Source organism: Microcaecilia unicolor, chromosome 1, assembly GCF_901765095.1.
Source record: "Microcaecilia unicolor chromosome 1, aMicUni1.1, whole genome shotgun sequence".
Lineage (NCBI taxonomy): Eukaryota > Metazoa > Chordata > Amphibia > Gymnophiona > Siphonopidae > Microcaecilia > Microcaecilia unicolor.
The window spans coordinates 672946069-673007016 of NC_044031.1; the positions used below are offsets into that span (position 1 = coordinate 672946069).

At 43.8% G+C, this 60948-nt stretch overlaps 1 protein-coding gene across 1 annotated transcript; it reads left to right on the forward strand.

The window, feature by feature from the left end:
• The first annotated feature begins 17439 nt into the window (after positions 1-17439).
• LOC115460603 (neuronal acetylcholine receptor subunit alpha-3-like) lies at positions 17440-51049 on the forward strand. Its single transcript, XM_030190362.1, has 6 exons — positions 17440-17701; positions 30705-30844; positions 31313-31357; positions 39949-40058; positions 49594-50605; positions 50850-51049. Exons 1-6 carry the CDS (start codon positions 17644-17646, stop codon positions 50970-50972), a joined length of 1488 nt encoding a protein of 495 aa, XP_030046222.1. The 5' UTR covers positions 17440-17643; the 3' UTR covers positions 50973-51049.
• The last annotated feature ends 9899 nt before the right edge of the window (positions 51050-60948 follow it).

The window sequence follows — 60948 nt, forward strand, 5'->3', positions numbered from 1 at the left end:
TAAATGCCATACCTTATTCTGGTCACAGGGCCTAAAAGAAATGCTGGGGGTGTGGCCACTAGAGGATAGGGCGGGAGGAAGGATGAGAAATTTAAAGCACATGAATCAGGCGAGTGGCTGGCAGGGAGAGAGAGAGAGAAGAGAGAGAGAGAGAGAGAGAGAGAGAGAGAGAGAAAGAGAGAGAACTATGTGCATGGAGACCTACAAGGAGTGGAGGTTGGAGGTTGGGGGGGGGGGGGGCAGAGAAAACAATGAGAATGAGTCCTACAAGGAGGGATAGGGAGATGGAAATCTAATTAGAGGGGCATAAAGAGGATAGTGCTGGGGAATGGAGAGGGAGAAAGGAAGAAAAATTTAAATTCCAGCCCTTTTACTGTCCTTAGAATCTTGGCACTTTAGGAAACCACCGACCACAAAAATACCTGGCAGAAACCAAAATAGTAGCTACATTCTATGCTACCAATCCCAGGGCAATCAGTGGCTTCTCCATGTCTGTCTCAATAACAGACTATGGACCTTTCCTCCAGGAACAGTATCTGAATTCAAGAGAGCTTGGGACAAGTACATAGGATATCTAAGAGTGATAGGGAGAATAGATGGCATAGATGGGCAGACTGGATAGGCTATATGGTCTTTATCTGCCTACATTTGTCTATGTTTCTATGCTTAGAGTGGGGAAGTCATCTGTGGTTCAGCGTGGGTCTGGGAGAGTCATTGGTGATTCAGTATGAGGGCTGTTTCTTTCTGTAGCCTCCCATCTGCCTCTTGGCCTTAGTGTCTGAGCTTGCCTCCTGGGGAAACAGAAGTCCAAATGCATAGTTAAAAGTTTGTGTCAAACCCTCTAGGGAACACTCAGTGCTTTCTAGGACTCTGGTGATGTCATCTGAGGATGCTCATAGCCAAACCATCATTTGACTAATGCAGCAGTGCACTCCTGCATGGACTAGTGGGCTGCCAGATGCTATTGTCTCATGTTTGTCTTTACCCTTTGTATTTCTCTCTGTAAGATCTGCAATCTCTCCATCCCACTGTTGTTATACAGTTCCTTCTTGCCAGCAGTTCTGCTGTTCTCCCTGATCCTCTGTTGGCTGAGGTGGTAGTGTGCTAACAAGTCACCAAGGGCAACCTGCTAGTCTGGAGCCCAATCTTAACGGGGGTGTCAGTGCACCCCCAGATATCCTGGGCCTTGCCGATCATGGCAGGTTTAGTTTGGGCCTAGCTCGCCAAGGCTACAGGGGTGGAGGGAGCAGTTGCAATTTCAACACGAAGGTTATAGAAGCCTCCAGAGTCCTAGGCATGCCTTTTTCCCAATTGGGCTACTTAAAAGTTTAAATTCTGCAGTGGGAGAGACTCCACTAATAGGAGTCTTTCCCCCTAAACTTGAGGAGATGTTTTGGTGGGGGTATTTAGTGGAACACTTCTGAGGCCCAGGATTCCTTTCTGCTCCTTGGAGGCATCTTGCTTACCCTCCCCACCCTCTCTTATGGTTACTTGTGGGTCTTCATTTTCCTGGGTTCTTTGTTATGGCTGGGATTGGGATTGTTTGTCACAGCTTGGGGGGGGGGGGGGGGGGGGGGGGAGAATACCCAAACTAGGAATGTGTTCAAAAGGAGGTACTTTTGAACTGGGCCTTGAATATTCACCAGGCAGTGAATGTTCAGGCCTAAGTTCTTCAACTCAGGCCCGGAGGTCCAGGCCTGTTCTTTATCTCAAGCTAATATGGTGGGGTAATTGTTTATTGAGCTTTGATTGTTTACACATAGATTCCTAGCTGCTGATGGCAGGTAGTCCACATTGAGTTGTTAAATATAAATCTTTTGTGTTTGCTCGGGTTATTTTATATTCCTCATCAATAATCGAAGCTGTGGCCTGTTTTACTCCATCTTAGTTGTCTGTCCAATTCTTAAAGGTTTTTGATATGTTTATTATTAAAGTTGGGTGTAAATTCCTATTTCAAACCAGGAACAGAACATGCTTCTTGTGCCTAACTTTGGGCGTGAGCAGTTACGTGATTGTAAGCTCTTTGAGCAGGGACTGTCTTTCTTCTATGTTTGTGCAGCGCTGCGTATGCCTTGTAGCGCTATAGAAATGCTAAATAGTAGTAGTAGTAGTAGTAGTCAAAAGCTGGTGTAAATTCTTGCTCCCAACTGATAGCAGTTAGGCATGCAAATCAAGGTATTCTACAACATTGTGCCTAATTTCTGGGATCATCCCAGACCTGCCCATGCCCCTCCCATGGCCACACCCCCTTTTGAGTTACACACTATGAAATTTAGGTGCACATGGAATAGAATAAGGCATAGGCCAGATGTGCACTTAATTCCTAATTACTGCCAATTAACATCAATAATTAATTGGTACCACCTAATTGACTAATTAGTTTATGTGCAGATCTGTGATCCATGCCCAAATCTGGGCAACCTATACAGATTTTGGGGGATAAGGGTGTAATAATATTCACTTTTTGCACGCTGAATGGCTTTTATAAACTTACCTCAAGGGGTATAAAACAATGCATACTTTTATGCAGTGCACATGTAGGTGTGATCGTGGATGGAGTTGGGGGGAGTGCAGACAGAATTACAAAGGGGTAAGGGTTAAGGGGTAATGGGTGGTACAATCACAGTGGTTTACAATTATTATATGCAGGTACTTTCTATATCCCTAGTGGGCTCACAATCTAAGTTCACATGTTCTTTATAAAACATGCCTGGTTGAGGAGATTGTACATTTGTACATTTATACCAGCTCATGAACCAGTGTAAATGTCCTTGGCTTCAATTTCTGTTGGTTCATGCCTAGTATTTTATATAGACACACAGGCATCTATGAGTCTTTATAAAATAGGCTAAAAATAGACACTTTCTTAACCTAGGCCACATGTTATACATTTACTCTCCATGTTTAATGGCCCTATATGCATAAATAATTATGTTAGAAAATGATATTTCTGTGGCACACACAGGTTTTAACAGAGCATGCTCTGGTCCTGGTTTGGGGGGGCCTGGAAAGTACACATGTAGGGCCAGATATTCAGCCACTGGCAATCAGAATTTTGCTGACTGTCGCCAGAGTTAAACCTAGAAATTCAATGCTAGGCCATGTCTGGTCTTTGGCATTGAGTTTCTGGATTTGTGGAGCTGACTAACGCATAGCCAGTTAATTGTGAGCACTGCATAAAGATAGGACTCACTTTTATGTGGTCCTATTTACGTGGCTACCTTGGCTGATTAAGTGCTGAATATCGACTTTTAACTGGCCAAGTGCTGACTCTGCCCCTGGAACGCCCCCAAAATAGCCACTTTTAGTTCGGTGCTAGCTGGTTATTTGCTGCAGCATTAACCGGTTAAGTGCCACTGAAAATTAGCCCCAAACAGGTGACTTAACTGGCCAGGAGCAATTTCTGGCAGGTCAAATCACTTTAAATATCAACCCAGTATACTTTAAAAAATTTGCCCATTGGCATTTGAACCTGCTCAGGGTACTGCATAAGTATCAGCTAACTGCTCAGTTGGTCTTAGACTTTGAAGGAGTGATAGCGCTTACCTCTCTGACATTTAAAAACACTTCAAAAAAATCAAGAGGACAACTCTATAATTTGGTGTCAAGAAGTAGATGCCACAATGGGGTACACTTAGTTCCAATTCTATAACGGCACTTAGCCTCACCTGTTGTTACAGAATACTAGCGCCAACACGCTGTAGTCTGTCAAAGATTAGGTGCTACACTTTTGTTTTCTTTGATGAGAGGATTATTTGATTTGCTACACTTTGCCTTATCATCACCGAGTGCCACTGCTATTTGGCAGTTTTTATTATTTGCTGCCTTACCAGATATTGGCTCTATGCATGCCATACATGTGATGCTTTTACTCTACACTACCAGCCAGGGCTTTTAATGACTCCTGATGCAGGCTCTTTAGCCGAAACACGGTGACTGTGTTGGATCTTTTTAATAAAGGCTGTTTTTATTCGCACACCTTTCAATGTGTGTTTGTACTACACCCTTTGCTTGGTGATTTGAATTTACATCTGGAAAAGAATGAGGCCAACTGGACTACCAAATTTCTTTCTAAAAATATTTACCGATTAGTCAGAGACACTCTAAAGGTCATTGTTTGGACTTTATTGCCTTTTTTACTCATTTATATATAGGTAACATGGTCTCTTCTTTGTCTGGAATCCAGTTGCATAGTCAGATCATTTCTGGCCCAATTTAATTTGCTGCTTGAACAAGGATCACTGCTACCTAGTAGAAACTCATACTGATATACTCCACTCCAGTAGTACACCATATTGCCATTCACTATCATTATATATATATATATGTGTGTGTGTGTGTGTGTGTGTGTGTGTTTGTGTGTGTGTGTGTGTGTGTATATATTTGTTTTGAGTACCCTCAGATATTTCCACTATCTTCGGCACTCAGATATACTGCTGCCTAGTGGTGTAGCACTCCTTTCATCTGGTTACTCATTTTATGTGTAATTAAAACGTCACATAAGACTTCCGGCGGAGCCGAGCGGGAAGATGGCCGCCGACTGAAGGGCTCCGCGACGCCGCATGAGAGATCCCCCGTTCCCCCCACCAGCCAGGACTCGCAAATGACAATCCACGCCGCATAAAGACATCGGGAGCACGGAGATACAAACCGGCTCTCGTGGAAGAGGCCCAGAGTGCTGTGGCCGAAGTTCATTGCACCGCATGCGCCGCGATTCAAGATGGCGGCCGGAAGAACTGCAGAGCGGGCAAAGGAATGAGCGGCGGCGTGGCAAGCAGCGGATAGCGGCCTGGTAAGAAAAACAGACCCAGAGGCAAGGAAGATCGCTAAATGTAGGATAGCTCAGGAGAAATTTTTACCTGCTGCTCCCCTCTCGATTTGACAAGGGCATTGACCTGGTCTCGCACAATAACCATAGCGGGAAAGGAACCAGCCAAGCCCACGACATTAGAGGCGCAGCGACGCTCCAGTAACCTGGATCAATTAAAGAACTTGCTGTAGTAGGCACTAGAAGTCCCGCAGATAAATTAACAGCGTATAAATAAGAAGGAACGCTCTCAGATTGATCCTAGCATATTTGGTGGATAAAGAATCAAATCAAAAAGTATTACCCTGATCATGAGATTCAACTGATTCTGAATGTGATATAGTAGTGCATACTGGACGGAGGATACTCGGCCCACCGGCTTTTTTTTTTTTTTTTTTTTAAAAAGGGTGTCAGCTCCCTAGGGCAGGTGTGCAAGAGCACAACGCTGAGTGAACCACAGATTGTATGGAGCAATATTTGAAGCCTAAATCTGCAGGCACAACGCGGAGCGGCACCAAATACGACAAAGGGAAACACACACCACCACCCACCGGAGTAAAAATGGCTGAGGGGAAGCTTGACAAACTCGGGGACTTCTCTGAAAAACAACTGGCCCAGATTACTATGGCAGTAAGTGCTGCGCTTAACCCCAGATTCGATCTGCTAGAGCGCCAGATGAGTAACATGGAAACTAACATGTCAGACACCGTGAAGAGGCTGGGAGAGGCGGAAAGCAGAATATCGGCCTTAGAAGATACCAGAGCACAGAATACCCAAGATATAGCCCGGATGACAGAACAACTCAAGGCACAGCAAGATAAGATCGAAGACATGGAGAACAGGGCAAGAAGATGCAACTTGCGCATAGTGGGTCTACCAGAGGCAATTCCAGAGAAAACGCTGGGCCACGTGCTGGAGCAATGGCTCAAAAAAGAACTGGCGCTGTCTGATAGCTACGGAGAACTGTGCATCGAAAGGGCTCACAGGCTGGGCCGGTGGCAACAGGGACAGCAAAGGCCCAGATTGGTGATAATTAAAGTCCACAATTTCTTGCACAAAGAGGAAATTATGAGGGGTTTCCGCTTAAAAAGAGACACTCTGAGCTATGACGGAAACCAGATAAGAATATTCCAAGACTATTCTGCAGGAGTGCAAGAACAAAGGCGCAGATTTCATCCACTCTGCACGACCTTAGTCAACAGAAAAACAAGATTTTTGCTGCTTTACCCAGCTGTGTTAAAGATCCAGTATGATAACCAATGGCACTCTTTCCAATCAGTGCAGGAGGCCCAACGGTTTGTAGATACTAAATTACAGGCACCTGATGGGGCACCAACCTGACTGTGAGAACAACGAATTTCCTGGTGCTGAACCACATAATCCTCCTAAAGACAGGGGGAACTAGGACGATGTGATCTCCTAAGGTTGTATGAGACATTTGTTGATGTTACAAGGTTAAATGATAATATGATACCTGTTTGAATGATAAAGTTAATGGTGGGGGAAACTTACCTAGGCGGGGGCCATTTCTTACATTTCTGGCATTTCTTGCATTTCTTACATTTCTTGTATTGATTGAAACTAAAAGGAAGGGAGAACTGTCAAAGGGACCAAGGGGAAGGATTAGGGGGGGAGGGGAAACCTCATAGCGGCAATGTGCCAACTGGAAGTAGAGGAATAACGATAAGGGTTAGAAGGGAGGGGGGTTCAGGGAACGGGAGGGGAGGAGGGAGACTTGGGGAGGAACTACGCTCCAAGAGGGGAGGATGCTCCAGAGCTAGAAGAGTTGGGCCGCACATACGGTTTAGGCAAGAAGAAGGAACACACAAGAACTGCTTACTAAGGGGGGAAAAGAGATGTATGAAGCCACTGGAGAAGGGCTGGGACCCAGGGGCTACATTATTAAAGTATAAATATCGGGAAATTACAAATTCACATAGTTGCACACTGTAAAATAGTCACTTGGAACGTGGGTGGCATTACGTCTCCCATCAAAAGGAAAAAGATTCTGACACAGCTAAAACGCCTTAACATAGACATAGCATGCTTACAGGAAACGAAGTTGACGGCAGCAGAACACGAAAAACTCAGACAGGGATGGATAGGGCAGGTGATACATGCTTCCCCAGATGGGCGAAGGGGGGGAGTGGCAATATGTATCCATCGCAGACTTGCATGTAAGGCAGAGAAGATCTTTCATGATCCTAAAGGAAGATTCCTCTTGGTTAAGCTATGGTTACAAGGGAGAGAATTATACCTACTAAATGTTTATGCTCCCACCCCGCCAGACAGCTCCTTTTTCCCAGAGTTGCTGAGGAGGTTGGTACCATATGAAGATAAACACCTGATCGTAACAGGGGACATGAATATATCCATAGATCCTAAGATGGATTACTCGGGTGAGGGTGGCCAGGGTGGAGAGGGCAGAAGGGGATCACTGATGCTAAGTGAGTTCGCTAACTCCCTCTCCGTGGTGGACACATGGCGTAACTTACACCCAGATCAAAGAGATTATACACACCGATCAAGGGCCCACGGGACATGGGGCAGATTAGATTACATATTTATCTCAGCAGCCCTGTTTCATTGCGTGCGAGACGCGAAAATAGAGGAGGTGGTGATATCTGATCATGGCCCTGTCTGGTTGGAGCTGGAGGCTCCAGGAGGCTTCCAGCCGTCTAGACGATGGCGGTTCCCTGGACATCTGATAAAGGATAAATCTTTTCAAAAATTCTTAGCGGAAAAATGGGAAGAGTATGAACTGTTCAATAAGGACCACAAATCGAATCCACAGTTGTTCTGGTGTGCAGGAAAGGCGGTGCTGCGAGGGGACCTGATAGCATACGTAGCAAATAAACGGAAAAAGAACGCAGCTTGCCTCTTACAGTTGAATAGGCGACTGCGGAATGCCAGACGTCAGTATATAGAACGAAGGTCCACGGCCACTAAAGAGGCTTATTTGTCTCTACAGGCCGCGGTAAACTCCCTATTGCATGAAAAAACACTACAGAACAGAACTTTCCAAAAATATAAGTTTCATCGCTTTGGAAATAGGGCAGGGGGTATGCTAGCCCGGTTGGTTCGGAAACAGGAAGGAAATAGAACTATATCGGCCTTAAAAGAAAAGACAGGCGGCCTCACTAATAATCCAGATAGGATCCTTCAAATATTGCAGGAACATTTCAGTGATCTTTATAAGGCCAATCGGCCTGCCACGGAGGCTCAAATGAATGACTTCCTCAGTAGAGCAAAGATGCCAAAGTTGGGAGAGTCGGAAATAGCAGGTTTAGAGGCCCCTATCCAAATTAAAGAACTGTCTGACGCAATAAAAGGGCTAAAGTCTTTCTCGGCTCCCGGAATGGATGGGTATTCAGGAGAATTTTACAAAATGCTCCAGCCCCAGTTGATAGGCCCATTATTTGAGTATCATCAAGCGGTAATTCGAGAGGGCAGATTCCCATTGCATGAAAACACTGCTTCTATATCATTACTACTGAAGCCGGGGAAAGGTGGGGAGGAACCCGAATCCTATAGACCTATCTCGTTGATCAATGTCGATATCAAATTGCTCGCAAAGATCCTGGCCACACGACTCAATGCATATCTCCCAACTGTGATTGAACCCACACAAGTAGGATTCATACCAAAAAGACACTCGGTGACCCACATACGAAGAGTCTTACTAGCAATGGCAAAGTGCCGGCATGAGGAGATCCCAGGGATTTTGGTGAGCCTCGATGCCACAAAGGCTTTTGACAGGGTCGAATGGACCTTCTTATTTTACGTACTAGACTGGATAGGAATCCCTGCAGAAATGAAACAAATTATAGAGGCCCTATACTTTGATATGAAAGCCCATGTCACAGCAAATGGGGGGATTTCAGAAGGGTTCCCAATAAGCAGGGGAACACGACAGGGTTGCCCGCTCTCTCCACTTCTGTTTGATCTCACCTTAGAGCCTTTACTACGCTATTTAAACTCAGACCCTGGAATTGAAGGGGTGAGATTAGGGGAACAGGAAGTTCGAGCTCTAGCTTATGCCGATGATATTCTACTGGTATTGGCTAACCCGAAGGAGTCCTTCAAGGCTGCCTTGACACTGATTAGGAAGTATGGACAGATATCAGGATTTGGCCTTAATCTCTCAAAATCATGCGCGATGTCCATGGATAGTGATACCAAAATAAACTGGGAAGGAGAAGCTTTATTGCGATGGGAGACAACAAAAATGAAATACTTAGGAGTGTACATGACCAGAGATGGGGCCTCCCTGTATAAAGAAAATATAGGTCCGTTAATGGAGATGACTAAAAATAAGCTGATTATGTGGAGGGAATTACCACTTACAATATGGGGTAGAATAGCGCTCTTTAACATGATGGTAGCCCCTAAGTGGTTATATGTCTTCCAACAATTACCATTGTTTCTAAAGCGAAAAGATGAACTATCTTTACAGAGTCTATTACAAAAGTACCTCTGGCAGGGGAAGAAACCGAGAATTCCATATCACCTGATGACAGGCACAAGGGAGGGAGGCGGTATGGGACTGATGAACATTAAATTCTTGGCAGTTGCAAGTTCTATGAGACACATAAATGATTGGTATCGTGGGACGTCTGAGTTTTCCATTACCCAGGTGGAGACGAGGATGTTCCCCCACATACACTTTAGTCACCTACTTCATACAGGGACACCGTTGCCCAGTGGAGCACTCAGGAGACATCCCCTGCTGAAGGCCCTCAGGGAGACATGGAGATGGGTGTGTAGACGGTATCATTTCTCTACCAGAACGTCCCCATGGATGTCCATATGCGATAACCCGGCATTCCCACCAGGCCAAGGGGTCAGTGTTTTTCATAAGTGGGCTCAAAAGGGGATAATATACCTGGCGCACTTAGTCACGGAACAGGGACGAATTCTTCCATACACAGAGCTACAAACTCGGTTTCAGATTCCCCCGACATATCAATTTGCATATTATCAACTGAGACATTATGTTGCTTCCCTGGAGTGGACCGACCTCACGGAGGATGTGGTTGAGGTCCTCTCCGAGGAGTTCACTCTGGGAGCGCAACTTTCAATACCATTGAGATTCCACCATCGCCAACTGAAGGACACTGCTGCAGAACTAGATTTTAGACAGATTGCACGGGATTGGTCGAGGGACCTGGGTTGTACATTTACGGAGGAAGAATGCAGATCATACTTGAAAGCTATGTATAAACAAAGACTTTCTATACCTCAAAGAGAGAGGTTATACAGATGGCTGTTGAGAACGCACATGTCTCCTCACAGAGCGCAAAGAGCAGGGTTTGACACTGAAGGAACCTGCCCTAAATGTAATCAGAGGGCGGCTTCTCTGGGCCACATGTTTTGGGGTTGCCCACTGGTGGGAAGGTTCTGGAGGCAAATCCTAGCGGGAATAGAGCAATTGTGGAACTGTACTTTCATATGTGATCCCCTAATTTTATTCAACCGCTTTCAGTTAACTACAGAGGCACCAGAGGGTTTTAAGGCATTCGCCAAGATGGCTATATATTTTGGAATAACTACAATACTACAATTTTGGAGGGCAAAAGAAATACCCCCCTTACAGGCATGGCGTGCACAAATGGTGCGACAAATGAGAATAGACAGGTGCGGGGTGCCTGATCTGGAAAGCCCCGCGGGTCTTAAGTTCAAGGCCCAGTGGGAAATGCTATGGATCACCCTGCCGGCTAAGGCGCAAAGCCTGCTGCTGAAATTTTAATTCAATGCAAGGCCCAGTGGTTTGTCAATAAACAGGGGGGCCCTGGGTACCGGCAAAAATGGTCCAGTTCTGCTAAATGGTTGACATGCAATGCACGGGGAGCGATGCCACCTCATTGGCTGTTGACTTCTTGTATGTACTACATTGTTAGCACAATTGACTTTGTAATGGAGCAAAGAGGGGAGGGGGGGCGGGATAGGGCACGAGGAGGGAGGGATAGGGAGGGGGGGCTGGAATAGGGAGGGAAGGATGGGGAGAAAATGTAAATACTACACTGTAACATGATAAGCTGTTTCAGCCTGTTGGTTGGCGAATTATTAGGTGTAATTATACCTGTCTTTTGGCAAGAACGATTTATTTGTTTGTTACAACTAATAAAAATGATTTAAACATAAAACGTCACATAAGTGTTAACGGACTGGTGTATTCACACGACCTTCAGAGTGATACACCTTCTGAACCAGCCCTCGTGTGATAAGCTGTATAAACCAACACCAGTTCACTTCATAAAATAATACTTCAAAATGGCAATAATTTTAATAAATCAACCAGCACTTATCTTTCTTCGTGCTGCCTCCTCGGTGCCTCGCTGCATCCAAAGACAAAATTATTAGAAAATATCCGACTGCCTTCCCCTGAACACACCCGACTCCGCCGGTTTCAAGATTCTTTCTTCAGGGACTAGGGTTAAGGCCGCCCTCTGCACCATGTATCGTTGTAGAGCAAACTGCGAGATGCTTCTAGTATTCAATATAGTAGCTTATATAGGCGCCCGTCTTAAAGCTTCACACTGGAAGTTCCTTTGATGATGTCACTACAAAATGAAAAAACTTCATATTTTTTTTAAAGTGTTCTAAATTTTGAAAAATACCCATACAAAAATGAAAGATCCTTGATGATACATCTTCCCTCCTAAACGCATAGAAATCAAATGTTGCAGCTTACATTTTTGGGCTGTCCGTGATTCACACAAGCACTCTGGGGCCTTCCCAGTCTGCTGCGGCCGGTCCATTCTGATGCAACTTCCTGTTGCAAGGGCCGGATGCGGCAGTCCCCACAGTGCTTGTGTGAATCACGGACAGCCTGAAAACATAAGCTGAAAGCTCTGCAGCGGTGGCAGGGGAAGAAGCAGGAAGTGGCAGATGCCGGACCTGCAGGAGGGGAAAGTAGGGAGCGAGGCACTGCAGCAACCCTGAGAATTTGCTGCGGTGCACCAGGGTGCCGTGGTGCACAGTTTTGGAACTGCTGCAGTACAGTCTTGATTATTACTACTACTACTACTTATCACTTCTATAGGGCATACGCAGCGCTGTACACCAAACATGAAAAGACAGTCCCTGCTCAAAGAGCTTACAATCTAAATAGGACAAGAAAACAGACAGAACAACTAAGAGGTAAGGGAATTAAAGAGGAGGGGATAGAAGGGCACAACTAAGAGGTAAGGGAATTAAAGAGGTGGGGATAGAAGGATATAGGGCAAGAGAGTAGTGGTTAGGAGTCAAAAGCAGCGTTAAAGATGTGGGCTATTAGCCTGGATTTGAAAACGGCCAAAGACACTGTAGGATAAGTAAAAAGTCAGATAATACAGAAAACATTGCATAAACCCCTCAAACAATGCATAAACAAAGGCGTGAGTTCCAGATGTTCAAAAATTGTTTTAAAACAAAGATTTGTAATAGAAATAGATGTGATGATGTCAGTGTGTGTGTGTGTGTGTGGTGGGGGGGTGGCTCTGTCGGATATACTGGATGGTTGGATTAGCAAAGTTCAGATCATCGAGACTATACTGTACTACCTTAGGTGTCATTGAAATGTGCATTGGCGCATATTTCAAGGTGCCCGTTTATAGAATTGCTCTGAAAATTAGAGGTGCGGAGTTCAGGTCCTTAACTGGCTCCACTTAGATATCCAGTATTGTGAAATTTGGCACTTAAACAGGCAGGTTGCAGAACCAGCCTCAAACACATGGTAGTATTCAAAGGTCCAGATGATGCCACTCTTGTTTTGAAGGAGTTCCTTTGTAAGATGACTTTTCCCACTGTACGTGCTGTTAATTACACTACTACTACTACTTATCATTTCTAAAGTGCTACTAGACGTACGCAGTGCTGTACACTTGAACATGAAGAGACAGTCCCTGCTCGACAGAGCTTACAATCTAATTAGATATTTAGGCAGACCACGGTTGCAGCACCGACTGGAGAGGTGACCAAACCCTGCAGAATTATTATTTTAAATGCAGCCCAATCCCTAAATGTTTCAATTGCTTTACTGTATATGCTTTAACTGTTCAGCAATGCTTCACTGTTCTACAATGCTGCAGACTGAAGACTATCTTAGTATCCAAGGTACTCCCTCTAAACGCTCCCTTAAAAAAAAAAATCTCATACGCTTTATTTGCTCAGTACGCTGAAATCCTCCTTTAAATGCTTCTTTATATCTGAGATTCCTACTCTAAATGCTCCCAGCAATGTTGTAATGTTTAAAGGAAGAGCCTGTATAAATGTTTTAATTGCACTGCTACTCTTAAATGCATCTCAAGGTCTTCTGAATGTTGTGCTTTTAGTTGCCTTGCTTTTAAATGCTTCGAATTGCCTTGCATTATAAATGATTTGTTACACTTAAATGTTTAAATGCTTACACAATTGTTTTAATTGCCTTGCTACTTTAAACACATGCTAAAAGCCTTCTAAATTGCTTTGCTTCTAAACATTCTTAAAGGCCTACCTTAAATGTCTTATAAATGACTTGTTAGATATCTAATAATACCATAAGGAGGCACGATCTCTTACCTGCTATATACTTCTCAATACATATTACGGATCTCAGAATAACAGCCAACATGAACACCAACAAACTGATTATGATAATCTACTTTATCCCCCTAATATACTACGCATGGACTATTCCTAACACAAACACCAATCTACCTACAACACATACACCTTACAGACACTGTACGCACAACCCACCAGAACAAAAGAACAACAATCAATTAAAAGGAAAAATAAACATATATGGAAACAACCAACAGAAAGGGAAGAAAGGACACAACAAAACTAGACATCAGGAAAACAGGCAACTAATAAAAATTAAGACATCAACGCCCCTAACCGAACTTTACCATCCCATCCAAATGGGATACATAAATGCCAGATCAGTAGTAAACAAAACAGAGACTATAACAGACTGGATCACTGCAGACAACCTTGACTTCCTATTCATCACTGAAACCTGGGTCCACGACCTTCAAGACCCTATAATCTTAGAATTATGTCCACCAGGATACAAAATTACACACTGGACAAGAAACGGAAAAAGAGGAGGAGGAATAGCCATAATATACAAATCTGAGTTCAACATCACAAACACAGCTGAATCCATACTGCCACAACTTGAAATCGCTTCCATAAGAATTAGTCACCCTAAATTGCAGTAACACCTTAACGCAGTTATACTTTACAGACCACCAGGCAACTGGCGAGACTGCCAAGTGCACTTCGTGGACTTTATCTCGAACACCTGTATCTCCTCCTCTAACCTTATCATAATAGGAGATATCAACCTACACCTGGAAGATCTCACCACAACAAGTACCCAAGACTGCAAAGAGTTCTTACAACTATGGGATCTACAAGGAACAAATACGCAACCAACACACAAAAAAGGACACACATTAGACATCATAACACACAAATTTGACCATGACGCAAACTTTACACTAACAAACACTAAATGGTCACCTACACTGTGGTCAGACCATTACAAAGCACATATCACCCTCCAATGGAGAATGAAAGACTTACCTAACAAACAAACACAAAAAACCTACACCACAAGAGGAAAAATAGATCCGGCTAAATTTTGGCAACAGATCTACACCGCCGGATGGACAATAAAGACAGATACAATCCAATTCCTCTCAAAATGGGATAATAGATGTAAAGTAATGCTAGACAACATTGCCCCAATCCAAACCAGAACCTCGCACAGAAAGAACTCAATACCATGGTTCAACGAAGAACTGAAAAAACTCAAAACACAAGTTAGGAAACTAGAACGTGCGTGGAATAAAAAGAAAGACGATCCCACACTTAACGCTTGGAAGCAACTCCGAAGGAAATATAAATATATCATAAGACAAACCAAAAGACAATACTACAAAACTGAAATTGGACCAAATTACAAAGACACACACAAACTCTTCCAACTCGTGAATAAATTATTAGACACCACTCCAGTCACCAATAACAGCAAAGATACACCAGGAGTGGACGATTTGGCGAAGTACTTCAAGGAGAAAATCATACAACTGCGACTCAAAATACCTGTCAGCCCCATCGAATACACCACACTCCTAGAATGCCTAGACCCAGACTCTGGAGTTTACCCAGCAGACAGGATCTGGACTGAATTCACAATACTACCGGAAGATCTTATCTCACAAACGCTTAAAAGATTCGCCAAATCTCACTGCAAATTAGATATGTGCCCAAACAACCTCATGAAGTTGGCCCCTCAACAATTTATAACGGATCTAACAAACCACGTGAACTTTATGCTACAAAATGGACTCTTCCCAAGCGAGAAAGGTAACATTTTACTCACCCCCTATACCCAAGGATGCAAAGAAAAATGCTAATGAACTAACGAACTACAGACCAGTAGCATCCATTCCCTTAATTACCAAAATAACAGAAGGTATTGTGACCAAACAACTCACAGAGTATCTAAATAAGTTTTCAATATCACACGATTCCCAGTCAGGATTTCGCTCTAATCACAGTACTGAAACCGTACTAGTTACGCTCATGACCAAATTCAAACAATTGATAGCAAATGGCAATAACATACTACTGTTACAATTCGACATGCCAAGCGCATTTGACATGGTTGACCATGGAATTTTATTACACATCCTGGAATACTTCGGAATCGGAGGCAACGTTCTCAATTGGTTCAAGGGGTTTCTAACTACACGCTCATATCAAGTGACATCAAATTCGACTAAAGCAGCTTCATGGACACCTGAATGCGGAGTTCCACAGGGAATCCCCCCTTTCACCAACCATATTTAACCTAATGATGACACCCTTGGCCAAACTACTATCGAATCAGAACCTAAACCCATATATATACGCTGATGATGTAACAATCTTCATCCCATTCAAACAAGATCTAAGGGAAATCTCCAATGAAATCAAGCAAATCCTACATATCATGAATTCCTGGGCAGATGCATTTCAGCTGAAACTTAATGCAGAAAAAACCCAATGCCTAGTACTCACCTCGCAATACAATAAGAATAAATTTACCACCATCAACACACCTAAACTAAATCTACCAGTTTCGGACACCCTAAAAATCCTTGGAGTCACCATTGATCGACACCTAACACTTGAGAATCTTGCGAAAAACGTAACTAAAAAGATGTTTCATTCAATGTGGAAACTAAAAAGAGTTAGACCATTTTTTCCAAGGTCTGTCTTCCACAATCTGGTACAATCATTGGTACTCAGTCATCTGGACTATTGTAACTCACTCTACGCTGGTTGCAAAGAGCAAATACTAAAAAAACTCCAGACAGCTCAGAACACGGCAGCCAGACTAATATTTGGCAAATCAAAATACGAAAGCGCGAAACCCCTACGAGAAAAACTCCACTGGCTCCCACTTAAAGAACGCATCACGTTCAAACTTTGTACCCTAGTCCATAAAATCATCCATGGTGACGCCCCAGCCTACATGTCAGACCTAATAGAATTACCACCCAGGAACGCAAAAAAATCTTCTCGCACATTCCTTAATCTTCATCCTTTCAAGTGTAAAGGTCTGAAATACAAATTAATGCAAGCATCTACCTTTTCCTATGTGAGCACGCAGCTCTGGAACGCGTTACCATGCAACCTGAAAACGGTCTATGAACTGACCAGTTTCCGAAAACTACTGAAAACCTATCTCTTCAACAAGATATATCACAAAGATCAGCACGTGTAACTGTATAATCTTTAAGATATCCAGAAATGTCTTATATCGTCTTTTGCTTTAACACTATCATGTATTTCACTACCATGTAACCCAAAACCCTCTGTAAAACCAAATGTATATTCTCTTCTACTTCCAGTATCCATGATGAATTGTAAGCCACATTGAGCCTGCAAAGAGGTGGGATAATGTGGGATACAAATGCAATAAATAAATAAAAATAAATAAATTAGGACAGACAAACAAGAGATAAGGGAATATTAAAGTGAGGATGATAAAATAAGGGTTCTGAACAAGTGAATAAGGGTTAGGAGTTAAAAGCAGCATCAAAAAGGTGGGCTTTTATCTTAGATTTGAAGACGGCCAGAGATGGAGCTTGATGTACCACCTGTGTTTCTCAAGGTCTTATATGTATTTTACAAAGGGCTCCATGTTCAGCAAGGCTTTTATAAAATACAAAGTTTTAACATCTAGACTTAGATGTCCCTTTTGCTGCTCATCCAAAATCAGGCTTTAAATGTAATAAAACTGTGTCCCTGGCACAGGCATAAGGTGACCTGAAGCTTTCAGAACAGTGCAACTTAAAATTGGAAGGAAACATAAGAAAATGTAAAAAAAAAAAAAAAATACAGTCCATAATAATCAGTGTCTTGGCTTTCTTCCTATTAGAAAAAGGAGGAGGCTAAAACCTGCAAAGACTTCACCATCCTCTCCCCATCTTTAAATGGATTAGCAGAGCATTAGCAGTCTCGGGCTCCTAGCCATAGTGACCCTAACGCTATTATCGACTCTGCAGACTGCAGTTCCTGCTTCCTATTAACTGCTCTTTGCCAGTGGCTTGGCACAAGGATTTAATCAGACAGCAGATGTTCCATAGAGCCGCTGCTGCATCCATCAATTCATCAAGAAGGGGAAAAAGAGCACTCTACCCACTGGACCTAGGTCTCTGCTTTTTTTTTTTTTTGGTTTGGTTATTCTCTACAGTTTTTCCTCTTTCTTCCATTTTTATATTTTTTAAACTTCATTTTAGGACTGAATTCCATCCTGTTGCTCTTGGAGACCGTTCTTTTGCTTTTCCTGAGGTTTAGTGGCTGCTGCTATAATGGGGAGCTCTGGCAGGTTGCTTCTCCTCACTCTGGGCTTCTCCTTGCTCCTCATGGGTGAGTGATCTGCTTCCCTCCCAGTCCTTTACCGATCAGTTTCCCCCCCCCCCCCCACCACAACATCCCACCCTTCAGCTGAAATTCTCTCCAGGGCAGAGCAAATAGGGGATTTCACAGCCAATTTGAGCTTCAGCCCCTCTCTGATACTTGCCACATGGGATTAAAAAGATTCCTAGATCTGTCTCATTCTGGATTTTTTTTGTTACAAATATGTTTATTTCTTTTTTTTTTTTTTTTTTTAATAAGGCATAACTATGTACATTTTGCAACTACAGATTCTCTGTGTATCTGACCTAAATGTAATTGAGGTCTACAAAATCCAGAGTGGTGTAGAACGAGTAGAAGTAAATCTATTTTTTAGTCATTCTAAATGTACAAAGTCTAGGGGATAACACTCAAGGAAGTTACATGGAAATACTTTTAAAACAAATAGGAGGAAATATTTTTTTACTCAACAAATAGTTAAGCTCTGGAACTTTTTGCCGGAAGATGTAGTTACAGCGGTTAGCATATCTAGGTTTAAAAAAGGGTTGGACAGGTTCCTGGAGGAAAAATCCATAGTTTGCTATTGAGACAGACATGGGGTAGCAACTGCTTGCCCTGGGATTGGTAGCATGGAATGCTGCTACTATTTGGGTTTCTGCCAGGTACTTGTGACCTGAATTGGCCACTGTTGAAAACAGGCTACTGGGCTACATGGACTATTGGTCTGATCCTGTATGGCTACTCTTATATTGTTATGTAAACTATTTAATATATACTACAGTTGGAAATGATTCCTAATGTCACTCTTACTGCAACAAGTGCCCATTACAAGAAAAGCACCTTTTATTTTATGGCTCCTTTTTTATGGAATGGGCTTCCTTTAGAAATTCAATGCGAGCAGTCTTTCAAGAATTTAAGACTATGTTAAAAACCCACCTTTTCATTAAGGCTTATCCTGACAACTGAGGATTTATTGGGAAAGGCAGGTGGCCCCTTAGCATTTCAGGGTATAATGTTAGGTATGGTGTGAATGTCCTTGATATGATTGTGTTCTGTACCAGTGGTGTTCCTTTTCTTAACTGTTTGCTTTTAATTATGATTGTACATCGCTCTGATTTACTTAAGTACATAAGTATTGCCATACTGGGACAGACCAAAGGTCCATCAAGCACAGCATCCTGTTTCCAACAGTGGCCAATCCAGGTCAGAAATACCTTTCTTAAAAAAAGCAATCAAGAAAGTTGTCATAAACATACCTTTTTATTATGTCGTGCTTTCTCTATTTTGTAGCTGTCAAGCAAATGAGAAAATTAAAGAACCTGATTGTTCACTTCTGAGGGAAGGGGTTTTTGTTTTTGGATTTAGCTCACATCTTTTTCATGTTTTTGAATTGCCAGAATAGAAGTTTGTTTGTTTATGTTGAATATAAATGTAATTATCATCAGTGGGTACCAAAATCAATATTGCCTTTTTAATCATCATTTTATTTCACATATATACATATGTGTGAATGTGTTGTGTGTATAGAATATTAGTGCCAGCCATACATCTATCTGATATTGTATGATCAAGCTGCTATGTATTTAAAAAGGGTAATTCCTGAATATTGCTAGTGATCTCCTCTGAGCCTGGGTGTATATGAGATGATTATCAGGCTTATTTTCAAAGCACTTTGGGAGGCTAAGTTCCATAGGTTTCTATGGAACTTTGGGAGGCTAAGTGCTTTGAAAATACACTATGTGTGTCTAAGAGTATGTGTAATTGTTGGCACATTTCTTTATTATGAGACAATAGGATGAGTTCCTTATACAGTTTCTTTGTTAATATAACCATCTGATCCAATCATGAAATTCTAACAGTTCTTTCTCTGTGCCTCGCCATAAAATGAAAATGTCATAAATAAAGCTCCTCCAGGCTAAACGTTGTCTGTTGTGTGCATGAATAGTTAGAAATCTCTCTTCAGATCTGGCCATATATAAACTGGCTACTGATGGTACCATAGTACCGTACCCTTTATCTGTTGAAAGAACTTGTTGGCAAAGCAAAAATAGTTTTCCGTAAGAGCTATTTCTGCTAGAGACATCATAAACTCAACTGGTATCTTCCTCCTATTGGTGTTGTTTAGCAAAGCTTCTCTCACAATTTGCAGTGCCCCTAATTGTGGAATGTTAGTGTACAAAGATTCAGTATCCAGAGTGGCTAAAATACTCCTCCCCAAAATTTGATTGTGATAAGAAGATAATTATGTCTGCAGAGTTCCTCATGTATGAACATATTTTGGGAACCTTGGCCTCAAAAATATGCCAATGAATACTGAGAGTGGTTCAGGAACAGAGCCTATACCTGAAACAATAGGTCTACCAGGGGTGCAGTCAGCAATTTAGGTAGAACATAAATTTCAGGTGTCCCTGGGAATTCTAAACTCAGAAACTCAAACTCTTAGTAATAAATTCCCCTTCTAGTCCAAACTTAAGAATGGAATCAATTTTGGACTTAATTTCTATTGTTGGATCTCATTTGATTCCTTTATAAGAATTATTATTCCTCGATTATCTATCTCCCTCTCTAATGTAATCATCAGTATTTATAATGACCACACCCCCACGTTTATCAGCAGGTTTTATAATGATATTCATATCCTGACTTAATGGTTTGATTGCCTGCTTCTCCGGTCTATTGAATTTGTAGAAAATATTTTTGTTCTTGCCCTCCAACTCTGTTATATCCCACTTCCATATGCTCACTCAGTTACACTTGCCATTGACTTGGCATGAGTGCAACTAACTTTGTGCACACACAAACGTGAGTTTACACTTATATGCTATAATGGCATCTGCGTGCACGGCCATTATTGAAATGGCCACCAGTGATAGAATTGCCCTCCATAGGCTTTTGTGAATCTTTATATTTATTTATTTATTTAATGCATTTGTATCCCACATTTTCCCACCTCTTTGCAGGCTCAATGTGGCTTACAATAATCATGAATAGTGGAAATATATTAGAAAATAGACATTTAGTGTTACAGAAGGATCTTGGGCAACATGATAATGATAAAACATGATAGTACTATAACAAGCATATATTGTAAGACTGCTCTGAATATATGTGGAGGAGTTGTTTATATTCACATTGGTTGATCTTTGTGGTATGCCTTGTTAAAGAGATGGGTCTTCAGTAGTTTGCGGAAGTTCGTTAATTCGTAAATCGTTTTTAGATTGTGCGGCAATGCATTCCATAACTGTGTGCTCAAGTAGGTAAAGTTTGACGTGTGCATTAGTTTGTATTTCAGACCTTTGCAGTTAGGGAAGTGCAGATTAAGGAATGTGCGGGATGATCTTTTGGCATTCCTGGGTGGTAAATCAATCAGGTCTGACATGTAGGCTGGTGCATCTCCATGAATGATTTTGTGAACTAGGGAGCATATTTTGAACGTGATGCGTTCTTTAAGTGGGAGCCGGTGTAGTTTTTCTCATAGGGGTTTAGTACTTTCATATTTTGTTTTACCGAATATGAGTCTAGCTGCAGTGTTCTGGGCTGTCTGAAGTTTCTTGATTATTTGCTCTTTACAGCCGGCATAGAGTGCATTGCAGTAGTCTAGATGACTGAGCACCATTGATTGTACCAGGTTACGGAATACAGTCCTTGGGAAGAAAGGTCTTACTCTTTTTAATTTCCACATTGAGTGGAACATCTTCTTGGTTGTGTTTTTCGCGTGGCTCTCGAGTGTTAGGTGTCGATCGATGGTAACTCCAAGAATTTTTAGGGTGTCCAAAATTGGAAGGTTCAGATTTGGTGTATTGATGGCAGTGAATTTGTTCTTGTTATGTTGAGAGGTGAGTATTAGGCATTGGGTTTTTTCTGCATTGAGTTTTAGCCGAAATGCATCTGCCCATGAATGCATGATATGGAGACTTTGATTGATGTCACTAGAAATTTCCTTTAGATCTTGTTTGAATGGGATGCAGGAACAAAGAAATCACACCTAGATTGCAGCCACAGATATTGAAGCCTGCTCAGGACCAAGAGTAAATGTTCTTACATAAACCTTGAACTTCTATAAATGGTGCTTAAAATTGCGCACACAAATTCGGGCGCACTCAATGTGTGTGCACAATTTAATTGAATAACGAGCCAATTAGCACTGATAATTGGGTGCTAATAATCAATTATTGGCATTAATTAGCATTAATTGAAATTTAGGCATACATTTTTAGTTGCAGAGCTCCATGTGTAAATTTTATACGCAGCTCCAAAAAGGGGGCATGGCCATGGGAGGGTTATAGTTGAATCATGGGCAGTCCTACAATTTATGCACCATTTGTAGAATAGTGCATAGCACCAGGATCTATGTCCAACTGTGGGCACAAGGATTTACAACAACCAAAACCTAGCGTAAATCTTTATGTGCAAGTTAGGCACAGATCCCCCGAATTCAATAATATTCTATAATACTGCACACATCTTTAATGAATGTCCCTGACCCACCTCCCATGGCCATGCTCCCTTTTCAGGTGTGCACTAAAAGATTTGCATGTGCACCTTTATAGAATAGCGGTTAGCAAGATATGCGTGCAAATCCTAATTGATCCAATTCAGTGGCGTTCCTGGGGGGGGCGGTGGGTGCGGTCCGCCACGGGTGCACGCCACTGGAGGGGTGCCATGCTCCTGTCGGCGCCGCTCGTTCTGTGCTCCCTCTGCCCCGGAACAGGTTACTTCCTGTTCCGGGGCAGAGGGAGCATGGAATGAGCGAAGCCGACAGGCGTGCGACCCCCCCCAGCAGGTAAAAATGCACCTGGGGGTGGGACTGTCATTTCGCCGGGGTGAGGTGTCGTTTCGCCGAGGGGGGGGGGGCATCGGCGATCCGCCCCGGGTGTCAGCCGCCCTAGGAATGCCACTGATCCAATTAACTGCAATAACTTGTTGTTAGTGCCCAATCATTGCTAGTTATTGGCTTATTACTCAATTAAACTGCTTGTGCAAATTGGGCAAATGTGCAAATTTGTGCGGGCTATTATGGGCACCATATATAGAATCCATGGGATAACCTATAGGATATATTATTAAAGCCTTTTATATGTGTAAAAAGACCCTCATGTGTGAAATTCTTTATGAAATTACTCCCATAATCTACCCAGTATGACCTGCTGAGCTTTCAAGCAGTGCTACTAGTTCTTGGGTGCTAGGGACCATTTTATAAGTACATAAGTACATAAGTAGAGAATGGAGGAGTGGCCTAGTGGCCTAGTGGTTAGGGTGGTGGACTCTGGAACTGGGGAACTGAGTTCAATTCCCACTTTAGGCACAGGCAGCTCCTTGTGACTCTGGGCAAGTCACTTAACCCTCCATTTCCCCAGGTACAAATAAGTACCTGTATATGTAAGCCGCATTGAGCCTGCCATGAGTGGGAAAGCGTGGGGTATAAATGTAACAAAAAAAAGTATTGCCATACTGGGAAACACCAAAGGTCCATCAAGCCCAGCATCCTGTTTCCAACAGTGGCCAATCCAGGTCACAAATACCCAGCAAGATCCCAAAAATGTACAAAACATTTTATACTGCTTTATCCCAGAAATAGTGGATTTTCCCCAAGTCCATTTAATAATGGTCTATGGACTTTTCCTTTAGGAAGCCGTCCAAACCTTTTTTAAACTCCGCTAAGCTTACCGCCTTTACCACATTCTCTGGCAACCAAGTGTGTCCTTGCAGAGACTAATCCATCCTCTGGCATGTTCCATGTGCAGAATAACTTGTCTAAGGGGACAAACATGCCCAAGCCCGAAAACTGTTCAGCTCTTCATTTCATCTGATCGTTGCTATGACAGTTGAATGAGCAACTTTCAGCCTCTTTGCAATTGCTCTTAATGATATCTTTTCTTTGTACAGAATTACAATCTGTGCACATTTCTCAGGGGTAAGCTCTTTCCCACATACCATGTTGCCATGCGCAAGCAAAAACTTAAAAGCAAATCATACTGAAAACAAATATGTACAATATCTTATAAGTAGACATTATATAGATGCCTTAGAGTTTCATTTTGTTGCACCTTGTAAACAAAATAATGTCCATTCAGTTTGTTTCTTTAACACAACATGTTGTTTACTCAATTCACATCAAATTTTAATGGATATGATTCTTTGTTACAGCCAAGTTAAACAATTTGTCTTTAAAGTGGTTGCTTGTCAGAGATGGCAGTATCTGAACAAATCATATATATAAAGCCAGTTTTGTAAACTGTCCAAAACTAAATCATTCCCACTGCAAAATTGATCATCATTTGTGCTTCAGGCAGACAGATTCATATCCTGGCTTATATCATTTGCTAGTTCATACACTGGCAAGGAGGAGGAATAAAGTGATGATATAGAGTATGGATGATTTTATTACTAGCTCAGCAAAGCAGAGGGCTTGGTTGGGAATTGGTTGCAGTTTCAATTTCTTACACGCACTACCAAATGCACTATAAAAATGGATCCTTCATACTCTTAAAAACAGAAGGTTATTTTGGAATGGTTTAGAATGGCTGCAGCATAAATGTGCCAAAATCAATCAATCAGTCAATCAATCAATGCAAAGTGCATGCTATATTTAGCCCAAAAACCTCAGATTACCCCAGGAATTGTTCCAAACATTTTTTAAGCACAAGATTCCTTTGTGTTTATCCCACACATGTTTGAATTCCATTATCGTTTTCAGGTGGTGGAGATGAAAACGGTAATGGAATTCAAACATGCGTGGGATAAACACAAAGGAATCCTGTTTAGAAGGAATGGTTCAGCGGAATCTTAGCGGAGATTGGGTGGCGGCGCTGGTAATTGGGAAACAAAACGGGAGCTGGGCAGACTTCTCCGGTCTACGCCCTGATCGTGACTGAATAGATAGGGATGGCCTGGAGTGTAAATTTTAAGGGGTTTTGACGTTAGCTCCAGAACTTAGTACAAGAACAGGGCTGGGTAGACTTCTGCGGTCTGTGCCCTGAAAAAGGCAAGGACAAATCAAACTTGGGTATACATATAAAGTATCACATACCATGTAAAATGAGTTTATCTTGTTGGGCAGACTGGATGGACTGTACAGGTCTTTATCTGCCGTCATTTACTATGTTACTAACCACACTAATTGTCCATGCTGGCTTCACTTTCAAAATGGCTACTATGTATTCTACTGTATTATAATCTAGCAATCTAGGTAGTAGACTACTTATACCAGCAGTATTGCTGATGTGAGTGGTTGCGCCTAAATTATAGGTGCTAATTTGACCTATTACACTAGTATTCTGGGAAATAGGCACCTACTTTCCTTTTTAGAATAGGCACCAAATGGATGCATTCTTGGCACCTAAAATTAGACTCCTATGTTATAGAATTGCCTCCTTGCTGTGTCTCATATAGGAGGTAGTATGTCAAGCCACATTAACTGCAAAAGTGACAGCTTGCAGTCAAGTATGCCTAATAGCACTATAGAAATGATAAGTAGTAGTAGTAGTAGTAGTTTCGTGTGCTAACTGCAAAGCACAGCTCATGCTCATTCCCTGTTCTTAACTCTCCCATAACCTGTCCATTTCCCACCCCAGAAGAGGTGATGAACTTGATGTGTGAACTAGCCATGCTGTCACACCAGTACAAAAAGAGTTACCAGGCTTGTGTGCTATGTATTGCTCATTCATGCACAATAGGGGCAATTCTATAAGCATGCACCTCTTTTTAGGTGCCCCAATGCCACACAGTGAGATCCTGTTCAATAATACCATATGACTGCCCAGATTCTGCTATAGAAACTATTATGTAACCCGGTGTTCATATGTCTAAAATTAGGTGCCTACAGTTATACCAGCCATAGACCTGGCATACCTGTGGGCACCTAAATGCAGCAAAGGCATGGGCAATTTACAGTAGTCTTCAAGTTGCATCAAAAGTGGGAGCCCTGCCCATGCCCATCCCATGCTCAATCCATGTGCATGCCCATTTGCAGTTATGTGCTATGCCACTTATATGTATCCAAGCAATGTTCCCTCTAATCTGTGCAAGAGTCCTTCATGTATATTCCTACCAGTGTTTGAGTCCAATTTTCTGAGAAATTATTATTATTAGCATTTGTATAGCGCTACCAGACGCACGCAGCGCTGAACACCTGACACAGAGAGACAGTCCCTGCTCAATAGAGCTTACAACCTAAAAATACAGACAGACAAGACAATTAAGGGTGAGGGAAGTACTGGGTGAGAAGGAACAAGGGGAGGGCAATTGAGCAGAGGCTAGGAGCAAAAAGCAGTGGTGAAAAGGTGGGTTTTCAGCATAGATTTGAAAATAGGTAGAGATGGAGCTAGATGTACAGGCTCAGGAAGTCTATTCCAGGCATAAGGTGCCGCGAGGGAAAAGTAACGACGCCTGGAGTTAGCAGTGGAGGAGAAGGGGGACGACAAGAGAGATTTGTCCAGTGAGCGGAGTTCACGGGAAGGAATGTAGGGAGAGATGAGAGTGGAGAGGTAATGGGGGGCTGCAGAGTGGATGCATTTAAAGGTCAGTACGAGAAATTTAAACTGAATGTGGAAGCAGACAGGGAGCCAGTGAAGTGACTTGAGGAGTGGGTTAGTGTGGGTATAACGATTTTGGCAGAAAGTAAGTCGTGCTGCAGAATTTTGGACAGACTGAAGAGGAGAGAGATAGCTGAGTGGAAGACCAGTGAGAAGTAAATTGCAATAATCCAAGCGAGAGGTGACAAGGGTTTGGATAAGGGTTCTGGTAGCATGTTCAGAAAGGGCAAATTTTGCTAATGTTGAAGATAAAGAAACGACAAGTTTTGGCGATTTGTTGAATATGAGCAGAGAAGGAGAGAGAGGAATCGAAGATTAATCCAAGGTTACGAGCCGAGGAGACAGGGAGGATATAAGAGCCATTGACAGAGATAGAGAATGGGGGAAGAGGGTTTAGGGGGAAAAATGAGAAGTTCAGTTTTAGCCATGTTTAATTTGAGATGGTGTTGAGACATCCAGGCAGCAATGTCAGACAAGCAGGCAGAGATTTTGTCCTGGACTAAGAATTATGAGGGATAGGTCTGTTCTACAGGACAGTAGAGGACCTGTCTCTCTATAGCAAGTGAAAATACAATATTGAAGCACCGCCCCCCACTGGCAGCAATACAGTTGGAGGACTCCTGCACAGCTTAGGGGGAGCATTGCTTATAAAATAGTGCTTAGTTGCTTTACAGCTACTTAGGCATGTAAGTATACACTTACCCATGAAAGTGCTGGCATTCTGGCCATTTACACATGCTAGTGGCCCATATATGTGGGCACCCAGTTAAAGAATTGACCTTTAAGTGCTTAGTCCACTTTAGTAAACAGGGCCCTACAATTTATTGTTCTTTTCTCAAGGACCCTTATATGTCCAGCTTAGATATTTCCTGAATATGCTGTTAAAGTCCATTTAGAGGGATTACCAGGGTATATGGTTGTTTCCTTAGTAGACAGGCACAATCCACAGGCTTTATACTAACTGAATGAATAAATACAAGACCTGTTTATAAGTTCATACTCACAGATCATGGTACCTAGAATAAAGTAAGAATTGATCGCTACGAGTATAGGAAAATGCATTTCAATAATAATAATTTGTGTTAATGCTTAAGGTGGCCTACTTTCAAATGCCCTGGTGGTCTCTTGGTCTCTTACGAGCAGAGCAATCCCCAGTAGCTCCTGCCCATGCCAGTTCCAATCTTAAAATGGCTGCCGGGACCTCCCGTGGCAGTCTTACAAGGCCTCAAGACATTTAAAGGATGGCCCGGGAAGGGCCTTCGGGAGGTGGGGTAGGAGTGGGGGTGGGTAGGGTGGATAGCCAGCCCAGCAGGACCAGCTCTCTGTCGGGGGGGGGGGGGCATAGGCGCCTGGTATAAGAGGCTTGGAGAGGCTAAGCCTCCCCTGCTGTGCTCTGAGGGGTTTAAATTGTTGATTTACCTCCATCCTCACAGCAGGAGCTGCAGTGAAAGCCCTCTAGCCTTGTGTAACCAGTTGTAGAAATTGGTTTATGGTTTGTTTACCTTACTGCTGGGAGAGCAAGGGGGGTTGGCTGGAGGTGTCCTGGGTTGGCAGGGAGATATTTAACAAGGATGACTTCCTGACCTGCACTGAGGACAGATAGCAGCAGAATTGGATACTGGGCCAGCATGATCAGAAAAAGTCACCAGACAACAAAGGTAGAAAAGATCATTTTATTTTCATTATAGTGTTTGGAATATGCCCACTTTGAGAATCAGGTGCTCAACATTAAAAGTTTATATTTATTTACTTATTTACGGCATTTTAACCCACATTAAACATGAATTAGGGTGTTTTGTGGCTCTACATGAGAATTGTGATGATATGATCCCTTGTTTCATATTGTTGACGGTCTGCATTTTCCGTATGGGTGTATTAGGTTCTGCCCAGTGTAATATTTATGGTACAGTAACGTTCTGAGTGTGTTTTTGCACAAAGTTGTGCATAGTGTTTTGCAGTTGAGCGATTGTGCTTAGAATATGCTTTGAGCAACCACTTTATTCTTTGACATATGATACATATCTAATATCTAAATTTAATAAAAGGTATTAATTGTGACTTTTATTTTTATTTATTTTTTTTCTGTGTGTTATCAGACAATTATGGATTTAAGCTCCACCCCTGGCCTTACCCCTAACCTCGCCCCCTTTAGCCTCCCCAAACAGTTGGGCCACCGACCGCCTATGGGAGGGGGGGGGGGGAAGACCTGGGAAGACTCATTCTGACAGTGGTGGGTGTGGGGCAGTGGCGTAGCCAGACCTGACATTTTGGGTGGGCCCAGAGCTAATATGGGTGGGCACTGTGTATATAGGTATGAGTAGTGTTTCTTGGGATACTACAAAATAATGCCTTAGAATGCACTTGATGATGGATTTCTAAGTAGTCTGCCCAACAGCTGCCCTGGATCAACATAAACCACAGACATACTTAATGGAAAAACTGATATTTTTAAATATAGTTACATTATGCCATATCAAATTTGACCAGACATAAGTCTACTATAATGGCAAACATCTCAATGCACATGACAGGATCCTGCAATATAATTACAGCAATGACATATAACAATGTATTCAAATTCTGGTAGCACCTCAATAATAGCAACAAAATCCCTTCACTGCCAGGTACTTTGTAAAGTAGCACTAAATCCTGCATAGAGGCTTCTTAGATCCTATGTTGCAAACCTTAACATCAATTCCAATAACAGTACTTTTACAAAGGCAGCAGTAAATATACACAACACCACTACGCATCCCATTGGAAAAGCCAGACAAGTCAGACTCATAGATCCCCACACAAACCACATGCCAGCAGAATCTCTCACCTACTCAGTCACATGCAGAACACAGACCAACCCTCATCAATTACAGAATAAAGGACCAAAAATTAGAAATTGTCATCAGCCCTTCCCTACCCCCCCCATCTATCCCCATAGACTGGAATCAGCGTTTCCCTTCTCTACCATCCATCTCCCTATCCCTGAATCTGCCCTTCTTTTCCTTCCCTAACCTCCTATCCATCTCCATAGCCCAATATCAGCCCTTCCCTTCTCTACCTTACCCCTTCATCCATTCCAGTATCAGCCCTTCCCTTTCCCACCATCCATCCCATAGCTAGGCATCAGCCCTACCCTTCCCCCACACCTCCCTGTAGCCTAGTGTCAGCCCTATCCTACCCCCTACCCATCCCCGCATGGTCTGGCATCTTCCCACCCTCCCAAAGGACAGCAGCATTAAATGTGACCCTTTTTTTTATGTCCTGGGCACTGCAAAGCCCACCTCCACCTAGAAACCCACCTCCATTAAATTTAAAACTTTTTTTTATATTTTACCAAGGCACTGCACTTCAAAGACCAACCCCACCCAAAAACCCACCAAGGCACCAACACGACAAATATACTACCTGGGCACTATCAACATTTATTGTCGTTGGGTTTCTGGGTGGGGCAAAATGAAGAGCCCACCCCTACTCAGAACCCCACCATCAGCCAGCATTAGAGTGTACACGTTAACAATTTTTAAAAATATTTATTTTACCTGGGCTAGGAAGCTGGGCTTTGGTGGTGGCAGGCACTGGTGCAGACTCGAAGAGCACTCTGTGCTGCTGTTGTAGGGCCACAGGGGGAGTGTTAAGACCAAGGCCGTGGGGGGGAGATTAACAAAAAAAGCTGATTGAGCCATCGAGGGGAAAGTGAAGAACACGATATCAATGGCAGCCAGCAGATTTTTCCATTCAGCACTGTGGCGCCATTGTGTGCACTATGGGAGGAGCGGAGGAGCGTAAAACAGCAGAATGAAACCAGATGGGGAGCAGCGACTGAGGAGTAGCGGTGCTGGCATGCAGTGCTACAATGATCGCTGCCGGCGCCTACATCTGCTCACTTCCGGATCAGGACCCGGCCTGCATTACAGGAAAAAAATGGGTAGGTAGGAGGAGGAGCGGACGGTTGCCGCGCCGGCTGCCTGGGTGGGCCCGAGTCGAGATTGGGTGGGCCAGGGCCCACCCAAGCCCACCCGTAGCTACGCCCCTGGTGTGGGGGCAAGCAGAGAGTGGTAGGGAGGGGGAGTTTTGGTTTAAGCTGAAACGTGACTGGATATGGATTTTGGGCCAGTTTCAGTATCAAAACTGAAACTGAAATTTGGTTAGCCTCTAAAGTTATGCACAAATCTCTAGCATTTAGGCATAAGAATTTACAGCAGCTCAGTGGCTGGTGTAAGTTGTCACACCTAAACATTACACATGTACATACACGGTTATGCTAGTATCTATAAATGAAAGCAGGTGCCTACTTTCCTTTATAGAATAGACTCCTACCCCGGTGCTCTGTTATACAATTGCCCTGTAAAAGGGTATCAGAAACAATGACATATAAAGTGCTTTGTTAGGATGTTCTTCCTTTTGCAAGACCTCATTCTAAAGTGGGACTCTGTGTACTATGCTTAATGTGTGATGGTTTACAATACTTTGTGTTTTATACTTAGGATGCAGTTGTTCAGAAGCTGAACATAAGTTGTTCAAAGCTTTATTTGAGAAATACAATCAATATATCAGACCAGTGGAGAATGCATCGGACCCTGTTATTGTAAAGTTTGAAGTGTCCATGTCTCAGCTAGTGAAAGTGGTAGGTATCAGCTTTTTCTATTCATGTGTTGGTCTCTCTGGTAATGGATTTAGAGGCATATTTTCAAAGCACTTACTTACAAAGTTCCATAGGTTACTATGGAACTTTATAAGTCTAAGTGGTTTGAAAATGAGCCTCATAATCACCTTAGGGTTCTGTCTTACATCACAGAGTTACCAGTGCAGGCATCTAAAGGACAGCAAGGGCTGCCTTGCCAGCACCAAAAGGAAGTACATAGAATGTCAACATCAGGATTCAGATATCCAGTTGCAGATGTGCTCAATTCTGACTTTATAATTCTCAGAAAATTGAACTCCAACCCTCAGGGCCTTTTAATGTTTTCATTTTATTGAAGGTGAAGACAGTAGAAATATGACTTTTAGATAGGGCCTGCAGCTGAATGGATAGTGGAGATGTTTGCACTCTAGATTCCTATCTTGATGCTGCTTTTCTGTGGCTATATTTCAGGATGAAGTCAATCAAATTATGGAGACAAACCTGTGGCTGAAGCATGTAAGTTCAACACATGGTCCTGTGGCCACTGTCTGTGTGCTTTGATTGGTTGTCCATTGAATTCCTAAATGTGGAGACACAACTGCTAAAAGAACAGCACCAGGAGCATTCAATATAGGGACACTTTAATTCATGTACCCTTTAGAGACAAATCTTTAAGTCATGTATCTGACCTGGGCCATGTTTCGGCGCACAGTACCCGCATCAGGGGTCATCTAAAATCACGATGAACCCAATCTAAGGGTAAGAACTGATGCAACAATCAGAAATATTGTACCTTGTAGTACTCCGGGTTGATGTTATCTAGCAATTACTTTTGGCTTGCTGCCATTTCCTAGATAACATTGACCTGGAGTACTACAAGGTACAATATTTCAAATTGTTCCATCAGTTATTCCTCTTAGATTGGGTTCATCATGATTGGTATCTTTTTAGGTGATTCCTGACGCAGGCGCTGTGTGCCAAAATACATGTTGAGTACATGAATTAAAGATTTATCTTTAAAGGATACAGGAATTAAAGATTTGTACCTATTTTGAAGGCTCCTGATGCTCTCCTTTTGCTTGTGTGGTTTGTACTTTGACCCTCTCCGTGTTGCTGTTCGAGACACAACTGCCAACATTCTTATTTTCAAGGGAACACTCCCTTATATTTAGCTCCCACAAGGCCCTTTATCCTCTTCCTCTCTCTGAAACATTTTCTAATGTTGGTACATATTCAACAAAGGTTGGAGACACACAACTCTCCTTCTGTAATGCATCCACGATAGCGTGCCAATGAGAAACAGAGTTTGTAACTATCCATTCTTCATCCAAGCTTAGCTAGGTAATCTGTGCTTAGGTTATTGTGCTCTCTGAAATACTTATTAAAGCTGCAGCCAAATCACAGGGTTCATAATTTCACAATGTCCAGGACAGTTCTGTGTCTAGGAGGGACTAGGCAACATTTCAGAATGACTATGGTGCAAGGCAGGACATTTTATGATATTATCCACTCAAAGGCAATCTGAAAAGAAAATTACGAGTATGATGTCCCCATGTGATGTTTCCAAATCACGTGCATCAAGTGCTAATTCCCAGCCAACACTAATTAAGCATATTACATGTGAAGTGAAGCCCAATTTAACATAGAATGTCAACATCAGGATTCAGATATCCAGTTCCAGATGTGCTCAATTCTGACGCAGACTACAATCTCTTGGATGTATAAACACGTAGTCCATTGTGTTAGCATGAGAATTCAGCTTCACACAGTGTCCTAGCAGCTACCCTGGGAGTGACAGCCCTTGGCACAGTTCTCCACACTGTTTCTTACGGACAAATACCAGTGCCTGATTTTCATTTGTCTAGTTTGGGGTTTTGGCTTGGCAGCTTCTTCCTGCTTCCTCAAGCTTTCATAATGGAAACCAGCCTCTACTAGGCTATGGCAGCATATGCCTCCATTCAGTTATTCAAGGATTTTCCCCTGATTTTTCTCTTCCCTTCACAATTCAGCTCAGCCATCATTGTGATACTTGGACCATAATTCTTGCTGGAATCTGGCTAGTATGTATCCAAGGCTGGCCAATAGATGTCACCCTTGAGCAATGGCTGAGACTCCTTCCCCACAGGGGTTGGGAATGCTGTCTCTATAGCATCCCAAACCCAGTATAACCAGGCAGCTGCAGAAACTATTAAACCAGTTGCCCAGCTCTGCATAGTCATTTATTACGTCACAGAAGGACACAGGGTGTGTGAGAAGTCGTTTGAGAGATTCTTATGAACATTGCTTCTCCAAGAGGGGAAGAGCATAAACAGTTTATAGGTTAATACCACTCAGAGCTTTATTTGATAGATGCCCAATAAATGTGATAAATAAATCAATAAAACACCTTGCATTGACATAGAACACAGTTTGCAATACAGTAACATAGTTAATGACAACAGATAAGGGTCAGCTAGCCATCATGCTCATTCAGCTGAGACTTTTGATTTAGTTCTCTATCACTTGTGGTAAAAAATACAAATTCCAATATTCAGACCACCACCTGCTTTCCCTGCCATGTCTCCACTCTAAACCCTTGCACTGCTACGACCACTGCCCCTCCCCCTCATATTAGTTCCATCCAGGCATAAGCATGATTTTTACCATATGCTTGTAGGAACAGATTGATTTGACATGAACATTCCTTGATTTGAATACTGCTGTTATCCAGATTCTGAGAGCAATGCTGAATACTGCTGTTATCCAGATAGTTACTTAGAGATCCGTGCTGAATATTACAGTGCTGAATATTGCTGTTATCCAGATGGTTATTCCGAGAGCAGTGCTGAATATTGCTGTTATCTGGATAGCTATTCAGAGAGCATTCTTTTATGGTAAATTCTAAAATATGCTACATTTTTCAGCACAATTTCTAAATAGTATTGTTGATGTACATCTCATTATAAAAGTGAGTGGATGGAAAAAGAGGGGCAGTTCTCAACAGCCTACAGTATTGTATAGTATGGGTGCACTACTGTTCACATGAGTAGCTTAGAGCTAATTTTCAGGTAGTTAATGTGCACATTGATTTGTGGTTTTGAATGTCAGACCTTCAGATACAGTTTTCCTCTCTAGTCCCAAACATATCCTGGCAAACTTAAGTGGCTAATGGGCTGTTGACTATTAATATTTGGATGCTAACGACCAATTGTTGACGTTAACTGGCACCAATTAAGATTTGTGCACGCATCTGGCTGCTCATTATTCTATAACACTGGGTGCATAAATCCCATAGCACGCAACCCAAAATAGGACATGGGTGGGTCAAGGGTGTTTCAAAAAGTTGGACGCAATGTTATAGAATAATAGACCTCCGTGCCCAACTTGGGTGCCAGGATTTCCACCAGTTTTCAGCAGGCATAAGTCTGGCACTCAGAGTTGAGCACTGTGCTATAAAGGACGCGTGCCAATATTTGAACAACGTTTAAAGAATTCTCCTTTAAATGTTTGTATGTTGTGAAAGAAGGGGGAGTAGGGATGGATGAACAGCCTTCCAAACAATCCAAAGAGGACTCTGAGGTGACCGGAAAAACTCTTTACTGGTAACTCCAACCACTCTTCCCTCTGGGCTGAGCGGGAGTCCTCCGTATGCAGTCCTGCTGGTGGGAGGGGGGCGCTGTTTCACTATCACATTTTCAATAATGAAAGACAGGCAAGGTCTGCAGGACGCCAGGGAACCTGCATGTCTCCACAGATTGAAAACACAATATTGAAGCACCGCCCCCTACTGGCAGCAATGCGGTTGGAGGACACTGGTTCAACTTGGAGGGAACAGTGACTCCAACTGGATAAGGATAGTGCAAGCAACAAAATGCAAACAGACTTGACACGGACCCATCAGAAGTCATGTGATCTTCTGAAAAACTTGCTTTATGGATGTACATTGAAGTTGGTGCCTCAAACAGTACCAATTGTAGCAGTAGAATTGTATACATGTGCTGTCAAAGCCTTGTAACTGGTACATACAAAATCATCAATGAAGATCAGTGTGGGAAAATCCCCCTTCTTTTGCTGTGACTTTACACATAGGGTTGCTTTGGCTTATTATATTTTGTGGTGCATGCTGTGAAAACCCGTGCCTGCTTCTAGATGCTCTGCACGGGACAATATTTAATTAGGAAGATAAAACAAAGAGGCATATCTTGTGGGACACCAGCTGATTAAAACTTTCAGAAAAGCTCAGGCTGGTGTGTAAAAAACATAGAAGGTTAAATTCTGGGAACAGTCTCTCAAAAAACCACTTTGATGATGTCCCACTGCCCCTGATGCAGCCATTTATATACTGGCGAAACATGGCCATGTTGGGCATTTTATATTGAATATCTGGGAGCTTTTTAATCTACTAATAAAGACTGTATTTTTTACAAGATCTCTTTGTTTTATCTTTCATATTGGATTTAGCGGATCAACTGCCTTCTTGTTTTTTAACTCCAATATTTAATTAGGAAAATCAATTTAGGTGATTTCCTTTCAAAACTGTCCCTTAAAAGCATAATTTATTTTACCTGTTTGCAATTCATTGTTAACACTGTGGCAGCATTTGGCAGTTACAATTGGAGCTATTATATGCTAGGGTTATCTTGGAAGCTGGGAAGAGTAGCATTTGAAGGAGCTTTTCTGGTACTTTCCATAAAATGTTTACATAATAGGGGTGTTGTGATCAAAAATGTTCATTTTGTCTAGTTCACCATATCATTAATGGGAATTTTAATTTTGATCAGCTTTTTATAATTGTTTTTCTTTTCGGTGCAAATAGTGCATTCTATTGCACTATTTGATAAACAGTATATGTGACTGAGCAATAGTGCATATTATTGATGATACATTTTAAAAACTTTGGGGGGGGGGGGGGGGGGGGGGAGGGCCCAGTCATTAAATCCAGCAAATGTGAAATGGCACTTCAGTTTATTCTTCAAACCATATAAAACAGTCCATGCTTCTGTCAAATATAGAACAAACAAGTGGAAAAGTGACTTTACACACTCATATTTCAGCAAGAGTAACTGCGTCAGGAGTCAATTATTTATATAGTTGACAACAGAGGGCTTCTGAAGTTTTCTTCATGGTGTCATCTGGTCCTGCTTTTAAAATGGAGATAGAACAGCTTTTAAAAACTAACTACAAAGACTAGGGGATATTCAATGAAGTTACATAGAAATACTTTAAAAAAAATAGGAGGAAATATTTTTTCACTCAACAAAGAGTTAAGCTCTGGAACTTGTTGCTGGAAGATGTGATAACAGCAGTTAGATTATCTGGTTTTAAAAACAGCTTGGATAAGCTCATGGAGGAAAAGTCCGTAGTCTGTTATTTGAGACAGATATGGGGAAGCCACTGCTTGCCCTGGGATTGGTAGCATGGAATGTTGCTACTATTTGCGTTTTTGCCAGCTATTTGTGACCTGGATTGGCCACTTTTGGAAACAGGATACTGAGCTAGATAGACCATTGGTCTGATCCAGTATGGCTATCCTTATGTTCTTAACCAGATAGTTATTCCAAGAACAGTGCTGAATACTGCTGTTATTCAGATAGTTATTCAGAGAACAGTGCGGAATACTGCTGCTTTCTAGATAACTGCAGCGGTCAGAGGTTCTAGATAACTGCAGCGGTCAGAGGTCTCTCCGGATATCCAGTACCACTGCCTGAAATGGAGGAGTGGCCTAATGGTTTCAGCAATGGGCTGAAAAACAGGGAAGCCTAGTTCAAATTGTATGGTCCCACCTTGGGCAAGCCACTTACCCTTCCATTGCCTCAGGTACCTACTACTACTACTACTATTTAGCATTTCTATAGCGCTACAAGGCGTACGCAGCGCTGCACAAACATAGAAGAAAGACAGTCCCTGCTCAAAGAGCTTACAATCTAATAGACAAAAAATAAAGTAAGCAAATCAAATCAATTAATGTGTACAAGAAGGAGGAGAGGAGGGTAGGTGGAGGCGAGTGGTTACAAGTGGTTACGAGTCAAAAGCAATGTTAAAGAGGTGGGCTTTCAGTCTAGATTTAAAGGTGGCCAAAGATGGGGCAAGACGTAGGGGCTCAGGAAGTTTATTCCAGGCTTAGGGTGCAGCGAGACAGAAGGCGTGAAGTCTGGAGTTGGCAGTAGTGGAGAAGGGAACAGATAAGAAGGATTTATCCATGGAGCAGAGTGCACGGGAAGGGGTGTAGGGAAGGACGAGTGTGGAGAGATACTGGGGAGCAGCAGAGTGAGTACATTTATAGGTTAGTAGAAGAAGTTTGAACAGGATACGAAAACGGATAGGGAGCCAGTGAAGCGACTTGAGGAGAGGGGTAGTATGAGTAAAGCGACCCTGGCGGAAGGCGAGACGGGCAGCAGAGTTTTGAACCGATTGGAGAGGGGAGAGGTGACTAAGTGGGAGGCCAGCAAGAAGCAGATTGCAGCAGTCTAAACGAGAGGTGACAAGGGTGTGGATGAGGGTTTTGGTAGAGTGCTCGGAAAGAAAGGGGCGGATTTTACGGATGTTGTAAAGAAAGAAACGACAGGTCTTGGCGATCTGCTGGATATGATCAGAGAAGGAGAGAGAAGAGTGGAAGATGACCCCAAGGTTTCGAGCTGAGGAGACAGGGAGAATGAGAGAGCCATCAACAGAAATAGAAAACGGGGGGGGGGGGGGGGGGGGGGGGGAGTGGGGAGATGGGTTTGGAGGGAAAAATGAGAAGCTCAGTTTTGGTCATGTTTAATTTCAGGTGGCGTTGAGACATCCACACAGCAATGTCAGACAAGCACGCTGAAACTTTGGTTTGGATGCAAGGTGAGATATCAGGGGTAGAAAGGTAGATTTGGGAGTCATCAGCATAGAGATGGTAGGAAAGCCATGGGATGAGATTAATGAACCAAGGGAAGAAGTGTAGATAGAAAAGAGGAGGGGACCAAGAACAGAACCCTGAGGTACGCCGACAGGCAGAGGGATAGAAGTAGAAGAGGATCCACCAGAGTGAACACTGAAGGTGCGGAGGGAGAGGTAGGAAGAGAACCAGGAAAGGACAGAGCCCTGGAATCCAAGTGAGGACAGGGAATCGAGGAGTATGCTGTGATCGACAGTGTCAAAAGCAGCGGAAAGATCAAGAAGAATGAGGATGGAATAGAGACCTCTGGATTTAGCCAGTAATAGGTCATTGGAGACTTTAGTATGCGCAGTTTCGGTTGAGTGGAGAGGGCGAAAACCAGATTGTAGTTGGTCAAGAATAGCAGGTGAGGACAGAAAATCAAGGCAGCAGCGGTGAACAGCACACTCAAGTAATTAGGAGAGAAAGGGAAGGAGAGAGATGGGTCGGTAATTAGAGGGACAAGTAGGGTCGAGTGAAGACTTCTTAAGGAGAGGTGTGACCACAGCATGTTTAAAGGCAGCAGGGACAGTCGCAGTGGAAAGTGAGTGGTTGAGAATGTGACAGATAAAAGGAATAAGAGCAGGAGAGATGGCATTAAGAAGGTGGGTGGGAATGGGATCAGAGGAACATTTTGAGGAAGAAAGAAGAAGTGTAGTTTCCTCAATAGTAACTTCAGGAAAGGAGGAAAGGGAATGAGAGAGAGAGGGGAATGGACTAGTGGAGGGAGAGGTGGTGAGGTAGAGAATGCAAGGTTTATCTTAGTGCCTGATATTTAGTCGGTGGCAATCAGCAGTTTCTACTAGGGGCAATGGAGGTTTAAGTGACTTGCCCAGAGTCACAAGGAGCTGCAGTGGGAATTGAACTCAGTTCCCCAGGATCAAAGTCCACTGCACTAACCACTAGGCTACTCCTCCACTCCATGTTTTGCATTTCATTACTATGCAAGGAGCCTAGCGTGACTTGTGATCATAGACTGCAAGGTGCGTTAGGGTCCAAACATTATAGTAAAATATCCCCAGCTTTTTGCTGTGGTGATTCTACAATCTGGGATCATTGGACTGCAAAGATGCAGCCTGATGCTGCTGCGCTGCCAGTGCAGGATCCCTCCCAGGTATCTGGCCCCCCAGCTTAACCCCCCTACTACAAGGATCATCCACCTCCACAACCCAAAGGGCTACCATATCTCATTGTTGATCCTGGGGGGTTCTGGGGGTCCTAGAGGTTCAGGGGTCTGAGGGGATGTTCAGTGAGGAGCAATGCCCAGTCACACCTGGCCAGTCCTGCATCACATTCAAAATGGCGACTACTGCTAGAGGCCAGGGCAGGAGCGATTGGGCATTGGGCATAGGGCAGGAGTGATTGGGCATTGTTCCTGTTGAAGACCACATGGGCCCTTGGGTGCCACCCGGAAGACCCCTCTGAACCCTCAAAGACCCCCCCCCCAGACCCTCCAGACCACCAATGAATTTGAAAGGTAGCCTCTTTTGGAGGGTTAGGTGAGCCATGTGCTGAAGGGATGAGCTGAAGTCCAGAGGGGTTACTGGGAGCCTGGGGGGGAACCAGCTTTTCAGACCTTGGAGCCTTGGGCCTCGCTTTGTGGTTCGATGCTTCTGGGCCGTGGGAATTTGTTTGCGAGGTGGCTGGCAAGCAATGTTATTCCTCTAAAACGGAATTCAGCAACCTGTGGTACCAGGATCCTGCAGGTTGCTGAATCCCATGAGGCATCAAGGCGAACTTTTACTGCACCTTGATGAATCCCCTCCCCCTTAGAGACAAATGTTGTTTGAGCATAAACAGCGCTACTGCCAGCTAGCAGTATGCTCAAGTGAAACAGCTGTTTTGGGTCATCCTAATAAAGATTCATTTGCCAATTTAGGCGCCCTTGGGACTTTCTTCCACCCCTAGGTCGTCTCTAGTCTTCTTTGTTGGTTTGTTCTTTAGTGAAGTGTAGTTCTTCTTCTTTTTTTGCACTCAGTGGAGGACATAGACCATGGTTGTGATGTTGATGTACTGTACCACTTTCTACTGTCTCCCAGGAAAGGGTAGATCATGTTTGATGAGTGGTGCTCTAGGGTCTGGAACTTCACAATAGTCTGACACATCCAGCTGCTGGAAACCAGCCTGTGCTTTTCATTGACTGACTTCTCCTGAATGCTCCTTATAGCTTCCATGTTGGTAAAACATGAACATGCTTTAAACATCTCTTTTTCATATTCAGATATGGAATGATTACAAGTTGAAATGGAATCCTTCAGAGTATGACGGCATTGAATTTGTTCGAATTCCTTCAGATAAGATATGGAAACCAGATATTGTTTTATATAACAAGTAAGAACATATTAATAATACAGTATTACTATTGTGTATGTGTATAATATGCAGTAAGACAGTAACTCTGTGGTCCAGATATTTATCCCTTTTTTCTTTTCAAATAGTGCATTTCAAAGAGTCATTGGTAAAAGCACAAGTGCCTATAATTTCATTTCATTTCATGATGTATATGTGGCCAACAACCACTGTTATCTCATTTTGAGGTCATCACCTGGCATGCAAAAACATTTGCTAGCACACTGCTAAATTTGCAGTCATTTCAAAACTCGCAGGTCAGCTGTGCTTATCTCATGGTACATGGTATATATATTTTTCATCATGCTTATATCTAAACAGTTCAGCGTAATGCCAGTATAGAAACTGCCATAACCTAAACAAATACATCCAAAAATAAACTTGTAAAAGATGTGATAGAGGGACCTTCAGAAACACTTGCATTCTTCATGGCAATCAAACAATGGGTTATGTATTAGATTAACTAGACTTGAATCACTGGAACCCTCTCAAAACACCAGGGAGTTAGGCGACAGAGGAAATGTGATCATCAGTACTATAAATTTAAAGGGAAAGGGGAAATGATATACTGCCTTTCTGTGGTTTTTTGCAACTACATTCAAAGTGGTTTACATATTATATTCAGGTACTATTTGTACCAGGGGCAATGGAGGGTTAGATTTGCCCAGAGTCACAAGGAGCTGCAGTGGGAATTGAACTCAGTTCCCCAGGATCAAAATCCACTGTACTAACCACTAGGCTACTCCTCCACTCCATAAGTGGGGGCCAAGATGTAGGTACCACAATATGGAATGCATAGCGCCAATGCTATAATGGCCCCTTAAAGGGAGAAAGCCATGTGCTCAGAAGGGATGACTGGTTTGATTGACATCTATAGTAATAATAGAGCTTAATTGTTTGTATTTTTTATGTTGCATCGTTTTAATGTGTTTTTATTTATTTATTTTTACAAAGGCTTCATATACCACCTTGTGCCAAAGCTGGCTTCAAAGTTGTTTACAATAGAACTTAACATACTGTCAGAAAGAAAAAGAAAAAAAAATAGGTTTTAAGAATGAGCAGGGTAAGCTAGTGAAAAGAGATGTGTTTTCAAAGAGGATTTGAATTTAGATTATAAGGGTTCTGAACGGAGGCGGGTGGGTAAACCATTCCATAGCCTAGGACCAATGTAACTGAAAGCTGTAGCACGAGTAGTCTCCAATCTAATGACAGAGAGGGGAGGTAACTGAAGCAGATTGGCATTTGTTGAGCAGAAGGAGCTTGTGGGTGTGTATGGAATAACAAAGCAGGAGTGATAGTCTGGGGCAGTTGGGGAGCGAGACTTAAAGACCAAAATCAGAAGTTTGTATTGGATGCATGCAGAGAGAGGTAACCACTGTTCTTGATACAGTAAAGGTGTAATGTGGTCAAAAGGCTGTACATGATATACAAGGCGAGCAGCTGTTGATTACACTAGTTGAAGGCGTTTTAAAGAATAAAGTGGAAGACCTGCATAGAGAGAATTGCAGTAATCCAAATGAGTAATTACAAGGAGGAGTGCACATATGGAGGAAAAGGAGAAGACTGAGCGAATGGACTGAATGTGATAAAAAAGACGCTTTTACTGCTGCGTTAATTTGTGGTTTGAAGGTGAGGTGGCTATCAAAAAATACTCCAAGACTCTTGACTGTGTCCTATAATGTTAGTTCATAATGATTAAGGATAGGATAAGAGGGAGTTGGGGAAGTGGGGTTTGGAAAATGAATAACTTCACATTTCTGGGAACTGAGATAAAGAGAATGATTCTGAAGCCAGATGGAGACTTTGGAAAGACATGAGTTAAGTTCAGATAGATCTGCTGATTAGGGGGGATACAGTAAAGTATTTCGATGTCATCAGCATAACAAAAGGGCCGACAGAAATTTGACTGAATAACAGTGAGAAGTGGAGCAAGAAAAATATTAAAAAGTGTTGGAGCAAAGTTAGAACCTTGAGATACACCAGAGTCAATGTTAAAAGTATGAGATCAGTGGTGTTGAGAGGAAACCTGAAATGAGTACCTGGAGAGGTAGCTACAAAATCACTGAAGTACAGTATTGGTGATGCCAATAGCGTGAAGACATGGAAATAGGAGAGTGTGATTAACAAAGTCAAATGCAGAACATAAATCCAGAGAAACCAGTACAACAGAATAGTGCTGATCCAAAGATGTTCTGATGGTGTTATGAAGAGCTGTTAGAAGAGTTTCTGTATTACATTCTTTGTGAAAGCCAGCTTGGTATGGATGTAGGACAAGTGAAGAGTCAAGGAAGTTGATAAGATAATGGAGTACAACCTTTTCTAACATTTTAGAAAGGAATGGAAGGTTTGATATTGGTCTGTAGTTAGTTGGATTAGTTGGGTCCAACGTGGTTTTTTTTTTAAAGAAGTGGCATAATTAGTGCTTGCTTCCAGGGTCTGGGGACATGGCCTGTGGCTAAGCTAAGCTATAGGAAAAAGAAGGGGGAGAATTTGAGGGGCTGCACTTTTGAAAGGTTTGGCTGGCCACGGGTCAAGGGCAGAACCTAAAGGAATAGTGGTGGCAAGAACGTTTTTTAAGGGAAGCCAATGTTGGAGCTGTGAACGTAACCCAAGAGGAAGTGAGTGAGAGAGGACATGGGGGTGAGAGTGTACTCCTCGGGGGTGAAGTGAAAGAAGGAGGTGCTTGAAGAGATGAGGCTTGAATTGTGGAGTGTAAATTTTGAACCTTTTGTTCCCAGCAAGTACCTAATGTAGTGGGCGAAAGAATAGATGGATCATAGAAGGGCAAAGAAGAGCCTGATGGGGCAACTGACTCAATAAGTTGAAAGAGGGTATTGGGTTTAGAGACCGCATTAGAGCTACATCTTGAAATATAGTCCCTGTTGTTTTGATGCAGAAGAGCTCTGTACTGATGGTAGCGTGTACGGAAGATATTTAAAATGGCTGTAGAGAGATGTTTGCGCCAAGTGTGCTCTGCTCTATGAAGTTGTTCTTGTGGAAAGAAAGAAAGAAAGAAAGAAAGAAAGAAAGAAAGAAAAGCAGGGAGCAGTTGTCTTACATTTGTGTTGTAGTGGCTTAAGAGGAGCTACAGTGTCAAGAGCCAGATGGAGGGATTTATTTGATGAGTAGGAGAAGTTAGGTGCAATGGGGATGGAAGAAGAAATAGCAGTGACAGAAGAGTGTCTGTTGTAATTAACCTTTGTAGAGGGGGAGTAGTGGGAAGAATGGAAGCAGAGAGAAGAACGGAAAAGTAAAGAAGAGCATGATCAGTCCAAGGATACCATACTGAATTGAGTTGTGTGGGCTGGAAAGAAGATGAAGAATGAGAATTAAATCTAAAGTGTTACAAGCTATATGAGTGGGTATAGAAATGAATTGAGTGATGTTCAATTGTTCCCACAGGGAGAAAAAGGAGGGATGAGAACTAGGTGCAGGAATGTTAAAGTCACCCAGGATGAGTAGTGGGTCAAAGACTCAGAGAATTTGAGGTTGGGGGAGAAGGATGGTAGACAAGAGTAAGGTAAAAAGAAGTTATAGAAGTGAAAAAGCATATAATCCTTACATCAGAAAAGATTAGAGGAAAGAGTTGCAAAGGGAGATTTGAAGAGCATCAGAGTAGATAAAAGCCACACCTCCATCTCTCCGTGCTTGGTGGGGAAACTGAAAGAAAGAAAAGCCTGAAGGGGAAGTGTCTAGAAGAGTTGATGTGTCATCAGGTGGAGCCATGTTTCTGTAAGACATAAGATATCCAGAGAATGTTGACGAATAATGTCAGCCCCAAGAGAACCCTTGTAACGAAGAGAGCTAGTATTCAGAAGACCTAATTTGAGGGGAAGGGGACAAGGTGATGATGGAGAGGTTGAGGCCCAGAGGCATAGCTGGGGGTAAGCGCAAGGGGAGTGGCCACTCCCCTAAATGGACTTCCGCCAGAGCCTATTTTTTACGCAATTTGTTGCATTTAAAACACTTGCTGACGCCGTCAGCGATCCGCTCTCTGCTCCCCCATGCCCTCAACCTGGTTACGCTTCTGTTGAGGCCACTATAAAAGGAAGGGACGACGGAGTTAAGGTAGTTATAGAAGGAAAGGGGAAATGATTACTTTCGAGGTGAGGAGGGCAGGGTGGATGAAGAGGACGGGTATAGAAGACATAAATGCATTGGAAGAGTGAACTGAAAGAGTAAGGATAAAAGAGACTAACAACAAGTAGTAGGCAAAGAACTTTGGCCAACAAGACAGAAAACAAGAATCGTGCCAGAACGGGCCGAAGGAGTGCCCAATGAGCACGACCTGTTCCTTGTGCGAGCATGGCGCAAGTGCCTTGAAATGGTGAGAGTTAAGTACTGAAGAGGAACTGATGCCACCTTGTAAGTTAGCAGCGGAAGGGTAACCAAGAGCAGGAGATAATCTGATTATGTATGTTTTAACTGTTACCCTTAGTTATTGTTAGAGCTTTTCCATATGCAATGATCGAGATTAGTGCACCTGTCTGGCCATTCACTTTGAGGATTTATTTATTTATAATGCTAGAAAAGGTTGTACTCCATTACCATATCAACTTCCTTGACTCTTCACTTGTCCTACATCCATACCAAGCTGGCTTTAGATCATGCAGGCTATTAATAATGTAAATAAATAAATCCTCAAAATGAATTGCCAGACAGATGCACTAATCTTAATCATTTTACATGGAAAAGCTCTAACATTAACTAAGGCCTTTTTTTTTACTAAGGAGTATTAAGCCCTAACGTGTTTAGCATGTGAAAAAAGGCCTACTACAAAACGGGTTAAGGTGTTTTGCGGTAGTTTGATAATTTGCATGTGCTAATCGCATGCTATTTTTTTCTAAAATATTTTGGAAGGAGGGGGTGGTATAGGTGGGAAAGTGGTATCCAGCTAGCATGTGATGATTAGCATGTAATAACTGATTAAGGCAGACTTCACGTGAGAGCACTGGGTGCCTCCTAAATAGGAGATGGTAAGCGATCCCATGTTAATTTTTTGCAAGTCCCGCAAGCTAATGGAAAAATAGCATTGGACCTGCAAAAATCAATTTTATTAAAAAAGCCCTAAATACTGTTGCATTAAATCTGGGTTTAGCACATGGGAAACTCCTGCATTAAAATGCTTTAAGCCCAGATTTTAATGTGTTTTAGTAAAAGGGCTCCTAGATGCAATAAACAATGGGATCTTTTCACTAAGCTGCTCTAGAAAGTGGCATTAGCATGCCCTTCTTGGTGGTGGTAGTGGTGGGTGGGGGGTGGGGGGGGTGGGGGGGGGGGGGGGGTTCCCATGTGTCAAGGCCATTTTTACTGCAGCATTAAAATGGCTGATTTTCTATTTTTTAAAATTTTTTATTAAATGGCCATGTGCTAATGCAATCACTAGCAAGCAACCATTAAAACAATTACTGCATGACGGGGAGCACTTACTGCCACCCATTGAGATGGTGGTAAGGGCTCCTGCGCTAATCCGGCGCTAACCAGGTAGCATACGGCACTAGCGCCATGCTAAAAAATACAGCCCTAATTTTCCTAGAGCAGGAAATGGCACACGCTGGGACTGAAACTACCGCCAGTGCCCGCATTGGGCTTATTGCCGCTTTGCAAAAGGGCCCCTGTGTTAGCAATCAAAGCAGTTTACAGGCACAAAAACTGAGAAAAGGACATAAGAAAAGCCAGGGTAGGGTGGCATAGTAATAGGGAAGTGTTTATCTGATGAACACCTATTCCTCCACCTTGTGGAGTAGCCTAGTGGTTAGTGCAATGGACTTTGATCCTGGGGAACTTGGTTTAGTTCCCATTGTAGCTCCTTAGGACTCTGGGCAAGTCACTTAGCCCTCCATTGCCCCAGGTACAAAATAAGTACCTGTATATAATATGAGCCCAAGGTGAGGGGCACATTTTAGCCCCCCCCTGGCACCGCCGACCCCCCCCCCCACCCGCCATTGCTGCCCCTCCCCCATTGCTGCAGACACCGCCCGCCAGCCATTATCGACCCCCCCTCCCACCACCAACCCGCCTACCTTTGCTGGCGGGGGACCCCAACCCTCCACCAGCCGAGGTCCTCCTTGCAAAAGGCTTCCTAGTCCTTTTGCTTCTGACGTCCTGCACGTTGTATGTGCAGGACATCAGACTCACAGAACGAAGCCTTGCAATCAGCTTATCTGCAAGGCAGTGGCGTAGCCAGACTGCCAATTTTGGATGGGCCTGAACCCAAAGTGGGTGGGCACAAAATTTTCTCTCTACCCCCCTCCCCCAGCAAAATTTCGTCACGCTAATCAGATGCATTTGTCACACAGGGTAAAGTGCTGCTTTTCAGTGCATCAGATTTCAGAAAATTTATTTAATAGCCTAACACCCTTTTCAATGAGCTTTCAGAGGCCAAAACCTCCTGCCTCAAGTCAGTATAATGCTGTTACGGTATCCTCGCCTGACCTAAGGAAGGAAGTATTGGTCTCTGAAACTTCATTAACACAGGTACCATATTACTTTATCCTAAATTAAAAATAAAATTATTTTCTTTACCTTTCTTGTATGGCCATTTACTTTTTCTCATTGTGTCGCTCCCAGTCTCTAGATTCTGCTTTCCTTCGTTTTCGCTTAACTCTTCTGCCACGGTTTCCTGGCCATTTCTCATTTTTCTCTCCTTTTTCTTTGCTTTCTTCAATATTTTTCTGCCCCTCTCTCTCTGTCCTGATTTAATTCATTCTTACTATCCATTCTTTAATTTCCTTCATCTACTTATGGCTTTTCATCTTTTTCTCACCCTTGTTCTCCCCATGCCCCTTCCTCTTATTCTCCAGTCTTTCACTACTCTCCTTTTCCATCCAGCAGCTCTCTTCTTTCTCTCCCCATCCTTCCATCCATCTATCCTCTCTCCTGATCCTTCCATCTAATGTCTCTCTCCCTCTTTCTAACCAGTGTCTCTGTATCACTCTACCCTTTTCTGTTCAGTGTCCCTTCTCTCTCCACATCCTTCCAGTCTCTCACCTTTCTCTGCATCCTTCCAGTCTCTCCCCTTTCTCTCCCCATCCTTCCATCTGTTTTCTATCTTTTCTCCCCATCCTTCCATGTTTTCCCTCTTTCTCCCCATCCTTCCATGTTTTCCCTCATTCTCTGCCATCCTTCCATCTGTTTTCCCTCTTTTCTCCCCATCCTTCCATGTTTTCCCTCATTCTCTGCCATCCTTCCATCTGTTTTCCCTCTTTTCTCCCCATCCTTCCATGTTTTCCCTCTTTCACCCCATCCTTCCATGTTTTCCCTCATTCTCTGCCATCCTTCCATCTGTTTTCCCTCTTTTCTCCCCATCCTTCCATCTGTTTTCCCTCTTTTTCTCCCCATCCTTCCATGTTTTCCCTCTTTCTCCCCATCCTTCCATATTTTCCCTCATTCTCTGCCATCCTTCCATCTGTTTTCCCTCTTTCTCCCCATCCTTCCATGTTTTCCCTCATTCTCTGCCATCCTTCCATCTGTTTTCCCTCTTTTCTCCCCATCCTTCCATGTTTTCCCTCTTTCTCCCCATCCTTCCATGTTTTCCCTCATTCTCTGCCATCCTTCCATCTGTTTTCCCTCTTTTCTCCCCATCCTTCCATGTTTTCCCTCTTTCTCCCCATCCTTCCATCTGTTTTCCCTTTTTTTCTCCCCATCCTTCCATGTTTTCCTTCGACGAGGCCCGCCCTGCATGCCAGCGCCAGCCCCCATTGCCGGCCACTGCTGCTTTTCCTGTTGAGCAGCAGGGCCGGCGCTACAAAAAAGAAGAAGCGCTAACGGCACTAAGGAAGACGAAAAATGTTAAAAAAAAAAAAAAAAAGCGCGACACCGGCAGGCACTGTCTCGGCAGTAGCAGCCTTGAGGCATTGGCTGCTGAGGCATTGCCTGCTGGCTCGCAGGCTCCTCCCGCAGACGGGAGGAGCCTGCGAGCCAGCAGCCAATGCCTCAGCAGCCAATGCCTCAAGGCTGCCGAGACAGTGCCTGCCGGTGCCGCGCTTTTTTTTTTTTTAAACATTTCTCGTCCTATGGTCCTTAGCGCCATTAGCGCTTCTTCTTTTTGTATCGCCGGCCCTGCTGCTCAACAGGAAAAGCAGCAGTGGCCGGCAATGGGTGCTGGGGCTGGCGCTGGGCGGGCCTGGGCTGAAATTGGGTGGGCCTGGGCCCACCCAGGCCCACCCGTAGCTAAGCCCCTGCTGCAAGGCTTTGTTCTGTGAGTCTGACGTCCTGCACGTACAACATGCAGGATGTCAGAAACAGAAGGACTAGGAAGCCTTTTGTGAGGAGGACCTCGGCTGGTGGGGGGTTGGGGTCCACCGCCAGCAAAGGTAGGCGGGTTGGTGGCAGGAGGGGGGTCAAGCGGGTCATCGGCAGGGGGGTCCAGGGCCCAATCTACGGGGGCCCAGGCCCCACGTAGCTACGCCACTGGCCCAGAGGCTCTAGGGGGCCTGGATGCCTGCCGCACACCACAGCCCTCTCTGGTCCTGCCTTTAAAGGCATGCTGCTGGTGATCTAGTGGCGTCTGCAGGGGGGAACATGTTCTTTCCTGCCCATTCTGCTGTTGCTATTCCCCCTGCCTGGCACTGCCTTTAGTTTAAAAATGGCGGCCGAGACTCCCTGCGGATGTCCCGCGAGACTGTCGAGACCCACAAGACTACTGCGGGAAGTCTCGGCCACCATTTTGAAAACATGGTGGTGCCAGCAGGTGGGGGAATAGCAGCAGCGAAGAGGGCAGTAAAGAACATGCCTCCCCCCCCCCCCCGCAGAGACCACTAGACCACCATGGCCCTTCAGGTAGAACCGGGGCAACGGGGGTGTCGGCTGTGGTGGTAGGGGGCAGCAGTGCGGCAGTATGGCAGTGTCAGGCAGCGGCCGGGCAGGGGCCCCAGACCACTCTCAGCCCGCCCCTGCAGTATATCAAGTCCTATCCCCTTTCCTTAATCTAATCAAATCTAATCTTGTCTTCCACCTTCTCCCAATTCAGGTCCAAGGAAAATCACAATAAGGAAAGCAGCTCAAGTGTTGGGAATGATACAATAACAGCACAGTTACAAAATGAAATAACTATCAAATTAGAAGTTAAAAAATAATTTTAATATTTTTTGTAATGGGGTGTTTTGCTTATTGGTTAAAACCCAAATATATGTAAGCCAGATCAATCATTAAACAAGTCTTAAACCACTGCATACAGTTTATTAATGGAAGGATGAACCTTCCAAAAATAGATTTGGCATTTATTCTCCATCTTTCTTAACGTCCTCCCTCTTTGAATTAATTTTTTCCACAAATCTATGATCAAACCTTCCAAAATGTACCCATTTTGGTGCTGTTTTCTCCATGAGTTTTAGATGAGTCTTTGGTAGGTTTCCAATTCTCTCTGCCCATTTTCTCCTTGTTCTGCAATTCTAGAGACCCTGCTTAATCTCCAGTTTCACTCTCTCTCCTCCACAGATTTTTTCAGTATATTGAGAAGTTAATTTCACAACAGCTCTCTCCGGCTATTGTATTCTTTTTATCTTTCTTTTTGTAGTGCAGTTGGCAAATTCCAAGCTGATGACAAGACAAAGGCCTTCCTGAATTACACGGGTGAAGTGATCTGGACACCTCCTGCAATTTTTAAGAGTTCGTGTAAAATCGATGTGACCTATTTTCCTTTTGATTACCAGAACTGCACAATGAAGTTTGGCTCATGGACATATGATAAGGCTGAGATTGACTTTGTTATGGTTGGCTCCAACATTAGCCTCAAGGAATACTGGGAGAGCGGAGAATGGGCCATCATCGCTGCGCCTGGCTATAGACATGAAATGAAATACAACTGCTGTCAAGAGATCTACCCAGACATCACTTATTACATATACATCAGACGCCTACCTTTATTTTATACCATGAATTTGATAATTCCTTGCCTTCTCATTTCTTGTTTAACTATTTTGGTTTTCTACCTGCCTTCTGAATGTGGTGAGAAGGTAACACTCTGCATCTCAGTCCTTCTGTCACTAACCGTGTTCCTCCTGGTTATTACAGAAACCATCCCTTCCACTTCACTGGTAATCCCACTTATTGGAGAATATCTACTGTTCACCATGATCTTTGTAACACTTTCTATTGTTGTAACTGTCTTTGTGCAGAACGTACACTACAGAACACCCAAGACGCACACAATGCCCGAGTGGGTGAAGGTAGTATTTCTGAACTTGCTACCCAGAATAATGTTCATGACACGACCTGGTAAAGAATACAGCAAGAACTCTGAGTCTAAGCCAATGTATAACACTGAGCTCTCAGACTTCAACAGTTTCAGCAGCTGTGACATTGGAGGTTGCAGGGATGGCTCCATCTGCTGGAATGTCACTTGCAATTGCTCAAGGTGTCAACGAAACAAGGCCTTTGAAGTCCCAGGCAGCCTTTTGACTGAACCTAGCTTGGAGTCAGTAGATGCTGCCTTTTCCATCTCAACCTTATCTCCAGAAATAAGAGAAGCAATTGAAAGTGTGAGATACATTGCAAAGAACATGAAAACTCAAAATGCTGCTAAAGAGGTAAGGAGATGGTTGCTTAGTCCATTTACTTACTTTAAAAGGTACCTCTGGCTATGAAGTCAAGGTCAAAGTAAATACAAAGGGTCAGACCAATGGCTTAGCATGTAGAAGGTTCCTAGTTTGATCCCTGAATTGGGTCTTCTGCTCTTTCTGTCCTCACATAACTTTTGCCTAAATTTGAAATGAAATGCACATTTCATCAGCACTAACATTTCCCCCCTCCCCCCAATTTTATCTTTTCCAGATACAGGATGACTGGAAATACGTTGCAATGGTGATTGATCGGATTTTCCTGTGGATTTTTATTCTGGTGTGCGTTCTAGGAACAGCAGGTCTATTTTTACAACCTCTGATGTTTGGAGACTGAATGGAGCATTCCACATGAGGGCATTTTTATTTGCAGCTGTTTGTTCAATCTATTACTGGATGGTTCCACTTCTTCCCTTTCATTCTATCCATATTATCTTTGTATGAAATAAAGTTAACACCTGTGTGTCTTCTATGTGCTCTATCATCTGCATATTTTGTTTAATATTACAACATCACTCATTGTATTAGTAACATTTTGGGTAGTTTTTCCATTAATTAATGATAATGTAGTCTAGAATTCAAACAAGGTGTCTTGTTGATATCCTGGATGCTCAAATCTTCCCTTTATCCACAGAGCAGTACAGTTTGGAGAAAGGAAGGACGAGTTTCCCCACACTGTCTTGATAAGGCATCTAAAGACTGAAGTGGAGGGACCACAGTGAAAAGCAAGCATTACAAGGATTATAGAATCTTGAGACCCCTTTAGAGGTTTAATTTTGATGACCTGTAAGCAAGTAGAAAAATTTTGATTTCAATGTCACTTTGCCTTCTTTGTGAAATTACAACCACCATGATTTCCCATGGAGGGGCATAATCGAAGATGCCGGCCATCTCTAAAGGCGGCCATCTCTGGGGCCGGCTCCACAAAGGGGCGGAACCGGCCGTATTATTGAAAAAGATGGCCAGCCATCTTTCGTTTCGATAATACGGTTGGGGACGGTCAAATCTCAACATTTAGGTCGAACTAAATCTTGACTTAGAGATGGCCAGCCTCCATTTTCGCCCATAATGGAAACCGAAGCCGGCCATCTCAAACCCGGCCAAATCCAAGGCATTTGGTCGTGGGAGGGGCCAGCATTTGTAGTGCACTGCTCCCCCTGACATGCCAGGACACCAACTGGGCACTCTAGCGGGCACTGCAGTGGACTTCAGAAATTGCTCCCAGGTACATAGGTCCCTTCCCTTGGGTGCTGAGCCCCCCAACCACCCCCCACAAAACCACTCCCCACACCTGTACAACACTACCATAGCCCTTATGGGTGAAGGGGTCACCTACATGTGGATACAGTGGGTTTTGGGTGGGTTTTGGAGGGCTCACATTTACCACCACAAGTGTAACAGGTGGGGAGGGGATGGGCTGAGTCCGCCTGCCTGAAGTGCATTGCAGTACCCACTAAAACTACTCCAGGGACCTGCATACTGCTGTCATGGAGCTGGGGATGACATTTGAGGCTGGCATAGAGGCTGGCAAAAAAAAATATATATATATATATATTTTTTAGGGTGGGAGGAGGTTGGTGACCACTGGGGGAGTACGGGGAGGTCATCCCCGATTCCCTCCAGTGGTCATCTGGTCATTTGGGACACCTTTTTGAGACTTGGTCCTAAAAATAAATGGACCAAGTAAAACCGGTGAAATGCTCGTCAGGGCCGGCTATCTTTTTTCCATTATGGCCTGACGCCGGCCATCTGTTAACCACGCCCCGTCCCACCTTCGCTACGCCTCCGACATGCCCCCGTGAACTTTCACCATCCCCGCGAAGGAAAGCAGTTGAAGCCGGCCAAAATCGGCTTTCGATGATACCGATTTGGCCGGCATTGTGAGAAGGGCAGCCATCTCCCGATTTGTTTTGGAAGATGGCAGCCCTTCTCGTTCGAATATGGAGCATCTCAAGTGCCCATGCTTAGCACTCATCACTCATATCTACTGTCACACCCAGGGTGGTACGCAGGAAGATCTGGCAAGATGTACAGGAGGCAGCACACAGTAGTGCAGAAACTCAGAAAAAATACAGCAAAGGAGCTCAGCAGGTAGGTTAACACTGCAGTGTACAAGAAGAAATAACTTTGAGGCAATTAGGCTGAGCCCCAGGACCACTAATAGGCCTTCAGTTCAGAACTTGCACCCCATAGGCGGTCGGTGGCCCAATTGTTTGGGGAGGCTAAAAGGGGCGAGGTTAGGGGTTGGGCCAAGGGTGGAGCTTACATCCATAATTGTCTCACAACACACAGGAAAAAATATGTAAAAATAAAATAGTCACAATACCTTTTATTAAATTTAGATATTTGATATGTATCATATGTCAAAGAATAAAGTGGTTGCTCAAAGCATATACTAACCACAATCGCTCAACTGCAAAACATTATGCACACATCTGTGCAAAAACACACTCAGAACCTTACTGTACCATAAATATTACACTGGGCAGACCCTAATACATCAATATACCACCCATAAGGAAAATGCAGACCGTCAACAATATGAAACAAAGGATCATAATATCATATCTAGGGTAGCATTTTCTGAAATGCTACCTGTTCCACGCGCAGTGCCAAAGAGACAGGCAGAGCTCCGGAGTCTCAATGCGTGAATGAGACGATGGTGCAGGGAGGAGGGTTTTAGATTTGTTAGGAACTGGGCAACATTCTGGGGAAGGGGGAGCCTATTCCGAAAGGATGGGCTTCACCTTAACCAGGGTGGGACCAGGCTGCTGGCATCGGCATTTAAAAAGGAGATAGAGCAGCTTTTAAACTAGAAATGGGGGAAAGGCCGACAGTCACTCAAAAGCGCATGGTTCGGGATAAGGTATCTTGCAAGGATACCTCACAATCAGGGAAGATAGGGTTTCTGGGTAGTGAGGTTGCACAACTACTACTACTACTACTACTACTACTTAACATTTCTAGAGCGCTACTAGGGTTACGCAGCGCTGTACAAAATAAAGAAGGACGGTCCCTGCTCAAAGGAGCTTACAATCTAAAGAACGAAATGTCAAGTTGGGCAGTCTGGATTTCCTGGGCAGAGGTGTAAAGGTTACAATCTAAAGAACGAAATGTCAAGATGGGCAGTCTAGATTTCCTGGGTAGAGGTGTAGAGGTTAGGTGCCGAAGGCGACGTTGAAGAGGTGGGCTTTAAGCAGAGATTTGAAGATGGGCAGGGAAGGGGCCTGGCGTATGGGCTCGGGGAGTTAGTTCCACGCTTGGGGTGAAGCGAAGCAGAAAGGGCAGAGCCTGGAGTTGGCGGTGGTGGAGAACGGTACTGAAAGGAGGGATTTGTCTTGAGAGCGGAGGTTACAGGTAGGAACGTAAGGGGTGATGAGGGTTGAGAGGTAAGGAGGGGCTGCAGATCGAGTACATTTGTAGGTTAGTAGGAGAAGCTTGAATTGAATGCGGTACCTGATCGGAAGCCAATGAAGTGACTTGAGGAGAGGGGTGATATGAGTGTATCGGTTCAGGCGGAAGATAAGACGCGCAGCAGAGTTCTGAACGGACTGAAGGGGGGATAGGTGGCTAAGTGGGAGACCAGTGAGGAATAGGTTGTAGTAGTCAAGGCGAGAGGTAATGAGAGAGTGGATGAGAGTTCGGGTGGTGTGCTCAGAGAGGAAAGGGTGGATTTTGCTAATGTTATAGAGGAAGAAGCGACAGGTCTTGGCTATCTGCTGGATATGCGCAGAGAAGGAGAGGGAGGAGTCGAAGATGATACCGAGGTTGCGGGCAGATGAGACGGGGACGATGAGGGTGTTATCAACCGAAATAGAGAGTGGAGGTAGAGGGGAAGTGGGTTTGGGTGGGAAGACAAGAAGTTCGGTCTTGGCCATGTTCAGTTTCAGGTGGCGGTTGGACATCCAGGTGGCAATGTCGGATAAGCAGGCCGATACTTTGGCCTGGGTTTCCGCAGTGATGTCAGGTGTGGAGAGATAAAGCTGGGTGTCATCAGCATAGAGATGATACTGGAAGCCATGAGACGAGATCAGGGAGCCCAGGGAAGAGGTGTAGATAGAGAAAAGAAGGGGCCCAAGGACAGAACCCTGAGGGACTCCAACAGAGAGCGGGATAGGGGTGGAGGAAGAACCATGAGAGTGTACTCTGAAGGTACGATGGGAGAGATAAGAGCAGAACCAGGAGAGGACAGAGCCCTGGAACCCAAAAGAGGTCAGTGTGTCAAGAAGTAAGTTGTGATTGACAGTGTCAAAAGCGGCGGATAGGTCGAGGAGAATGAGGATGGAGTAATGACAACAGACCGTGGTAGGCCAGGTGCCCTTAAATACAACTAATGATCAGACAAAAGATGGCAAATCAATAGTGTCAAGTACTAAGCATCATGCAAATAGGAACAACAAGCATACTCTGAAATGTCTATATGCAAATGCTAGGAGTCTAAGAAATAAGATGGGAGAGTTGGAATATATTGCACTAAATGAAAAATTGGATATAATAGGCATTGCTGAGACCTGGTGGAAGGAGGATAACCAGTGGGACACTGTCATACTGTGGTACAAAGTATATCGTAGTGATAGGGTGGACCGGACTGGTGGTGGGGTAGCATTGTATATTAACGAGAGCCTTGACTGAGATAGATTACAAATTCAATAGGACACAAATCGCACCTTTGAATCATTGTGGGTTGAAATTACATGTATAAAAGGGAAAAGGACGGTGATAGGAGTGTACTACCGTCCGCCCCACCAGGATGAGCAGGTAGACGCAGAAATGATAGAAGAAATCAGAGATGCTTACAAAATGGGCAGTGTGATAATAATGGGTGACTTCAATTACCCAAATATAGACTGGGTAAATGTAACATTGGGACATGCTAGAGAGGTACAATTCCTTGATGAAATCAAGGTCAGCTTTATAGAGCAGCTGGTGCAGGAGCCGATGAGAGAAGGAAAAATTCTAGACTTGGTCCTTAGTGGAGCGCATGATCTGGTGAGGGATGTTATGGTACTGGGGCCGCTTGATAACAGTGATCATAATATGATCAGTTTTGATATCAACCTTGAAGTATCTATACACAGGAAGTCAAATACGTTAGCGTTTAACTTTAAAAAGGAGACTATGATAAAATGAGAAGAATGGTTAAAAAAAAACTTAGGGGGGCAACTGAGAGGGTAAAAACTGTACAACAGGCATGGATGCTGTTCAAAAATACCATCCTGAAGGCCCAGGCCAAACATATTCCACACATTAGAAAAGTAAGACAGAAGTCCAAAAGACAGCCGGCATGGTTGAAAAGTGAGGTGAAGGAAGCTATTAGGGCTAAAGAAACGCCTTCAGAAAATGGAAGAAGGAACCGTTTGAAAATAACAAGAAGCAACATAAGGAGTGTCAAAGCAAATGCAAGGCACAGATAAAGAAGGTCAAGAGGGATTACGAAAAAAAGATAGCATTAGAGGCAAAAAAACAGCAAAATATTTTTCGGTATATTAAAAGCAGGAAGCCGGCAAAAGAATCGGTTGGGCCGCTGGATGACCAAGGGGTAAAAGGGGCGATCAAGGAAGATAAAGACGTAGAGATTGAATGAATTCTTTGCTTCGGTCTTCACCGAGGAAGATTTGGGTGGGATACCGGTGTCAGAAATGGTATTTCAAGCGGACGAGTCGGAGAAACTAACTTCACAGTAAAGCTGGAGGACTTAATGGGGCAGTTCAGCAAACTGAAGAGTAGCAAATCTCCTGGACTGGATGGTATTCATCCTAGAGTACTGATAGAACTGAAAAATGAGCTTGCGGAGCTACTGTTAGTAATATGCAATTTATCCTTAAAATCGAGCTTGGTACCGGAAGATTGGAGGGTGGCCAATGTAATGCCGATTTTTTAAAAAGGTTCAAGGGAGATCCAGGAAATTATAGACCGGTGAGTCTGACGTCAGTGCCGGGGAAAATGGTAGAGGCAATTATCAAAAACAAAATTACAGAGCACATCCAAGGACATGGATTACTGAGACCAAGTCAGCACGGCTTTTGTGTGGGGAAATCTTGCCTAACCAATTTACTTCAATTCTTTGACAGAGTAAACAAACATGTGGCTAAAGGGGAGCCAGTTGATATTGTGTATCTGGATTTTCAAAAGGCGTTTGACAAGGTACCTCATGAAAGGCTACAGAGGAAATTGGAGGGTCATGGGATAGGAGGAAATGTCCTATTGTGGATTAAAAACTGGTTGAAGGAAAGGAAACAGAGATTGGGGTTAAATGGGCAGTATTCACAATGGAGAAGGGTAGTTAGTGGGGTTCCTCAGGGGTCTGTGCTAGGACCGCTGCTTTTTAACATATTTATAAATGATTTAGAGATGGGAGTGACTAGGTAATTAAATTTGCTGATGACACAAAGTTATTCAAAGTCGTTAACTCGCGACAGGATTGTGAAAAATTACAGAAGGACCTTACGAAACTGGGAGACTGGGCGGCTAAATGGCAGATGACGTTTAATGTGAGCAAGTGCAAGGTGATGCATGTGGGGAAAAAAGAACCTGAATTATAGCTACGTCATGCAAGGTTCCACGTTAGGAGTTACGGACCAAGAAAGGGATCTGGGTATCATCGTTGATAATACACTGAAGCCTTCTGCTCAGTGTGCTGCTGTGGCTAGGAAAGCGAATAGAATGTTGGGTATTATTAGGAAAGGTATGGAAAACAGGTGTGAGGATGTTATAATGCCGTTGTATCACTCCATGGTGCGACCGCACCTCGAGTATTGTGTTCAATTCTGGTTGTCGCATCTCAAGAAAGATATAGTAGAATTGGAAAAGGTGCAGCGAAGGGCGACTAAAATGATAGCGGGGATGGGACGACTTCTCTATGAAGAAAGACTAAGGAGGCTAGGGCTTTTCAGCTTGGAGAAGAGATGGCTGAGGGGAGACATGATAGAGGTATATAAAATAATGAGTGGATTGGAACAGGTGGATGTGAATCGTCTGTTCACGCTTTCCAAAAGTACTAGGACTAGGGGGCATGCAATGAAACTACAGTGTAGTAAATTTAAAACAAATCGGAGAAAATCTTTCTTCACCCAACGCGTAATTAAACTCTGGAATTTGTTGCCGGAGAACGTGATGAAGGCGGTTAGCTTAGCAGAGTTTAAAAAGGGGTTAGACGGTTTCCTAAAGGACAAGTCCATAAACCACTACTAAATGGACTTGGGAAAAATCCACAATTCCAGGAATAACATGTATAGAATGTTTGTACGTTTGGGAAGCTTGCCAGGTGCCCTTGGCCTGGATTGGCCGCTGTCGTGGACAGGATGCTGGGCTCGATGGACCTTTGGTCTTTTCCCAGTGTGGCATTACTTATGTACTTATAATTCTCATGTAGAGCCACAAAACCCTTTTAGGGTGGATAGCAGTGGCGTAGCCAGAATGTAATTTTTGGGTGGGCCAGTGGGTAGGTTGGGTGGGCATGCATTTCTTCTTCCCTTCTCTACCCCCCCATGAACTTTAAAAGTTAAATACTATAAATTTGAACCCCTCCCCTCCCCACCCCACCCCACCCCGACATCCCATCTGAGCCCCCCTGCACGACCCAGTCCCCACCTGCCTACCAGCTCCACGATCGACGAGCAGACGACCCTCGTCTTCCATCCGGCATCGAGTCTTAAAAAAAAAAAGCCCGGAGAAACACCTCGCGTCTGCTGTGCACTGCTGTAAAGCAAGCAGCAAATCGTCTCGTCGGTCCTTCCTTCACTGTGTCCCGCCCTCTGATGTAACTTCCTATTTCCGCAAGGGCGGGCACAGTGAAGGAAGGACTGACGAGACGATTTGCTGCTTGCTTTACAGCAGTGCACAGCAGACGCGAGGCGTTTCTCCGGGCTTTTTTTTTTTTTTAAGACTCGATGCCGGATGGAAGACGAGGGTCGTCTGCTCGTCGATCGTGGAGCTGGTAGGCAGGTGGGGACTGCAGCGCCAGCAGAGCACCCCCCTCCCCACCTGCTGACACCCGGGGCTGGGCGGGCCTGGAGGGAAACTGGCTGGGCCTGGGCCCATCCAGGCCCACCCGTGGCTACGCCCCTGGTGGATAGTGTTCACAATGAGCTCCTTTTATTAATGACCATATGTAGATCCTTCAAGAGGTAGTGTGTCATGATTTAGGCTCTACACCCTTTCTGATGTTTTGGTGCCACCTCAGTAAGGCCAACACACAATCTCTCCACTGCAAAACACTATACACAAATTTATGCAAAAACACACTCATAACCTTACCAAACCATAACAGCACTAATTCCAAGGACAGGACGAGCTACACCCTTATGTGTGGAAAGGCAGCACTGTAATTACACCGGGCTCTAAAACACCAATACACAAACCTAGTGAAAAAACAAAAAAACAAAACGGGATGCAAATACTACATGCTAGCAGAATACTGCACCATGATCACACATGAAAAACACATGACATAACAGATATGAAGGCAAAATACTTAACTGGAAAGTTACCTCAAGAAGTAAGACTCAGCATGCAGCAATACTAGAAAAATTGAAACTTACATGCAAAATATCACAGATGCACATTTCCAAAAGCTGACAAATTCCAATTAATAAATTCTGAATAAAATACTTTTTTCTACCTTTGTTGTCTGATTATTTAGTTTTCTATTTGCTTTGGTCCCTGTGTCTTCTGTTTTATGCAGTGTCTTCTTTCCATTTGATATTTTTTTCTCTCACCATGTCCACCATCCTCCTGTGTCCTTATGCGTCCTGTCTACCATCTGTAGCCCTGTCCCTATCCTTCCTCGAGTTTCAGTATCTGCCCTCAAAGTGTTCCAAACCAGCCCTTAAATTCAGCAGTTTTCCCTCCATCCATATCCAGCATTTTTCCTCACTCCCCTCCCCTCCATCCATGTGCATCTACTTCCTCTCTTCTCTTCTCTTCCCTCCCCTCCATCCATGTTCAGCATTTCTCCTCTCTTCCCTGCTCTCCACTCCATCCATGTCCAGATTTCTCCTCTCTCCCTTCCCCTTCATCCGTGTGCATCTCCTTCCTTTGTCTTTCCTTCCCTCCATCCTTGTCCAACATTTCTCCTCTCTTCCCTGCCCTCCACTCCATCCATGTCCAGCATTTCTCCTCTCTTCCCTCCCCTCCATCCACGTGCATCTCTTTCCTGACTTCCCTCCCCTCCATCCATCTATGTCCAGCAACTCTCCATTCTCCCCTGCCCTCTCCTCCATCCAAAGGAAACAAAAAAAAGGAGGTACAAACCCTCACGGATCCGTGAGATATGAAAGAAAAAGTGAGGAGAACGAATGAGGATACCAAAAAATATATTTATTCATATAAAAAATAATGGTAGATGACGACCCAACACGGCTGTGTTTCGGCCCAAAGGCCTGCCTCAGGGGTCTTTTTACAACCTCAGGTAGTATGATGTACATACGCTCTGAGAAGAATGTTGAAGCCGGACTCACTTGGATCTCCTTTCCTTGGAAAAAATGTTGTAATAATCAGGAACGAGCCTGTGATACTCCTCTCGTAAAAGTATGTACATCATACTAACTGAGGTTGTAAAAAGACCCCTGAGGCAGGCCTTTGGGCCAAAACATGGCCGTGTCGGGTCGTCATCTACCATTATTTTTTATATGAATAAATATATTTTTTGGTATCCTCATTCGCTCTCCTCCATCCACCCATATCCAGCAAATTTCCTCTCTCCCCTGCCCCCTCCATTCATCCATCCATGTTCAGCAATTCTCCTCTCTCCCCTGCCCTCCCCTCCATCCATGTCCAGGAACTCTCCATTCTCCCATGCCCTCTCCTCCATCCACCCATATCCATCAAATTTCCTCTCTCCCCTGCCCCCATTCATCCATGTCCAGCAATTCTCCTCTCTCCCCTCCATCCATCCATCCATCCATCCATCCATCCATCCATCCATGTCCAGCAATTCTCTTTTCTCCCCCTGCCCTCTCCTCCCATCCCATCCATGTCCAGTGATCTCTTTTCTCCCCCTGCCCTCCCCTCCTCTCTTGTTCAGTGATCTCTCCCCCTGCCCTCCTCTCCAATTCCAGCAATCTCTTCTCTCCCCCTGCCCTCCCCTCTTCTTCCCCTGCCCTCCCCTCCTCTCCTGTCCAGAAATCTCTTCTCTCCCCCTGCCCTCCTCTCCAATTCCAGCGATCTCTTCTCTCCCCCTGCCCTTCTCTCCTCTCCTGTCCAGTGATCTCTTCTCTCCCCCTGCTCTTCTCTCCTCTCCTGTCCAGCGATCTCTTCTCTCTTCCTTCCCTCCCCTCCTCTCCTGTCCAGTGATCTCTTCTTTCTCCCTGCCC

Coding starts and splice junctions, on each gene's coding strand:
- LOC115460603 (XM_030190362.1), top strand. CDS start 17,644: ATGGGGAGCTCTGGCAGGTTGCTTCTCCTCACTCTGGGCTTCTCCTTG. Junction 17,702..30,704: donor CTTCTCCTTGCTCCTCATGG/GTGAGTGATCTG, acceptor TTTTATACTTAG/GATGCAGTTGTTCAGAAGCT. Junction 30,845..31,312: donor TGTCTCAGCTAGTGAAAGTG/GTAGGTATCAGC, acceptor GCTATATTTCAG/GATGAAGTCAATCAAATTAT.